Source organism: Ctenopharyngodon idella, chromosome 13 (genome assembly GCF_019924925.1).
Source record: "Ctenopharyngodon idella isolate HZGC_01 chromosome 13, HZGC01, whole genome shotgun sequence".
NCBI classification, from domain to species: Eukaryota; Metazoa; Chordata; class Actinopteri; order Cypriniformes; family Xenocyprididae; genus Ctenopharyngodon; species Ctenopharyngodon idella.
This window is the reverse complement of record NC_067232.1, coordinates 29478122-29541100: the sequence shown is the minus strand read 5'-3', so window position 1 is coordinate 29541100 and position 62979 is coordinate 29478122. Positions and strand designations below refer to the sequence as shown.

The 62979-nt window shown below is 39.2% G+C and overlaps 3 protein-coding genes and 1 long non-coding RNA gene across 15 annotated transcripts in view; all 4 read left to right on the top strand.

Annotated features, from left to right (window-relative positions):
* Positions 1–11498: 11498 nt before the first annotated feature.
* Positions 11499–26434, top strand: rtn4b (reticulon 4b). Of its 11 annotated transcripts, XM_051917163.1 has the most exons (11): positions 11500–12020; positions 12180–12216; positions 12250–12714; positions 16406–16471; positions 17521–18768; positions 23137–23344; positions 24083–24221; positions 25057–25126; positions 25239–25285; positions 25386–25444; positions 25793–26434. In XM_051917163.1, exons 1-11 carry the CDS (start codon positions 11664–11666, stop codon positions 25833–25835), a joined length of 2739 nt encoding a protein of 912 aa, XP_051773123.1. In that variant the 5' UTR covers positions 11500–11663; the 3' UTR covers positions 25836–26434. The 11 variants fall into 11 exon arrangements, 10 of the variants coding, with proteins under 10 accessions (XP_051773120.1, XP_051773123.1, XP_051773124.1 ...); XM_051917160.1 differs by having other exon boundaries at positions 11499–12216; XM_051917164.1 differs by having other exon boundaries at positions 11500–11834; positions 12048–12714.
* A 3820-nt stretch (positions 26435–30254) lies between these two features.
* On the top strand, positions 30255–44654 carry ppp1r21 (protein phosphatase 1, regulatory subunit 21). 2 transcript variants are annotated; one of them, XM_051917232.1, is made up of 22 exons: positions 30257–30883; positions 31091–31159; positions 31239–31385; positions 31510–31611; positions 33639–33803; positions 34187–34245; positions 34362–34456; positions 34689–34741; positions 34821–34970; positions 35747–35848; positions 35932–36020; positions 37733–37869; positions 37946–38038; positions 38119–38246; positions 38339–38485; positions 39315–39407; positions 39496–39717; positions 40049–40084; positions 40251–40367; positions 41929–42027; positions 42108–42236; positions 43948–44654. In XM_051917232.1, exons 1-22 carry the CDS (start codon positions 30824–30826, stop codon positions 43975–43977), a joined length of 2322 nt encoding a protein of 773 aa, XP_051773192.1. In that variant the 5' UTR covers positions 30257–30823; the 3' UTR covers positions 43978–44654. The 2 variants fall into 2 exon arrangements, with proteins under 2 accessions (XP_051773194.1, XP_051773192.1); XM_051917234.1 differs by lacking the exons at positions 41929–42027; positions 42108–42236 and having other exon boundaries at positions 30255–30883.
* Positions 44655–44973: 319 nt separating this feature from the next.
* Positions 44974–54469, top strand: LOC127524591 (stonin-1). Its single transcript, XM_051916239.1, has 5 exons — positions 44974–45117; positions 45454–45571; positions 49466–51340; positions 53473–53675; positions 53788–54469. Exons 3-5 carry the CDS (start codon positions 49495–49497, stop codon positions 53851–53853), a joined length of 2115 nt encoding a protein of 704 aa, XP_051772199.1. The 5' UTR covers positions 44974–45117; positions 45454–45571; positions 49466–49494; the 3' UTR covers positions 53854–54469.
* A 6330-nt stretch (positions 54470–60799) lies between these two features.
* LOC127524595 (uncharacterized) overlaps positions 60800–62979 on the top strand; it is a 2587-nt gene continuing 407 nt past the window's right edge. The window contains exons 1-4 of the long non-coding RNA XR_007933104.1: positions 60800–61819; positions 62043–62134; positions 62284–62326; positions 62750–62979. The exon at positions 62750–62979 is cut by the window's right edge and continues 407 nt beyond it. This is a non-coding gene — a long non-coding RNA (uncharacterized LOC127524595). The remainder of the gene's footprint in view (positions 61820–62042; positions 62135–62283; positions 62327–62749) is intronic.

The window sequence follows — 62979 nt, the reverse complement described above, 5'->3', positions numbered from 1 at the left end:
TGAATGCTGTTTTTGTTTTAGTTGTAATAATAGTTCTGGGTAAAGAGATAAAATATGTTTATAAATAGACTATTAAGAGTAAAATATGACATAACATTGTAAATATAACAGAGATAAAGTAATTGCTGTCACATTGCATACAATATTTTTGTCAGTGTTTCTTTCCTCTGGCTCAGACTGTTTCTCTGAAACGGGCCATGAATTGCAGAACTTTAGACGCATGAGGAGGTGATGGACGTGTGCTCAGTCCACAGACACAGAGGCTGAAATCTCACACAAACACACCGAGGGTTTAAACTGCAGCGCTGCAGCACAGATCTGACCAGCCGCTGGAGACGCGTCATCAATAAAACAATGCAGCAGCAGCAGAGACGCAACATGACACCGTCTGTGCCAAAGCCTTAGCATCTTCAGCTCACCACATCTTCCATCCGAATGCCCGAGCATCATGTGAGCTGGAACTTCACATATCAGTGCAAACATCAGGGGTATCGTGGGTAATTATATGAGGGGTCCTGGAAAGAGAATATATTTCCCTATATATGAATGATCAATATATTATATGATTTAACAGTATATTTGAAAAGATACAGAAAAGTATATTTCTTAAATATATTACAATATATTGAATAATACATAAGGAATTGCCACTTTTCATATATTGAAAAATATGTGATAATATATTTACTAATATATCATAATGTATGTAATTTTATATTCAGTAATGTACTTCATAATATATAGATTTATATGTGATCAGATATGGTACTGTATGCATAATATATTGCATATATATTTACTCATGCAGTATAAACACACATATGGTCAAAGTGGTGTGCAGTGGTGTTCTGAAATGAGGAGGCACATTTTTTTATTTTTTATTAATCAATGCAAATTCATGTGCATTACTCTTAACGTTGACACATCTTCCTTGTTAAATGAACATTACTTTACATTACATCAAAAAAGAAAAAAGAAACCAAATACAATTCTATTTTGTAATTTTACATTAACAATGTATTGTAATAAATGTTCTATTTATCAATACCAAGTCAATCTCATCAAGTTAGTGTATTAAGCATTTCTACATTCATTCCAAAATAATAACTAAAGGCTGTAACAATTTAAACAATATATTTTGTGTATTGATGTTTTACTTTTTAATAGTCAACTTAGGCTATTTTGGATCATCAGTCATGCTCCGTAAACACCGTCTGTCACAGACACGAAGATGTATTTTTAATTTCACCAAGCTGATTGCACTAAAAACCCCCGCAGTCATCGTGTTTTCAGTCCATTTCAAGTTTGTTTTTGACGTGACATAAAGCGGTGATATCTAACTGGGTGATCTGTTTACTTACTTTTCAATTAGTCTTCTCATTGACGCCATCATTTGTTCATTCAAACTGACGCGCGGAACGTGCACGTCTACAAGAGGCGGGATTTATCGCACAAACCAATCATATCCAATCATAACCAATAGGCTATATGCACGGTTACTTCCTGGTTGTTATTAAGCCAGCTCGGGCATTTCCGGTGAACTGTTAGCTGTTCATTCTGTACTCGCTGTACATCGACATAAAACCATCAATGGTTGACTTTTTAATGTTGTATTCATATTTTAATGCAGTTATCACATTTACCTAATTTTCCAATAAACCAGTTTTATTGATTGCAATAAAGACGAAGCTATTGGGACTGTTTAAAAACGCTGTGTCTGTAATTAGACACGCACACGCATTTTTTTTTCCAGCACTTCAAATGTTATTTTTAATGTGATGACCACAAACATTACTTGTTCATCCTTCTGAGATTGTCCCCATCGTAAAACCGAACGTTTCAAAATGTGGGAAATTCAACATTTGATAGAAAACACTTATTTAAAAATAAAAAAGACAATAATTACGACTTTAGTCAAGTCAAGTCACCTTTATTTATATAGCGCTTTTTACAATGTAGATTGTGTCAAAGCAGCTTTACATTGATAACTGGTACATTGTTTGGCTGCACAGCATCTCTTAAAGAATAGTGTCAATGCAGGCAGATCAAAAGCACTGTTGAATAGCAAATGTCAAGTCAAGTGTCCCCAACTAAGCAAGCCAGAGGCGACAGCGGCAAGGAACCCAAACTCCATCAGGTGACATCAGGTGGCAGACAAGTGGCAAATTGGTGTTAAAATGGAGAAAAAAACCTTGGGAGAAACCAGGCTTAGTCGGGGTGCCAGTTCTCCTCTGGCCAACAGTGCTTTGTTACAATTCAGGTTGCTATCATAAGTCCAATAGGATCGCAACATTAAAAGTATTTATTTCAGTTCCATCCAATTGAGGATCGTATTCATCACGCCGGTATGGACGGTTGTTGAGGAACTGTGTCGTGGCTGTCGTGTCGATGAGGCCTTCACAGGGGATGATCTAGTTGACTCAATCTCTGCTGATACTTCAGGGCTGCGTTGTGGTCGTGTCAAGGTGCAGGTCCTTGGTCTCAACTGGATACGGCACGGATCCGGTTGACTACGGTGAACCTCGGGATAAACAGAAAGACTAATATTAGCGTAGATGCCATTCTTCTTCTGATGTAACGAGTACATCAGGTGTTATAGGAAGTGTTCCCGGTTCCGGCTGACCTAATTTATGCAGCCTAATAATCCTTTAACGGATTTGGAAATATAAATTGGTAATGTGTTATGTGTATGCCAGGTTAAAGAGATGCGTTTTTAGTCTAGATTTAAACTGACAGAGTGTGTCTGCTTCCCGAACAATGCTAGGAAGATTGTTCCAGAGTTTAGGTGCCAAATAGGAGAAGGATCTACCACCTGCAGTTGATTTTGATATTCTAGGTATTATCAGCTGGCCTGAATTCTGAGATCGCAATAGACGTGAAGGACTATAATGAATTAGGAGCTCGCTCAGGTACTGGGGAGCTAAACCATTTAGTGCTTTGTAAGTAATTAGCAAGATTTTAAAATCTATACGATGTTTAACAGGAAGCCAATGCAGTGTTGACAGAATTGGGCTAATATGGTCATACTTCCTGGTTCTAGTAAGAACTCTAGCTGCTGCATTTTGTACGAGCTGTAGTTTATTTATCAGGCGAGCAGAACAACCACCCAGTAGAGCGTTACAGTAATCTAGCCTTGAGGTCATGAACGCATGAACTAACTGTTCTGCATTTTTCATTGAGAGCATATGTCGTAGTTTAGATATATTTTTAAGATGGAAGAATGCGGTTTTACAGATGCTAGTAACATGGCCTTCAAATGAAAGATTGGTATCAAAAAGCACACCCAGGTTCCTAACTGACGACGAAGACTTAACAGAGCAGCCATCAAGTGTTAGACAATATTCTAGGTTATTACGTGAAGAAGATTTTGGTCCAAAAATTAGAATCTCTGTTTTTTCTGAATTTAGTAGTAGGAAATTACTGGTCATCCAATTTTTTATATCAGCTATGCATTCCGTTAATTTTGTGAATTGGTAAGTTTCGTCAGGGCGCGAAGAAATATAGAGCTGAGTATCATCAGCGTAACAGTGAAAACTAACGCCATGCTTCCTAATGATATCTCCCAAGGGTAGCATGTACAGAGTGAACAGTAACGGTCCTAGTACTGAGCCTTGTGGTACTCCATATTGAACTTGTGATCGATATGACATGTCTTCGTTTACTACTACAAACTGATAACGGTCAGATAAGTATGATTTGAACCATGACAATGCAATTCCACTAATGCCAACATAATTTTCGAGTCTATTTAAAAGAATATTGTGATCAATAGTGTCAAATGCTGCACTAAGATCCAGTAACACTAATAGAGAGATACAACCACGATCTGATGATAAGAGCAAATCATTAGTAACTCTAATGAGAGCAGTCTCAGTACTATGGTACGGTCTAAATCCTGACTGGAAATCCTCACAGATACCATTTCTTTCTAAAAAGGAACATAGCTGTGATGATACTGCCTTTTCTAGTATTTTTGACAGAAAAGTGAGATTTGAGATCGGCCTGTAATTGACTAATTCTCTAGGATCAAGTTGTGGTTTTTTAATAAGAGGTTTAATAATAGCCAGCTTAAAAGTTTTTGGTACGTATCCTAATGATAAAGATGAATTGACGATATTGAGAAGAGGGTCTATGACCTCTGGAAGCATTTCTTTCAATAGCTTAGTCGGTATAGGGTCTAACATACATGTTGTTGATTTTGATGATTTAACAAGTTTAGACAATTCTTCCTCTCCTAAAGCAGTAAATGAATTGAATTTTTCCTCAGGGACACTACAATGCACTATCTGACACGATACTGTAGTAGACGGTTGCATGGTTATTATTTTTTCTCTAATATTATCAATCTTGCAAGTAAAGAAGTTCATAAAGTCATTACTGCTGTGCTCTTTGGAAACATCAGAAGTTGAAGCTTTATTTCTTGTTAATTTAGCCACTGTATCAAATAAATACCTAGGGTTGTGTTTATTTTCTTCTAAGAGTTTAGAAAAATAGGCAGATCTAGCAGATTTTAAGGCCTTTCTGTACTCAATCATTCTCTCTCTCCACGAAATACGAAATACTTCTAGTTTTGATTTCTTCCAGCTGCGCTCCATTTTTCTGGCTGCTAACTTTAGGGCCCGAGTGTGCTCATTGTACCATGGCATTGGATTAATTTCCTTAATCTTTTTTAAACGCAAAGGAGCAACTGAGTCTAATGTGCTGGAAAAGACAGAGGCAATAGTTTCTGTTGCAACATCGAGGTCTTCTAAGCTGTCTGGTATGCTAAGGCGATGAAAATGATCAGGAAGATTATTTATAAAGCAATCTTTAGTGGTAGAAGTCATGGTTCTACCATATTTATGGCATGGAGGCAGTTTAGCCGCCTTGACTAAATGTAGTATACACAAGACTAGATAATGATCTGAGATGTCGTCACTCTGCTGCAGAATTTCAACAGCATCAATATCGATTCCATGTGACAATATTAGATCTAAAGTATGATTACGACAATGAGTGGGTCCTGACACATGTTGTCTAACACCAATAGAGTTTAGAATATCTGCAAATGCCAATCCTAATGCGTCTTTTTTATTATCTACATGAATATTAAAATCACCAACAACAAGGACTTTATCTGCAGCTAGTACTAACTCTGATAGAAAGTCAGCAAATTCTTTGATAAAGTCTATATTGTGTCCTGGTGGCCTGTATACAGTAGCCAGCACAAATGTCAACTTACATAATGTTACGTAAAGTACCATAGTTTCGAAGGAATTATATTTGAAAGACTTCTGACTAATACTGTAAATATTACTATAGATTACAGCAACACCTCCCCCTTTGCCTTTCTGACGGGCATTGTGTCGATAATCATAACCTTGAGGACTAGACTCATTTAAAGTAATGTAATCGTCCGGTTTTAGCCAAGTTTCTGTCAAACACAGCACATCTAGATTATTATCTTTGATAATATCATTAACAATAAGTGATTTTGAAGAAAGGGATCTAATATTTAACAACCCGAGTTTTATCATTTGTTTAGCATTATTATCTCTATTTTTTATTTGTTGAACATCAATTAAATTTTTACCATTAAATGGGTTTGGAAGTTTTTTGTTTTTACTAATTCGGGGTACAGACACAGTCTCTATTTGAAAATATCTAGGTGTAAGAGTTTCTATGTGTTGAGAGTTATCTGAATTTTCTGACTTCTGTAACGTGAGGCAGCTAGCAGACGGTCGGTTTAGCCAGTCTGTCTGCTTCTTGACTTGGGCCCCAGTTTGTCATGTTTCAGTTCTAAGACTATGTGCCATATTACTAGAGAGAAGAGCAGCACCATCCCGGGAGGGATGAATACCATCTCTTTTTAACAGGTCAGGTCTGCCCTAAAAACTTTTCCAATTATCTATGAAACCTATATTATTTTGCGGACACCACTTAGACAGCCAGCCATTGAGTGATGATAATCTGCTAACTATCTCATCACTCCGACGAACAGGAAGGGGGCCAGAGCAAATTACTTCTCCTGACATTGTACTTGCAAGTTCACACACCTCTTTAATGTTAATTTTAGTGATCTCCGACTGGCGAAGTCGAACATCATTAGTGCCGACGTGAATAATAATCTTAGAGTATTTACGATTAGCATTAGCCAGCACTTTTAAATTTGCTTTGATGTCAGGTGCTCTGGCTCCCGGCAAACATGTGACTATGGTGGCTGGTGTCTCTATTTTCACGTTCCGTGTAATAGAATCGCCAATAACTAGGGCACTTTCAACAGGATTCTCAGTGGGTGTATCACTGAGTGGGGAGAACCTGTTTGATGTTCTTATTGGAACGGAAGAGTGGTGTTTTCCGCGGCTAGGCCGCCTCACCGTTACCCAAGTGCCCTGCTGCGCGGGCTCTACAGCCGGAACCGAACAATGTACAGAGTTCACTAAGCTAGTCGCATCCAAAACAGTATCTGAAGCCCTTGCATTCTTACTATCCTCGATTAAAGTTTGGATGCGCGTCTCTAATTCTGAGATTCTCTCTGTCAGCCTGACTATTTCCCTACATTTATGACATGTAAATCCCTCATCACTGACAGAGAGAGCTATGGTAAACATGTGGCAAATGGAACAGGTAGCAATGCTGGGAGAGGATGACATGACTCACCGTGTTTGTAGACTGATCCGACTTACCACAGCTGTTTGAAGAACGCGTTGAAAAAGGAGCGCGCGAGCGACTGTTAGCAGGTTAACAAGCTAGCGCTGCAAATGCAAATGCGTTGTAACAGCGATTTAGATTCAAATATTACAAGCTAGCGACGTCAGATTAGTGTGGTAGGCAATATTACATATAAGGTAATAAAAAAATAAGCAACAATGAATAAAAGTAAGAGATTCAAAACAAAGCTATACGGAGTTACAGACGCAAACCAATCTGAGCAGCGAGGCAGACAGGAGCAATCGAGTTACAGGAGCAATCGAGCAATCGACTTTAACCAGCAGGTGGCGGCAAAGTAGCATTTATTTGCGCATATATCAGCCATTTCCTCTAATCATTTTTCACTTCGTTTTTGACTAAATATTAAACATTATAAAATAACTAGGTTTAAAAATACATTTTGTCAATGTGAAGCATGAAATACTCACAAAATCCTAAGAAAAACAATAACTTTTCTTGTGAATGATTGACACAGAAAGCGAGCACCGCGCTTTCCCTCTGTAATCACAGCAATTAATCTAACTAAAGTGCACAATAAATGTTTAATTTTTGAAGCTTTTTTTCACATAAAAGTAACTAAATTAATGCTATGCCTGACTATTTAAGTGACTATAATCTGATTATAAACTAAGTATTACACTATTGATGCTCAACACACCAGCAAATGACATCTCACCGGAAGTTTTCGAGCTGGCTTATATTAATGCGGAAGTTCTAAAGAACGCTCTGTGCATATAGCCAATTACATCCAATCATAGCGCGATGGAGACATTGCCTCCTCTCACGTGACTTTCCCCCATTCATTCTCAATTACCCCCCACAGAACCCACCGCATGCTATAGGGGGTCTGATGGTTTTCTATGAGAGCAAAGGGAGGCATGACTCCTGCTGTAACTTTACCTGCGGGTGTCACTGTTGAGCAGTGTTCCTTAAGAAATATGAGTGACTTGCGTTCTTTTTAATGTCATAATTTGTAATATTTGTGTTGTTTTATATGTAATATGGATTATTTTCTGCACTGCCTCCCTTGCCTCCTCGGAGAAAATGCCCGTCAAATATATTATGTAACACATTTCTTAAATTTTATAATCATTTACATTTTACGTGTTTCATATTTTCAAGTTAGTTAACAAAAGCACACCTGCATGTACTAAAGTTTCTACCAAAGAGACTATCACTGTGCTATAGCGTGCACAGCCATTCATTTTTAAATAAAGTTATTATAGTCTTAATGGTGTTCAGCCAATCATCAGCCTAACCTCAGACTCTACTTAATGGTAACCCCAAAAACCTTTTAAATTCCAAAATAATACAACTTTAAACACTAACAGATCTCCCCCTATATCAATATTGAGCAAAACACATGAAATAGCACTCAGTTTTAACATTTACTCTCCTTTAACAGTCAGAAGCAAAGCATGCTGGGAACTAGAAGTCTGTTGTAACCACTGATTGTAACTCATATGAATTTATATGGGAACATGTGCAGTATATGTACACAATAAAGGATAAAACTTCATGAATGTAATGCTATTTTTGTCTTCATTTATAAGTATTTTATATGTATCAATATATAGCTATACATGGTCAATGCATATATTGCAGTATATTGAAAAATATAAGCACTAGTTTCCCATATATGAAAATGTATTATGTGATATATTGCATTATATTTTGCAGTATATTCCCATATATTTTTGTTCTGTAAGGGGTCAGCCCAATGACTCGACACTTTTTGTTCCTGGCATGAAACCATCTGCACAAACCTCAACGACAGCAGGTTCCCTAGAAAGCTCAAAGCTCCGATCCTGTAATCCTCACTGATACCCAGCATCATTTTACCTCAGAATAATGAGAATGCACACTAATATTTCAGTTCTGCTCATGTCAAATACAGCAGCACATGATCTCTGGGGTCAAACACTTCATTCAGGACAGATGAAATAATATACAGTGGATCAGTTTATATCCAGTATCTTACATGGACAGATATTTCGTCTATCTTTGCTCCACTAATGAAAATAGTTTGACACTAAGCTAAAACAGGATCAGCCGTGTGTCTCTGAGCAACACAAAGATTGTCCGTCCATCCGGTGCCGTTGAAACACTCATGAAACGAGGTTAATCCTGTGGGATTGAGAACCGGAACTAACGGATGAATAAATGTCTTATACGTGTAGATGTTCATTCAGGATACTACAGCTTATTAATGTTTGTTTTGACAACATTCGTTGGGCAGGAGCTTCCTGGCGGTCTAAATGTGTGATCATATCACTTTACAGGCCTGAAGAAATAGCTCTGCTCACTTACACACAGGCGGTCAGAAAACACTCTGAGTGATGTGATTCATCTGGGCTGGTTCTGGCTCACGTTTCATGAAACGCACTGGCGTCTTGATGATTATGTGAGTCATTATCAAGCCTTTCTGTTTTACACAGTGACATTTGGCCGTAAAGCGCTCCAGAGACACCATTAAAGCCCCAGTCGTCACACTTGAGAGCTCAGACAGATGCTGCTGCTTATTTTGGTCTCTTATCTCGAGCGTGAGGCCCTGAGCTCAGATCAGTCTGAATCACACACACAAAAACATCAGTTCTGGCATCATTTACTCACACTGTGCTGAAGATGTTTCGATGCTGTTTGCCTCCAGTGACTTTCGCCGTGTCATTGCGTTGTCTTTTGTTGCTCAGGTTATGAAGGTGTCGGCGAAGACACAATTTACTGAACTCTTCCTTTAATAATGTATTGCTATATATTATACTTTGTTTTGAACAGCTGTTTCATGATGGACTTTAATGAGTCATGATACAACCATAAAACCCTTTAAAAACCCTTTAAAAACCATAAATGTTTGTCTCTCTTATGATGCCTATGGGCCATTCTACAGAATCGGTGCAAACTGCACAACCAAAAAACACATTAAAAAGCATTTAAGTATTCAAATTTTAGATATTTACTAAAATCCTTCTATTATCTATTGAATCCCACAATAATATTTAATATATCAGTAAGATTAATATATATAAAATCATCATTTATTGGGTACTTTCAATTGGGAGGTGTCTGTCCCGAACCCTACAACCCCTAAATTTCAACTTGTGGAAATGATATTGAAATAATTTTTGCAGTTTCTTCCATTGCTGTTTTTAAAAATATATTTTTGATTTTTTTTTAAACGAAGTTAATATTTATTTATTATTTTAATTTTAAATCATGAAACTTGTAAAAAAAAAAAAAAAAAAAAAATGTGTCCCTCATGTTCATGTCACTACCGAAACAGTGTGTGTTTGAGTCATTGTCTGAGACTGATTTTAACACACTTCTACATTTCTGATCAGGAAATATTCCTGTGTCCCTCCCTCTCATAGCCTCTCTTTCACAGTAGATAGGTCCATCATTTTGATTTAAATGTGTTCAAAAGTCTGAAAATCTGTGTGGAACTTGAAGGAACGTCACTATCAAACACCTTTTTCTGCAATTAAGCAAACTTTTTTGGGTGTTATTCCATAAAATGTAGTTTTTATGTGTGTAAAACTGTTCAGAACTGTGCTAGCTAACCATGTGCTGATTAGCATCTTTGAGCGGCTCAAAAGTGTCTAAAATTGTCACGACCGAAACGTGATGTTTTGGTAGAGACATCATTGTTTTGGTAGTGACAAAAGGGAACACATAATCATTTATTTGGGGGAAATAAACAAAATTTAGTAGAGTTATGAAAATCAATAGAATTTTAGCATGTTTTATTAATCAAATCATTAGTGTTTTATGTGAGTTAAAATCCTGTAATGTGATGTGGTCACTACCAACACATTACTGTCGCTACCGAAACATGGATGTTTTGTCAGAAATAAAGTATATTGAATGATCAACTAAGATGTTATTATAGTGTTTGGTTCAATGTTTATTCAAATGAATAAATCCTTCACTGTGAAATCAGTTTGATAAACTTTATGACTTTTACAAAGAAAGATTGAATTAAAAAATACAACAAATCTCATAAATTACATTTGAAATATTGTTAAAATTATAATTGTTATTGATTTGCCTGTGAAAACTTTTTTAAAAATATATTCTCCAGTGGGAGTTTGAGAGGGACTGTGAGTCTGTTCTTATGGATATATGGATATGAGACGTGTTTTGAGTGACAGGAACAGCAGCGCTCAGTAACCCAAGAGCATCTGCTATCATCTGATGCAGAGCAGATGTTTCCAGAGATGTGCTGCACACTACCTCAGTATAGTGTACTATAAAGTAGTATAAAGTGCTCAAGATGAGTCACCGACATTCACAGAACACACTGTAAATATGTGTAATACTATAGATGTGATTGGCATGCGCACATCTTTGAAACATGACCTGTGAGATATATATGTAGCACATGTGGGATATACTTACGTTTATATATAGTACTGTTTACTCAGCACAGCATACTACACCAAGTGCGTTTATAGATAACTTAACAGCATTTTCTTTTTCATTATTTTTTATTATTATTATTATTTAACCAAATAGATACAATACAACAAATAATAATAAATAATATCAGTGCTGTTCAGATTAAATGAGCATCCTGCTTGGTTTTAGTCGAATATATTGAGAGACTACATCATTTTAGTGCGTGTGTTTATCGTGGCGTCCGTTTGTTGAGGTAAAACCCTGATTTAAAGCACAAAGAGAGCTCGAGAAAAGAAGCGCCGACAAACCACGTGTAGGCGGGGCTTAGCACGCTTCTGCGTCTGGATTGGTCACTGGTTACATCATTCAACCGTGGAGTTTACTGATTGGACAAACGATTCTAGTCAGCGGTATCAATATTCCGCTTAGTCACTTTCGAGGAGTCTGTTAACTTCAGCTGTCTCGAGGCGCGGCGTCTTTTTTCCTCCTAAAGAAAAGACAGATTACGGTTCTCCTGCGGGTTACTGTCTCATTTCATTTCCAACTCAAGACCCTGGAATATCAAGCACAGCTTCCAAATGGAAGAATCAGACAAAGTTTCATCCAGTGCACCTGACGAAGCTCCGCACGATATTGCCATGAATGAAGCCGCTGCAGTCGGTCAGACACAGACAGACGCGCGGAACGAGACGCTGCGGAGCGCGGAGGAGGAGATGACCGAGAAAACCAGTTCTCCACAGACAAATGAGGTAACTAGTGCTCCACAAACAAGTGAGGAGACTAGTGCTCCACACATTATTGAAGAAACTAGTGCTCCACATATTATTGAAGAAACTAGTGCTCCACATATTATTGAAGAGACCAGTGCTCCACAAACAACTGAGGAAACTAATACACAGATAACTGAGGAGACTAGTAGTCCACAGACAAATGAGGTAACTAGTACTTCACAGACAACTGAGGAGACTAGTGCTCCACATATTATTGAAGAAACTAGTGCTCCACATATTATTGAAGAAACTAGTGCTCCACAAACAACTGAGGAGACTAATACACAGATAACTGAGGAGACTAGTAGTCCACAGACAAATGAGGTAACTAGTTCTTCACAGACAACTGAGGAAACTAGTAACGTTACTCCACAAATAACTGAGGAAACTAGTACTCCACAGATTACTGAAGAAACTAGTATTCCACAGACAACCGAGAACACTAGTGCTCCGCAGATTACTGAGGAAATCAGTGCTTCACAGAGAGCTGAAGAAACCAGTACTCCGCAGATAACCGAGTTAACTAGTTCTCCAGAGCCAGCGGAGGAAAGCGCTACTCCACCCGTAAGTGAAGCTCCAGCTGAAGTGAAGCACACGAGCACAGAGGCAGAGGTAACATCTACTTCACAGACGGATGAAGTGCTCACTGCAGACGCGACAGAAGTAACATCATCCCAGCAGACAGAAACGAGAGAGGACAGCGTTACTCCTCCGGCGTCGGCAGCGCGCGTGACTCCAGCAGCGGAGGTGAGCAGCTCGTGCGCGGCTCAGACAGTCTCGGAGAGCCGCAGAGATCTCTCATCTGAAGCGCCTGAGGAGGAAGAGAAACACCCGCACACTCTTCATCCATCACCACCCCGTGAGTATCACATCGTTTTCAGCGGCATTTGTGTTGTGATAGATGGAGGCGGCGGGGATTTATGGTGTTGAATTTGTCGTCGCCTCCTTCAGAAAATCAAAGCGATCAGATGCGAGTGAGACTGAAGGGAAAGAGCAGATAATCGGTATTATGTCAAATGCTTCAGTGCTGCGGTGATATTTGTTTCCTGCTGAGAGGGAATATGGCATGATGAGGCATTATTGTGTGAATGTGTTGGTGGGGCCCACCCGCTTCACGAACAAAGACCCGCAGCGCCTCATCATGAGATCAGCCATAGATAGATAGATGGGTGTAATGTTGCCCAAATGACCAACAGTGATGCCCACTGAATGGTCATATGGTCAACATTGTCTTCTATAATGTATGATTAATATATACTTTTAATATATAATGGTCATATGGATATCTATTTATCTATCTATCTATCTATCTAGCTCATTTTGACCATATGACCATTCAGTGGGCATTGCTGTTTTTAATTTTTATTTTTACGGTTTTACACCCTATAAGATGTATTAAATTGATCAAAAATGGCTAGGACATGTATAATGCTGCTAATGCTGTATGACTGACAGCTGCTGTATTCTGTCAGAAACTTTCTTCTGATGTTTTCTGCTGTTCCTGTAGATGTTGTTGGTCAGTTCTCACACACCTTGTTCGTTCTCACAGCAGTTTATTTGCCATGAAAGAGTTCGCTTCTGTCCGGACAGAAAGCAGAGTAACAGACTGATGAGATTCTTCAACATACTGTATGTTGGTTTCTTAAGAATTAAATAACACAAGGTTTCTGGGTAGATGGCTTTGCCTTCACAGAAAAAGATTTAATTTTAACGACCTCTGTTTCGTTATAACAATCACAATCGCACTCACAGCTGTGATGCGGCCATAATATAAATATTTTATAAATTAAATAAATATAAATTTATATTATATATTTTAAGTTATTATTTTTATTATTATTTATAAATAGGAATTACATTTATAAGAATTAAACTTAATGGCAAATGTTCCTATAGGAATACCCTTAAAGGGTTAGTTCACCCAAAAATGAAATTTCTGTCATAAATTACTCGCCCTCATGTCGTTCCACACCTGTAAGACCTTCGTTCATCTTCAGAACACAAATTAAGATATTTTTGATGAAATCTGAGAGGTTTATGACTCGTCCATAGACAGCAATATAATCAACACTTTCAAGGTCCAGAAAGGTACTAAAGACATCGTTAAAACAGTCATGTGACTGCAGTGGTTTAACCTTAATGTTATGAAGAGACGAGAATACTTTTTGTGCGCAAAAACAAAACAAAAATAATGACTTTATTCATCAATCTCTTCTCTTCTGTGTCATTCTCATACGTTGTTTACGTCCAGCGCATCCAGGTTCTACGTCAGAATGCCGACTCAGTATTGGCCAAAGCTGATCATGTGATCAGCACGACTCATGCATGTGATACTGACGCAGGAGCTGGCCAATAATGAGTCAGCGTTCTGACGTAGAACCTGGAAGCGCTGGACTGTGTTTACAACGTGAAAAGCATCGGAGCATGACACGGCATAACCCTATAATGTGTGTGACAGATCATGAAGCGATCATCTCTTCCTCTTTACTACTAGTTACAGCAGCAAATAAACATCAGAAGATTCAGAACAACTTACTGAAATGAATCATGTCTCATGTAATCCATCGACAGAGGTGTAAAGAGTACCTGAAAAGCATACTTGAGTAAAAGTACAGATACCTTACATCGAAAATGACTCCATTACAAGTTACAAGTAACCAATTCTAATACGACTTGAGTAAAAGTTTTAGAGTGTCTGATTTTAACAGTACTTAAGTATTTTACTCATGCTGAAAATAAGAGACAATTGATTTGTAAGATGAGAAATCAAGTTTATTTTCTAAAATCAAAATAAAACTGAACACCTCAATGTTGCAATAAATCAAGGTCGACAGAACAACCTTTTAAACGTCTACAAACTCAGTTGAGCTCAAGTGCACAGAAAGGCCATAAGTAAATCAATATCCTTCAAAAGGTCTCATTAGTATAGCGGATAAATAAAACAATGTTAAGTAAAATTAAATAGTCAAAGTCAACTTGCACTAGATGTGCTGATTTCGGCCTCATCAGCAGCTGCAGTCATGACCTCATCTCATAAACCAAACACCTGCGATTCAGAAACTACCTGCTAATGCACTCACATTCATGTAAAGTATCCTTGCTGACAAGTTTGGGTGAGTAAAGGCAAAACGCACAAGATATAATACCTGCAATGCCCTGTAGATGGCGATATCGCTTCTTTATATCAGAAACAAACTGCTGCAGAAAAAGTTAGGCTGCCACGCAAAATGTAATGTGTAATTGCATTACTCATCATAAATGTAGTGGAGTAAAAAGTACATTTACTTGTTCAAAAATGTAGTCAAGTAGAGAGTAAAAGTTGCCAATATCTTTGATACTCAGTACAACTACAAAGTAGCCAAAAAGATACTTAAGTACAGTAACTAGTTACATTTACTCAAATACTTTACACCTCTGTCCATCGATCAGTGTTTCAACCGCGGAAAGACGTCAGTAAAACAGCTGGAGAACAACACATTTATCTCAGAAGACATTCAGTGACCATAAACCCGACAGTCAGCTAGAAATATAACTCTAGAGAGGAGTGTTCTGATAAATATATGCTCCATATTACATATTCTGTTCTGTGATGTCTTCTCAGTGTGTTATTTAGGACAGAAATAGTCTAAATAAAGACTGAGACGTCTTCATGCTCATTTCCATTCAGGATGAAACAATGTTAAGTGAGTGTTGAGTGACGCTGATCTGATCCAGACCCATGAGACAGAGCGCAGTGGAAACCAACAACATCACTGTGTGTTTCACTAAGAAGCACAGTTACTAATATAACATAATTTGTCTCATGGAAATGAACAGTGGGTTTGAGTTAAATGCAGAATTAGAAACAGTATCTGTAAAACGTGTAAAGACAGAAAATGTTTTATACAGTAGTTTTTTTTTTTTTTTTTTAATATTCTGATGGTGAGTTGAGACAGCCCTCTATTCTACTGTATATTTGTTAAACTCCACCTCTGTTCCTTTATTCTAGATGGCGAGAGTTAACTGCGGTTCATTCTCTCAGTCTCTGCCGTTTCTCATACGCAGCAGGAACAGCAGTGCAATAATCACAGATCGTTGGGCGACTGTATAGAGGCATCAGTGAAACCGCTGTCATTCTCTATTGTTTTAGTGGTGACAGTCAACCTTGATTACATGCTCAATCATAGAAAATTGAGTGTTATTCTTCAGGTGTGGTTGAATAACCTTTGGATTGTGTCTCCAAGCAACATCTGCACGTTGTGTAACACCGCATAGAAAGCTGCTGCTTATTTTATTGTTTATATATTCATAAACTGCAGAATAACTGCAAAATGCCTCTGGAAAAAATGCTGACATTACAATGATGCCATTGTATTTATTTATTTTTTTAATGTCTAAAACAAAAACATCATAAATATGGGTTACTTATCCTGGGATTTTCTTTTTTTGAGAGAAAACGCTGATTTTTTTTTTCTGGAACACACAGCTGACTAGCGTTTAAATGATCTCTCGCCCTCCTGTAACTCACTCGCTCTCTGACTAGGGCTTCAGGAAGTGTTGTTGTTTTCCAGATGATCCCGAACCTTCTGCTGCTCCTGCCATCGCTCCTGCGCTCTTTCAGCCTCCGTTTCCATCAGGTATGTTTCTTCTCTGCTGGTGTGCTGATGTTTTCGTCTTTCATGTGCTGTCATTTGATTATTGCTTGCATTTTAGGGTGACGTTTGGCCTGATTTAAATGTAATATCTTGGAAGTTAACTACTATGTTAAAAGTCAAAGAGTGATTTGACTTGATTTTCCCTGATCTGGATTAGGGTTGTCACGATGCCAGTGATCTGTGAAGCTTGTTGATTTTCAATCCTTTTAATACCACCACAAAAACTGAAATACTGTTAAACACATTACATCATTCAAAACTCCACGTATTTAAAGTACTTGTGTAATATTTAACAACTTGAAATGAGTTTTCCGTTGAGCCCGTGAGCTCTTCCGGGTTCGGTCGGATCTCATCCGGGGGCAAAAATTATGAATTTTTTATCCGTGCTGAAGCAGCTCGTGAATATTATAGGGCCCTATAAAATCTGTTTTATTTTTCCCAAATTCCGTTTTTTCCTTTTGAAGTTTTCTGGATTTTGTTTTTTTTTTCTTTTCCATTTTACATTTTTTGGACTCTGATTTGGTACTGCCGATAGCATAGGAAAAACTGTATTATAATGATTTTTTTCTGTCATTTTGCAAACATGGCATTATTGACAGCCCTAATGCAGACTCAGTCTTGACAGAATGTGTCCTGGAACAGGTGAAATGATTGATGTTCGTCTTGATTTGCTCTTTGTCTTCTTAAGCACTCAGATGGTCGATTGTTCTGCCTCTCTTCTGACTTTCACAAGTCTCTGAATAGCGAGAGAAGCTTGGAAGCTTTGCATCAGTTAATCTTTACAGCAAAGCTCCGTTAACATCCTCATTTATTGCGTTCTATTAGAGCAGATATTAATTGCATGACCACCTGATTTTAGAGAGAAAAGCAGATGCTTTCATTGAAGGAGAAACGGGTCTAGAAACATGATCAAACTCTTGGAAATCTTGTATCTTCATGAGGGGATTGTGAAGCCCTTGCAGGTTCATCCTCATCCCGTCCCTGGCCAGATTCCAGCTAACCGCAGTTCATGTCTCATTCTGATCCCGCAGACCGCTGGGATTCTCCATCCGTAGCTTCACAGGCCACCACTGATCTCACTATGGATTCACTGGGACATAAAGACTCGGCGGGACTCGACCCGGATGTGCTAAGCCAGTCAGATGATGACTTCATGTTTGAAATGAAGAAGAGTCTCTTTCAGGCGTTCTCCCCTCTTAACGACAGTCTCGGGGAAAGGTCTGTGGAGGTGTCTGACAGTCCGTCTCCAGACCTGGTCCAAGATGCGTATGATGGAGATGACGTTCACGCGCAGCCCAGAGAAATTCAACAAGAGGCTGGAGCAGACGCAGCGCTCTCGCTTTCATGCGCATCAGATGTCAACACCACGTCTGATGACCGGCCAACGTCTCTCCCAGATATCTTGAAATCTTCTCCGATGAACCCTGAGAAAGAGGACTCGGGCTCATCAGAAGGAAGCCCTGATTTCAGCCCTGTTCATAGAAGTGTGAACGAGTCCGCTAATTCCCCGTTCTCTGTGTCTGCCAACAATCTGCTTGAATTTGACGCTAAGATTTTGCTGCTGAAGGAGATGACCGAGGTCACGGAGGCGAAAGCTGCGGAAAAGGCTAAGCTGGAAGCGGAGAAGAACTCGGAGCAAAGTTTTGCTGCTTTCGATCTTGTGAAAGAGACCGATGTGCCTGCAAAGAGTGACAGTCTTCTGAAGGACAAGGACAGTGTGGAGGTGTTAAGCCAGGCTTCTGTTCAGATGGCGGGCAAATTTGAACCTCTCAACTTCCAATCGGGAAAGGCTCAAGAACACTGGGATTCTGAGAGTCCGTCTGCAGACTCCTTCTCGCCGGTGCTGGACGCAGTGACACAGAAACCGTCGAGCTTCACCGCAGAGCAGGAGCAGCGAGCCTCAGACGAGGCGTCCGAACAGGAGGTCTCGTCTGAAGAGTTTGAGTTTGTTGAGAGGCCGCCTCGAGGTGCCGCGGAGGAATTTCTGGAAATGCAGGACAGCCTGACATTTGTTAAACCATCGGAAGTGCTGCTGGATGAAGACAGATCTCCTGAACTGGAGGATCCAGTGCCTGTAGCCAATCAAAGCTCTTACCATCTTCTCAACCAGGCGTCAGACAAATCCTCCGCTGTGAGAGGAAAGGCAGGCCTGGAATCTGATTTCCAAGATATTTCCCCAACTCCAGTGATCTGTCCTCCAGCGGATAAAGCTGGAGCCGGGAAGCAGGAAGCTGAAGGCGAAGAAGGAAGTCAAATGTCAGATCTGAGAGCGGCAGCAGGTAAATTCAGCACGGACCGTCATTACGGCTCGTTTTCCTTCACCGGACCTTTTCATTTATCCATGGTTTTGTGTCTGTGTACGGTCATCATTTGTGTTTTGTCCTGTTCCCCTCATCTCTCATGCATCTCACCTTTGGCATGGCATGATGTTGCATTATGAGTCAGTTTGCATGATCACCTTTCCGTCTGATTCGCTCACTGTGGAACAACTAGTTTGATCTGTATTCTGAAAAATATATCTTCAGATTTGCAAAGCGACCACTTTGGCTCAATCTATATGATTACCTACTTGCTTGGGATTAGGATTGTTTTTCTCACGTATAAATAGAAAAGTGTGAACATGAATGTGAATTTCATGTGAAATTCACATTCATGAAGTGTGAATTTGAAGCAGGGCTCTACAGTGTGACCATTTCAGTCGCATTTGTGACTGAAAATCACTTTGTGCGACTGTGAAAAAGTGTTTAGGAGCACCAGTGCGACTTGCGGTTGCAGTTCGGTTGCTCAACAACAACAAAGCTGGAGAATCTCATGCAGCCAAAATGAGGATTGTCAGTAACGGTGTTCAGCCTTACATTGTTCAAACCGGAGTCGACACTGATGGAGAGACTCAGGAAGAAGTTACAACTTTTAGATGTTTCTGAATGGTTAGTGGATAAATTTATGTAGTTGCTGTGGAGTTGATTCAACTCATCCACTAGCATGTGCCGTCATGTTAATCTTTTGTGCAAATCCAGTGTTGAATTGACCCTCGTTTGTGAAGCAGTCCGGCGTAAAATGACGGCATGTCAACAACACTCTACTACAACAACTCTTCCTCTTCTCTAAAGCAGCCCAACATGGCCCCGCCCCCTTTGTTGTGTGTTCCCGGGGGCGGGGTTTATGTAAATTTTAGGGTTTGTGATGTCACTAACCCGAAAGAAGCTCGTTATAGTCCCTACCAGCCGTTTGTTGTAGTCCTTAAACAGTGATTTCTGTAAAAGAAAATATCTCCCTTTGCATTGAACTTTGAGTGTCGTAACTTTGCAGATGTTGTTTTGATCAAACGGCAACATTACACACTAACTAAAAGATAAAGTCAAATCATAATCAACCACCCCTTTAAAGTAGCATTTCAGTTATTTAAATCATTTAATATTTCTATATTCAATCTCATAACATGAATTTAAATGCATTCATGCCACTTCTGAGCCTCATTAAACAGTCTTTAAATAAACCTAAATGCCATCTTTGTGTTCTTCTGTGCAAGATTAATTTTGTTGATACGGATTTCATTTCATTGGTAACTTATTCTTCCTGATTGTGTCTTAATATTCTAACTCAATTTATAAATATAAATCTATGAATTTAATTTAATCTATGAAAAGATGACACATTTAATAAGATAAGAAAAAATGCCCTTACAAAGGTAAAAAAAAAAAAAAAAATCCCCAGGAAGTCATTTTAAGGAGTCAAATATGGGCTCATAAGGTGCTCCTAAAGTCTTAAAAAGAGATGTAAGCGTAGAGCCCTGTGCAGTGATCTGTGTTTGGGCTTTGTGCTCTTTTTGACATGTTTCTCAGCAGTGATGAAGCAAGCGGGCTTTAGGTCACAGAGCGTCGTGTTTACAGAGCACTGAAACGGCTCATTTGTCTATCTGAAGTCAGACTCGACTTTATGCCTTGACTTGCAGGTTGGTCAGAAGTAAAGGAGAGACGGGTGTTGAGAGCGTTCAGTGAGTTTGAGTGTGAATGTGTCGGTTCACACGTTTCTAGTGTTCAGTGGCGTTACATCTGTCAGTGCTGTATGTGTGGGTGTGGCCGAGGGGAGCCGTGTATTTGACAGTCAGCTGATGGTTTGAGTGTAGGACCCCTCCTCCTCCTCCAACTCCACCCGCCTCTATAACCTCTAGCCTTCCTCTGAGCACTCGCCGTCACACCCACTGCAGACATGGACCCGGCGGATGAACAGCCCTCGGCGCACTGGAAACACACGGGTAGAGCTCAACTCTTTTATCATACAGAGACTGTAACGCTTGCATGTTGTTCCTTCTACCTGTAACGCAGTGCAGCAGAAGTAAGTCCCGCTGTTGGTTTTTACAGTCATGTGGTGCTTGACTGTTTAATGAATCCTTTAGCTGAAATAAAATGTAACCTTTGCTCATAGAGGATGAATCAGAGCTCATGCTGATAATCTGGCCAAAGGTTCTGGGTGCGGTGGGGCAAAAGTAGTAGCTGTTTAATGATTTGCTGCTGCATCTTGCAAAATTAGGTGGACTAGAACCAAACGTTCCCAGAAACAAATTTCCTCCGTCAGTGTGTGAAATGCTTTTTTTAAACCGGTCTTGTATAGCAGGAGATGTTGAAACGCTATCACTATAAAGTAACATCTCAGATAATGGCATATATATGTTCATATACCATGGCATGTATACGGTTGCTCACAGAGGTCAAGTCATATGCATGTCTATAGTGCTTTTCTCAATACACACGGTTTCATAGCAGCTTTACAGAAAGTCGTACTGTCAGTGTTTTACTATAGAGCGGGTTTGAGTTCTGGGCGATATGATGATGTAAGATATGAGTGATCCTCTGTATTTACATCCAGATATACTGTATTTAGTGTCTGGCTTTAATTTTAACTCATAGCGTCTCTGATTTCAGGCAGAATTACTATATCGTGATGGTGTTTCTTACTGTGATTTGAAGAGAACTTTTGATTTAGGTCATATCTGACCTAATAATATCACTGGAAACACGGTTGTTTTATTAGTGGTCATCAGGAGATGTGTGGCCTGACACACAGACGGCAGCCATTAAGGTGAAAACTGATGGTACTGCAAACCAATACACAGAGATAATCACTCAAAATAACTATCCAGCACTCTCTGTTAGATCACTTGAGATGGATTGACCCTGTGAAATTAAATTTTTTTTCTCTTTAATAAATTTGCAAAGTCATCACATCTGGTTTTTGCTTCGTCATGTATGGAGTGCAGAATGAGGTTTAAAGCATTTTACCATAATGCTGCATTACAGAAAAGTGAAAAACAAAGGGATCTGAGTGCTTTCTTAATGCACTGTAAATGATGAGAGATTTAGTTTTTGTGTGAGCTTAGATTGATATCGTGTCATAGGGCTGGGCGATACAGCTAAAAAAATTATCACCATATAAGGTTTCATATTGATTGGTATCGATAATTACTGAATTTTTAGTAGAAAAAAATGTTTGAATTTAACCAATGCATTTTTAATTAAGGCAAACAAATGTTTAACACAAAGCAAAATAAAATGTAAACAAAATAAATATATATATATATATATATATATAATTTTATATGAAGATTAAATAAATAAGTGTTGAAGAAACTTAGAGCTGCACAATTCTGGATAAATTGAGAAACTTTTTTGTTTGTTTCAAACCAAGATCACAATTCTGAATGTCAACTAAACAAAATAATGTAATTTTTATTTTATTTTTATTTATTTTAAATATATTTGAATTATTTAAATAAAAAAATAAAAAATCTGTTTGGATGGAAGATTCAATGACAAGTCCATAAATACTCTTGTTTCATTGCTGGATGAATCTGTTGAATGAAGATTCAACGTCAAATACATTTTTTAACAGTCACTTGTCACCACCTGGTGGTGAAACAATGTAATCGATAAATGCGTCGTTTTCAGCGCGTTCAGGTTTCTTTCAAAAGCTGATTTGCTTTATTTTGATCGATAACATAGACATTAGTGTTTTATCTAAACTATAAACTTTTATCTCAGTACTTCTGTGATAATTTGAATATTTGTAGCACAGAAATAAAGATACTGTGTGATTGAAAACAGTGTTTGTGCAGCTGTTAATACCGACATGACAACTGCTCTCTCAAGATGAACTTTGAAGTAGATCAACTGTAAGACGTAAGGAAACCATGAAACTGCCACACTGACGAGCTGATATGCCCTTTTTTATTCACAATCTCCTCGTCGCCGGCAGGTACAGCATCATTTTCATGTGTTTGTTTCGGCGATTGCGCACCTGAACTCCACAGCAACTTGTTTGCTGTCACTCGTAGCGCGTCATTTAAGTAAAACTATATCGAGGGTTATATCGAATATTTTTTCTATCGTTAACGATTAAGACGTACCGTCGATTAAATATCGATACCGTTTTATCGCCCAGGCCTATCACGTCATGTCGTAGTTGATTGTATGATTCAGCATCAACATCTGCTCATAAGAGGTGAAATGAAGGAAACACGATGGTTCAGCAAGAGCTTGTGCATGTTGATCCCACACACAGAGCATCAATCCATCTATCCCATCCTGCTTCATGCTCATCCCTGCTCATCCTGCTGCAGACTGAGCTGTGTGTGTGTGTGTGTGTTTCAGTGCTGGATCTGCTGCACTGGCGGGACGTGAGGTCGAGCGCGCTGGTCTTCTGCTCCAGCCTCTTCATCCTCCTCTCCCTCACCTGCTGCAGCATCATCAGCGTTCTGTCCTACGCCGCGCTGGCGCTGCTCTCCGTCACCGTGACCTTCAGGATATATAAGGGAGTCCTGCAGGCCGTCCAGAAGTCTAATGAAGGACATCCGTTCAAGTGAGTCACAGAGATATGTGTGAGATGACCTCTTGACCTCTCACCGGCTGATTTAAGGTCAAATAAGATGCCTGTAGTAAATATACTCTCTTACTTTACATTTACCTTTATTCAGTTAGCAGACACTTTTATCCAAAGCAACTCACATTTGAGGAAGACGACAAGCGATTCGTCTTACAGAGGCAATAAACATGAGAAGTGCTAGTCATACAGTAGGACAGGCTACAGCAGGGAGTGACTGAGGAACTGACAGAGCATAGAAGAAGAGATAGACAAATCATAGATGAGAATCTTGTTCCAGCAGGATGCAGTGAGTTTTCAGCTGTCTTTAATATTGTCAGGGATTCAGCTGACCGGATAGAGTTGGGAAGATCATTCCACCAGTGAGGAACAGTGAAGGAGAAGGTTCTGGAAAGTGTTGTTGAGCCTCTCTGTGTGTTTAATGTGCCTCGTGGATCCATCACAGACTCTTGTGCTTTCCACATCCACAGTTTTGATTATCATTTATGTTCATGTGTGATGGTGTGACTGTGTTCATGGCCTTCAGCAGTGTGTGGAGGATGAAGCTCATCTCATATCAGCTTCAGTGCTGAAAGAGGTTTCGTCCCATCTGAGATCTTTTCTTTTTCTGTTAATGGCAGATGCTTTTATCCAAAGCCATTTACACAGATGATTTGATCAGGATTGAGTTTTGACTAGCGCTCTCTCGTCTTGAATGTCTTTTCCTCACTTCCACAGATGGTTCCTGGAGAAGGACGTTGCTCTGTCCAGAGAGGCGGTGCAGAGGCACAGTGACGTCGTTCTGAGCCGGATCAACAGCGTGCTGAAGGAGCTGCGCCGTCTGTTTCTGGTGGAGGATCTGGTCGATTCTCTGAAGGTCTGAGTCTTTCTCTATATGACATGGAAAAATACCTTTCATTCAAACTGACTCAAGTAAGTTAAAGTAGTTCATGAGGAAGAATATATTTCAGTAACTGCTATTACAGTCTTTCACAATTGCTAAGACACGTTTCTTGAAACCTTCACCCATTTACTCACAACATTAAACACAAAAGAAAATCTTCAAACTACATTCAGAGAACATCTGACTCTTCTGGCAAAATCAGACAATCACCTCAAAACCATTTTATCTGTACTCAAAATCAAACACTGCTTTCAGGGAATGATGGGAAAACCCCCCTGGTGTGCCAGATCCAGCCTTGACCACACCTTGCTCTTCCTCGTCCTCTTCCTCCTCTCCCTCTCAGATTGTTCGTATCATCGTTCAGTTCACCTGTGCGCTCTGAGCTGACACATATCGTACAGTTGGTTTGATCACATCATTAGAACAGTTTTGTGGCAAAAACTGTTGTAGTTTGTGTTTAACTTTTGCCTCTTGTTTACCATCTTCCAACACAAGTGCATCACAGTGTGTTCAGAGATTCGCAAATGGTGCCTGAACTTGCTTAAGGTTTTACAGAGAGAGTGATTTATTTGACAAATGGGTTTAGGCCAGTTTGGTTCAGAGAACAGACTTTAGTGTCTTAGCAATTGTGAAAAACTGTAAATCTATAGTTCATCCAAAGAGACCGTTTGTCCAAAAAATAAGTCTGTTATTTTTTACATTTACACTCTCATGTTGTTCAAACTGTGTGACTTTCTTTCCTCTTTGGGTCCCAAAAGATGTTTTGAAGAATGTTGTCCTTCATTGACTTTAATTGTTTCTTCTCCAGTTCGCCGTGTTGTTGTGGATCTTCACGTATGTCGGTTCCTGGTTTAACGGACTCACGCTTCTCATTCTCGGTAAGGCCGTGGTGTTGATTTCACTGTGTACTCTGTTTTCACGCTAACTTCAGTCTTGTTTGTTCTTCAGTCATATATGAACCATGATGTTCTTGATCTTTTTATCCTGCAGGTCTGGTTGGAGCGTTCAGCGGCCCGATAACCTACGAGAAGCATCAGGTAATGATGGGGTGTGTGTGTGTTGTGTGTGTGTGTGTGTGTGTGTGTGTGTGCTTCAGTCGGCACTGCTCATGTCGCTCACACTCTTTCTCTCCCGCAGACTCAGATTGATCAGTTCATTTCTACGGTGAGCGGCCAGATGAAGGATGTCTTGGGGAAGTAAGTGAAAGTCGTCTGTGGGTGTCCAACACTTATGAACACATCATTCACATTATTTCCTCATTGATCCTTTACTGTCCTCCATCACGTGATGTTTGCTACTGCTGTATTTCATACTGTACAAATACTCTCGTCATCGTTTCATGGTCCCTCAGTGCTTCATTTGTCTCACTCAGTGTCAGCGCCCCCATGAGGTTAATCATATGTATAGCGTGTTTTTCCTTTACATGCAGAAAATGTTTTAACTGACAGAATAATCAGTCAAAATACTTACTGTCTGTTAACGGTTTGATTATATTCCTCCCAAGAATGGCTGTTCCTTCAGTTTGTCTGTCTGTTTTCCCGCAGGATTCAAGCGAAGGTTCCTGGAGCCAAGAAGAAGCCGGAGTGATGCAGATCTGCTCTTCACGCTCATCTCTGTCTCTGTCTGTCTGTTTTCTTTCAGTTTGATCACATGACTGCATCATCATCAAGTTGCTCCGATACTGGTCGCAGAATAAATGAAATATCTTGTTTAATAATGCCATCTCTGTCTGAGAAACATTTCGCTCTGCACTGCGAGTACGTCTGTGTAGAATACTTTCTTTGTTAATGAGGGAAAGTTGAATAGTACCATTAATGGTTTTTGTGGTGTTTTAGTTCCTATGACTGTGATTTTACTGTTCCAGTGTTGATTGACTGGAGAGTTTCTCTATAATGTGTCAGACTCGGTAATCTGTACTAGACGGGAGTAGATATCACCACGCGTCACCTGACCTGCAGGAACTCCTCTGGACGAACACGTTTACATGCGACTTCCCTGAAAAGAAGTTATTGTATTTAAATCTATTTATCTCTGGACCCGATTCCTAAAGCTGCACTTGAATATCCCACGAGAGCCGAGCATCGTTTGCTGTGCCAATAACTGTGAATGATACGCGTCTGGTTGTTCTCAACTCTGTGGAATGCATTTTGACATGTTAATGAGTACCAATAAAGCTTCGAACTGAATCACTTCACTGCTTGACATTATTTCAGCTCTTCTGACAATCAAACTTCTGTTTATTACAGTCATGTGTTTCTCAGCTCTGCTCCAAACACTTCCACTGAGGAGCAGAAACACTGACCTCACCTTTGACCTCTGATAATGACAGCTGGTCTTCAAACACTATATCAGTGGGGTCTGATAAAGGGATAGTTCACCCAAAAATTCAAATTATCTTTTTCCACAAATTTTGTATGTATGCGAATTGTATAATCTCCAAGGTACACATTTCTAGTAATTGTGCAGTTAATTCTCATATTGTATTTCAGAAAGTTTTGGAATATTTTTCCTCTCCTCAAATTTGTCACTACCGAAACAATAATAATAATTTAATAAGAAGTGTTACATTGACCTTTTAAGATTTTGTTTACATCTACCTTATAAATATAGTTTTGCTATTTTCTAAAAACGTTTTCACAGGTAAATCAATAACAATTATAATTTTAACAATATTTCAAGTGTAATTTATTAGATTTGTTGTATTTTGAATTCAATATTTCTTTGTAAAAGTCATAAAGTTTATCATACTGATTTCACAGTGAAGATTCATTAGTTTGAATATACATTGAACCAAACACTATAATAACATCTTAGTTGATCATTCAATATACTTTATTTCTGACAAAACATCCATGTTTCGGTCGAGACTGCACATTTCCGGTAGTGACAGTAATGTGTTGGTAGTGACCACATCACATTACAGGATTTTAACTCACATACTAAAACACTACTAAAAAATAAATAAATAATTATGTGTTCCCTTTTGTTACTACCAAAACAATGATGAGGTTTCGGTCAGGGGGTAGTGATGGGAAGTCGGTTCTTTTCCGCGAACCGATTCTTTCGGACAGTTCGATTCAATAAACCGGTTGAAAAAAACCGGTTCACCGGTTCTTTTACGCTCCGACGTAATGACGTCATCCGCGATGACGTCTTCTATCGCGGGCCGGGATGTAAAAAAATTAACACATTCAAATATATAAAGTCAGTAATCATAACATCAGTCAACTAAAACATCATTATAATCTGAAACGTTTCTTACCATTTAATTTTGCATCTAAAGCATCCAAACACATATACAGGCAGATGTGCAAACACAGTTTTACAGTTATAAAGTGAATAAATTAGTCTTCATCAGCGCAGAAACCATGATCCCCTTACATTACGATTTATTTGTAATTAAATAAACTTATGTTTCGCCAGATTGGCCCCTCATTCGAGTCCTCTCATAGCATCAGTTGTATAGTTTCCCGGTGCTGTCACAGTAATTACTGTTCGGTAGCTTCAGATCACACGCTGAATCACGCATGCGCAGTATCATCAGCTCATCGCTTCTCAAATCGGACATGTCCGAAAGAAGCGGTTCTCGGTTGTGTACTGATGATCCGAAAACCGTTGCAACCGATTCTACTCGAGAACGAGATTGAGATTCGAGAACCGCGAGAGCGATTCAAAAGGAGTCGTTTGTTTGCTCTCGCTGTAGTTTGATTACGTCAATTTTTATCTTTATATTTAGAAATTAAACAAGCTGTCCATGGATTATTTATGAAACAAATAAATGTTTAGTTTGATAGTTTTACAAACAATTAATTGTTTCCAACCTTTAAAAAAAATTACTTGAAAGCACAACTGCACAACTTTTATTATATTGCTTTTTAAATAACGTTAATATAGAAAAAAAAAAAAAAAATTGTAGAACTTTCTGAACATTAGTTTGATCTGTGTACAAAATATTATGTTCATGTTGGCATGTAGTTATGTATATTTTGTATGCTATTAATCTGTTGGTGTATTTGGAAAAGCACAATATTTCCAGTATGTTTGATATTATCACTTTCCGATGTTCAACAAAACTTGACTAACGTGCTTTTCGTTCTCTTGAAAAATTACACGCATGCGCAGTATCATCAGCTCATCGGTTCTCAAATTGGACATGTCCGAAAGAAGCGGTTCTCGGTTGTGTACTGATGATCCGAAACCCGTTGCAACCGATTCTCGACTCGAGAACGGTGACAGGCCGTGTACGTTCGTTTGTGTGCGCCGCGCATGCGCACTCATATCAGCTGCTCGTGCTCATCATCATCAGTTCTCTCTTCACAGCAGGTAAAGTCAGTGTACTGTTGGAGTAACTGAATAACTCCGGGATGTTGCTTTATTTCGAGAGGTAGTGTCAGGCACATCAAAAAGAGAGTAACTTTAGTAATTTGTGGATTAGTGTTTGTTTGGAGATGCAAACTGTTTGGAACGATTCAGTCCGATTTGGTGAACTGGTTCGACCGGTTCACTGAAAAGAACCGGTTAAAAAGAACGATTCGTTCGTGAACCGGACATCACTTTCAGGGGGACACAAGAACTCGACTCTCTCGTGAACGCGCGGACGGCTGTTACCAGAAGCTAGTGATTATAAAGTTTATAAAGATATAAATATGGATTTTTTTTTCTTACAAAAACACATTGTTTCGCTTTAGAAGGCCTTTATTGGATTTCTTTTATGATGGATGGATGCATTTTTTTGGGCTTCAAAATCTCAGGTATCATTCACTCCCATTATAAAGCTTGGAGGAGAACGGATATTTTTAAATATTTTTTCGATTGTATTCTTTTGAAAGAAGATAGTCATATACACCTAGGATGGCTTGAGGGTGAGTAAATCATGGGATAATTTTCATTTTTGGGTGAACTATCTCTTTAAAGGTCAGATCTGCTCCCTCACGGTCTCCACAGGACGCTTTTCTTCACAGATTGTCAGCTGTTTTCCGTACTGCTATTTTAATTCTGCTCTGCTATTACATATTAGTCTCCATGTTTCCACCTCAGCTGTTCCTCTTCACTAGTGTTTTGAGTATGACTGGCATCAGGACCATTGAATTGTGTTAAAGGACTGGACTATAATCCATGTGTTTATAACATTCTGATGGAATGACTTTAAAGCAAAGACAGAGTCAGATAAACATAACACTCTGGTGAGTGAGGACAAACAGTTTACAGCACATTTCTATTTGATGCTTTATCTGTGTGATGAAACTCTACATGTACTGGACGGGTTAAATATATACTGTAATGCTGTCCATCAGGATCAGAGCACATGCCAGAAAACTGCTTGTCCTGTAAAAACTGAAGTGAAAAGCAAGCGTTTCTGAGCAGCTGGATCCTAGAGTCATGTGTAATTACAGCTTCAGCTTTCACAAAAATGTGTGACAGCAAATCTGTATTTATTTTTACCATCATCATTTAAAAAAAGGCACAGATCAGTCCAGAGTATTTGTCAAGAAAGATGTTCTGTTTAAGGGTCTATTTTAATGTTTATATATTGAATTAGTAGTTTTATTCATCTGTTAATGGACGATAAAACATAACCTAACCTTATATGACATGTAAAGTCTTCCTGTCATTCCAGCTGCTGGGCTTCATTTGACACATTACAGCTTCACCAGACCTTGTTTATGCAGACATGACAGACACTGTTTTTGACACAGTTTTGATGAGATGTGACAGTACTTCATTCATGGCCTGGTTTCACAGACAGGGCTTAGATTAAGTCAGGATTAGACCTTAGCTCAATTAGGACATTTAAGTAGCTTTTATAAACATAGAAAAAATCATTATTGATGTGAGACAAAACAATGGCTCTGACATATTTTAAGATATGCTTTCAGTTGAAACAGCTCTAACATGTATTTTATTCTGGGACTAGACTGGATTCATGAACTCCTCTTTCTCTGCTGATGTCCACAAAAACAACTCATTTCCGCTGACCATCAGCCAATCACACCAACCACATCCTCAGATATCAGTCTGGAGAAACTTCAATGATGTTCATGTAAAGCCGTCATCTCTGTTCATGTGTTGTTTATGTTGTGTGTGCTTTTATTTTGAAAGCTCAGTCTGTGTGCTGTTGTCGTGTTCACGTGATCAGTCCGGCAGTGTCGGTTATTTCTGCAGAGCCGCTAACATAGAGATAGAAAACATAAGAAATCAGTGAATGTAATTTAATTTGTTTAACTGTCCGAAGTAACGTTATTGTACATACAGTTTGATTTGACAGCGTGATTTTTAATGCGTCTGCCATCCTCCTGTCGGCTAATGGCTTCTGAGGCGATATACGGATCAAACGAAATGAACCGTTTTAACAGGTTTGACTGAAGATAATCGACGATCTCATAGATTTTAATATGATACGTTACACTGAGTTTCTTTACAATATCCTCTCTGATTCATGAACATATCCGCTTAGCATTAGCATTAGCCGCGGCTGCTCATGTGACTGATCTTCATAAAGTCAGACTTTGATCTTTCTGACTGTCAGTGATGTTCAAACATTAGAGTCACACATCATATTAACACACATCATTCTCATGGCAAACGTGACGGATCTCCAGAGCAAATACAGTAAACTGGCTCAAGAGTATTCAAAGGTGAGATCATCATCACCATCATCATACTTCACTGATCTGATCAGAAACTCTATCACCTGTCAATTCAGATTTTAATGTTTAAAGTACGTGAATATTTGCATGTGTTTTGGTGAGGTCACTGCAGTTGTGTTTATAAACACCATCATAAACTATTTCTTGATATGTTGCTGTATGACTGAATGTGTGTGTGTGTGTGTGTGTTTTCAGCTCAGAGCTCAGAATCAGGTGTTGAAGAAGGCCGTGCTGGACGAGCAGACCAGCTCTAACTCTCTGAAGGTACTGACAGTCGTTCCTCTCACTGGAGATCCGTGCGCGCGGGTGTGTTTTGTCCTCATGCATGTTCTGTGTCCGTCAGGATGAGCTGAAGCAGAAGGAGCAGAGCCTCCGGAAGGTGGAGCAGGAGATGGACAGCCTGAGCTTCAGGAACCAGCAGCTGACCAAGAGAGTGGAGCTGCTGCAGGAGGAGCTGCTGCTGTCCGAGAGCAAGAGCAAGAGGAGCAAAGTGACTAGACATGACCCTGACCCTCACACATACTCAGACATTACTTCTGCTGATTTCATGAAACACTCTTAGAAAGAAAGGTTCTGCATAAGGAGAAATGTCTTAAATGTGTGTGTTTGTGCAGAATAAAGGAGACTCGCCGCCTCAAGTTAACCTGCAGGCTCAGAGTGTGTTTGATGAAGATCTGCAGAAGAAGATCCAGGAGAACGAACGGCTTCACATCCAGGTGTGTTACGCAGATCAATGTTGTTCAGCAGGTTTGATTCTTAGATTCTCTTAAAGCTGATGTTTGCAGTGCTAAAAGCCCCTGCTAAAACCGCCAGCAGGTGGAGGCAAGTCCCTCACTTAATGAGTGAGTCATTGAATCATTCATTCAAACGATTCACTTATATGGCCGATTCGTTCAGAAACAAAGCAAGTGACTAGAGATGCACAGATTGCAATGCAATGCAGATTGCAATCTTGGCCGATTTCTGATTTTTTTGTTAGTGTGATCTGCTGATACCGATTTTTGTCGATTTTGATTTTCTTTGTAAGAACTATAATTGACAGCATATACAAACAAAATCCTACTTTTCTTCAACGCAAAGTTTTATTTTCATAAAAAATCACAAGTAAAAAGTCAGTAATAAAATAAGAACAAATAAACAAATTGCAAACAACAGGAACTCAGAATGTTTGAACCACTACTCTACAGGTTTATGGAAGTTCATTTTTATATATAAGCCTGTAGCCTATATTGCATTATCATATAAACAGTATAAAAATCATAAAATAATTACAGCACTAATTACTTGCCTCAAACAACTCTGTAGGTATTATTATAATTAGTATTATTATAATTATTGTTTTTGTTGTTACATTTAATTTATTGCCACACTTTAATATGTGAATTATGTTATCAGAAAACTAAACACATTTAGCGTCGTCAGGGTGCGCACTCGGGTTTATGCCTGCTGTAAATTTTACCTGCCACAAGATGGCACTGTTCTCACTGTCACAATATTGATGCTTCGAATCTTTTACCAAAACAATCTGAGAAAAATTTCAAAGATTTAAAGGGTTAGTTCACCCAAAAATGAAATTTCTGTCATGGTTCGGAGCGTGTATCAAACTGCCAAAGTCACGTGAACCATTGAAATTTCGAAATGTTTCGAAACACTTATGACGTAACGAAGCCTCGTTTAATGAAATCACGTGACTTTAGCAGTTTGATACACGCTCCGAAACAAAAGATTCGTAAAGCTTTGAAGCTTCATGAAGCAGCGTTTTGAAATCGCCCATCACTAGATATTGTTGAATAAAGTCATTATTTTGTTTTTTTGGTGCACAAAAAGTATTCTCGTCACTGCATAACATTAAGGTTGAACCACTGCAGTCACATGACTGTTTTAAATATGTTTTTAGTACCTTTCTGGGCATCTGAAAGTGATCTGAAAGTGGCCATCAGATTTCATCAAAAATATCAAAAAAAGGTCTTACGGGTGTAGAACAAAATGAGGGTGAGTAATTAATGACAGAAATTTCATTTTTGGGTGAACTAACCCTTTAAGAGGCTTCATTTTTCCATCCCTACTCAATAGTTTTAGGCCTTTTTGCAAATGTTTCGACCAAGTTTAGCTGTTTTAGAGAGAGTTTACTTATTTTGAGCCTGGTTTTAAACATGAACTATCTGTAATGTCATTTTGGGTGTGTCGAAAAAGCGCCAATTAAACAAAAATAAAACTAGCCAATCAGATTTCTTTTTTACCCATACTACACACACATTTGACTTTACAACACACAGACGCTCACCTTTATTTATTCTCATTCTGTCTTCTTTCTCAATATGACATGAGTGTTCACACAGATAGATTAATAAACAATTTAAAAATTATGTAAAAAATAAAGATGGCATTAATTAGCGCCCTCTTATGGTACACAGCCGTATGGCTGCAGGTGCCACTGTGCACATCATTAGTTGTTTGCTTTTTCAATAGTAGGAATGCACAGAATAGCTTCAATTCTGCAGGAAGTGTTACGTAAATCACATCAGCTAAGCAGCGGGGAACCTCAGGGCTCAGTCCTCTGCTGTTCTCCATGTACACAATATTACTGAGAATAATCATGCTGATATTCATCCAGTATAACCCGATATAAACACACAGATTCTCAGATTGGGATCAACAGGCACAGCGGTGGAAGTTTATCTGTCTTTATTTGTTTATCTGTTAGTATTTGTGTGGTGTGATAATGTTATAATTGTGTTTTCAGTTCTATGAAGCAGACGAGCAGTTCCGTCGACAGGAAGCTCAGCTGAGATCACGACTGGATCAGCTGGAGAAAGAGTCCGAGCAGCATCAGGCTGTAGTAGATGCTCTGACCAGCAAATACACCGACACCATCGAGAAACTGCAGAGCGACAAAGCTCGCCTAGAGGTCAGAGAGGCGTTTGAGGACAGTCTTGTGTGTTTATTAGGGATGGGCATGAGTGCTCGAGGTCATGACAGCACAGTTTTACACTGATGGATGTCAATGACAACATTTATTTAAAAAGCAGTGTTTTTGTGATTGCTGTAGGCTGTGGTCACTGTCTGGACGGTAATGACACTCTCTGCCTCATGTTCTTGTGTTCAAAACCGGCCGAACACACAGACCTTGAGACATGTTTTTAAGATCTTTAACTTGACAGCTGTCTTAACCCAACGCTCATCACCGTCTGATGAGTACTCGAGTACTGAAACTGCACATCCCTAGTGCTCCTCATATGTGACGGATGTTATGTGTGATGCTTGTTTAATGATGGTGTCGTGTCGTGTCAGGTGAAGGCTCAGACCCTGGAGAGAGAAGCCAAGGACTGTCGAGTCAGAACCGAAGAGTGGTAAATATGCACACACAGACAGATACGTATTGCTTTATAATTGACATTGATTTCATCTAGTGGAAAGTGTTGAATAGCTGATGTATTTAGTGTGTGTGTGTGTGTGTGTGTGTCAGTCAGCAGCAGCTGAGGAAGTATCAGACTGAAGTGAGCAGTCAGTTAAAGCACAGCAGCAGTGTGATCCAGGAGAAAGTGCCCTTCAATGACACCCGTGAGTAACACACACACTCACACACACACTCACACACACACTCGCACTCTCACACACACACACACTCTCACACACTCACTCACACACACACACACACACACACACACTCTCACACACTCACTCACACACACACTCACTCTCACACACACACACTCACTCACACACACTCATGTAAAGTACACTCAAGTTGTCCTTCATGTGTGTAACTGAGTGAATCTGGTCTTTTCTGAAGAGTTGAGTGACTACAACAGTCTGAACGTTCCTCTGCACAACAGAAGGCATCAGGTGAGTGACTGTACCGTTATGAGGTGACTGTCAGGTGACTGACAGAGCAGCGCTAACTTCCTGTTCCTGCTGTGCGCAGCTGAAGGCTCGTGACGTGGCGGCTCAGGCTCTGGGCTTTGTGCAGAATCTGGTCTCGGCCCTGCTGAACTTTCACTCCTACACCGAACAGAGAGTCCATATCTACCCGCTCGACTCGTCTATCGAAGCCATCTCACCCGTCAACCAGAAGGTACAAACACATGACCTCATGACCTCATCGGTTGAATTAAGAGTCAACTAATATCAGGTTTCATAAACCTTTGATGCTCAGATCACATAGCTCTTTCTACAGCATGACAGAAGAAAACATCTCAATCTGTTTTCTCATTTTATGCAAGTTGTGTTGTTGGTTGAATTAATTAAGCTCACACGGATTAAAGTTCTCCATCAGTGTGACCCCAGAGAGGTCACGTCAGTGCAGATCTCGGTCGCAAATTAATGAGCTTGGGGCAAAAATGACACCAGAATGCACCTGCACAATTAAACTAAATAGATGAAATCTTTAATTGCGATTAAGGTGAGATGTGAAAATGAGTGAAAAGTATCGATTGTGGCAAACAGTTTTCAGAGTTCACATGTTTAATCTTTGAAAGTGATCAATGTGAACAGATCGTCATGAGGCGCCGCTTGAGCTTGAGGACAGTGACGTCTAGAAGAACAATCATGAAATAAGAACTGATCACCCCATCCTGTTTAATCTGTGATGTCATCCAGCTGTCCCTTCATTATCTCTTACGTATCGCACTGTGACATACGTATTGTGAGGTAGTGAATGAAACGCAGCCCTAGTGCCAAACTTAATTTAGACTGAACCTGCAGCCTAAAAGACTGACTCAATTGTAACATAAAACCGCTCGTGTAATATTTCGTTTCACCTCCTGTCATCTAAACTCAGCTGAGACTTGATTCTGGATCCTCAGGCCCTGTACTGTGTGATGATCTGATCTGATCTGATCTTCTCTGCAGTTCTCTCAGTATCTGCACGAGAACGCGTCGTACCTGCGTCCGCTGGAGGAGGATTTGCTGCAGTTACACCAGAGCATCACGGAGGACGCCATCACTGTCCTGGTGAGAGACGCACATCACTGTCATCGGCCGTCACGCATGCGTGTTTGACATGACTGTTCTCATGTTGTGTTTTACATCCGAAGGAAACTCTGGCCAAGCTGCAGGACTTCTCCAGATCCTTCTCCGCCTACAGCAGCTTCCTGCAGAAGATCCTGCCCTACCAGCTCAAGAGGTGTGCGCTCGGTTTAGTGTTGATGGGAATGAGTGTCGGTGCTGCAGTGAACCGGATGTGTGACCAGAGGCTCAGCTGTGACAAATACAGTTTATCCCATCAGTCTTTCCTTTAAAATATTCACAAAAAACGGTTTTGCTCATTTACCGGCTTCACACATGTATATACATATATGAACATTCTTAAAAACATTTAGAAACTGGATATCTGGTTGAATTTTGCAGACATCCTGGCTGTGATGTTGGCTGCTTATTAATGACAAATGACTTTAAAACAAAAAACCATGTGAATTGCACCCAATGAACACAAATCTTTGCAATTGCATTAAGTCCTCTTCGGTCAAAAATGACTGAAAAATTTTAAGTTTTAAAATGTTAATTTTTTTTTGCTTCATCAGAATGGGATGACATGTGGTGACTTTTGTCGCATTAGCTATGTGAACACACAAAAATCATGGACATGATTCAGACATGTTAAAGGGTCGTAAAAAATAGGCTCCTTCACGGTCAGAAGTGATCGACATAGAAAATGAATGGGTAATACTAAAAAATATGAAAACTCAGAGAAACTTTTGGTGGTACAAACTACAATTCAGCCACTGTGCAGAAATAAAGTGCACAGCAATGATAGACACACACACATATATGAACTAGCGTGACTATAACACAGAGCAAGTTTATGCAAATGTGTGAAATAAAATCAATAATTCAGCCAGTAAAAGCAGTAAAAATATGAACAGCAAGGAAGAGGTTACACAAGAGTACAAAACACACACACACACACACTCTCAAACACGCACAGACACATACACACAACACACTGTTATACACACACAAATGAACTGGTGTGGCTGTAAAAATATGGTAAAATTGAGCCAAAAGACTGAAATAAGAGGTTGAAATCAGATCTGACCCAGATTTATGATAAGCTGTAATAAAACATGCCTGTTCATTTTTATATTTTTATTGAATTTTGATGTTGTGTAACAAAATGTCCTCCTCTGTGTTCAAGTTTGACTTGATGTAAATTGATGTAAAAACTGACACTTCAAATTAACATTTAAAAAAAAAAATCTAAACCTTGACAAAAAGTAGTCTTTGAGAATGTCTAAGTATAAATCCAAATCCACAACTTAATAAAAATAAGTATTTTTGTCTAAAAACCACTTGAGAATTTATACGCCACTTTATATAGAACTCTATAGGAATCTTGTGGTTACATCAGGGCATTATATAAGTGTTTCTTTTTTTACTCCCACCAGATGGCACTAATCTACCTTCAAAAATTATATTAGGATTTTTTTTATTATTATTATTTTCAGTAGGGAAAAATATAATAATAATAGCTAATAAAAATTTTATAAATATTGCATAGTATCATAAAATACCCTAAAAAATTTTAAATAATAATCAAAAAATATTATTGAACAAATATATTTTATTGGCTTTCCTGAAGAAAAAGAAAGTTACATCTCAAGGCTTCGTCACTTTTGACTGCAAAGGAGCGAATATGACCCCTGAATGAAGAGGACCAACAGTGCTTGTTTAATTTTTTGCATTTTCCATTTGAAGTAATCACAGATTCATTTATACAACCATGTTGAAGTTCAGCCCCCAAACATGCAAGCACTGAAAATATGAAACATTACAATTCAAGTAATGTTAATGCAATGTCTTTTTTATAATTGATGTGTGTGTGTGTGTGTTGTGCAGTCTAGAGGAGGAGTGTGACGCTTCTCTCTGCACAGCAGCGCTGACCGCCAGGAACCACCAGTTACAGAACGACATGAAGAAACTGACGGCCGTCTTTCACAAACTGAAGTCTTACGTCGCTCTGTTAGCCGTGCCCAGTGAGTATCACGTCACGTGACACGCGTGTGCCATCATGTGTCTGTGTTGAGTGGTTACTGATGTTTTCTGCCGCAGGTGTTCGTTCAGATGCCATGTGTCAGAGCAGCGCTAACGCCGTCTTCACCCAGATGAGTGCGAGCCTGCACGGCCTGCACGACGTCAGCACAGGTGTGAGATCTGATCAGATTCAGAGCGCTTGATAAGAGACCCGGTCTATCTGTAAGTCTTGTGCTGTCTCCTCTGAGCAGAGCTGTCGAAGCACTACAGTCAGAAGGTTTCTCTGGAGCAGGATCTGCCCACGGCCACACAGAAGTTCCGCACCACTAACGAGTGTCTGCTGTCGTCACTGGCGTCGCTCACCAACAGCTGCGGCAAGGTCTTCACCACACCACTGCTCTCACGTCTCCACACACCCTGCCGTCCTGCTCTTCATTCACTCTGATTTCTGCTGAATTGTTTTTCACACAGATGGCCACCTTCTTCAGCAACAACCTGGATTTCTTCGCGTCGTGTCCCGGTTACGGTCCGAGAGGAGGCGTCGTGAACCCGCTGCAGGCCGACAGTGTGATCGAGAACAAGAGGCTTGCCGCCACATACATGAGCGCCATCAGAAAGGTCACAGTCTTGATCATTGAACAGACAGAAATACAAAAGTCCTTTAAAGTAGAGGTCTGCGCTCCTGCCGGACAAGCTTTGAATTGGGAAGGGAAGCAGGGAAAAAATGACTCCCACAGAGTGGCAAGATAGAAGTACATAATAGCAAGATTTCAGGTACAGAATTGCCTTTGCATTGGTCATCTGTTGACACAGAAAGGGTTGGACATTAGTGTTTTCGAGGAAAAGCAGCTTCCTCTATGCTGTGACACTCTGTTGTCAACAAAGAGAAGCGCTGAGGTTCCCTGGGGATTTGTGCCAGAAAATAGAAGCTCAGTGGTTTAACACTTGAAAACAAAGAAATTAAGACATAAATGTTAGTATTGTAATTTTACTGTTGTTCTGTAAAGTATAATAATAGTCATAATAATAATAATTATTGTTGTTATTAATAATAATAACAACAATAATAAATATTAACAATTCTATTAATACTTTTATTATAACATGTATTATAACATATTATTAGTATTATGATCAAATACTCAATTTTTAATAGTGTATATACTGTATTATAAAGTAAGATATTTCTTTATTCATTTATTAAAATAAAAATATTGTTAATAATAGTGATCACATGCCTGATTGCAGTAGTCCAGTCTAGAAGTGGAGAGGTCCTTAAGAAGGAGTTGAGAAGCAGTTGTTCTGTTTTCTCTTGCTGTAACAGCCTCTTGTGGCTTGTTGCGTTATTTGACGGTCACAGCACAATACTTTTGACAATCATGGAAAGCACTTCACAATAAATGAACAGTTCAGTCCCATGACTGTTGGTGTTTTCTTGTGCTTTCAGGTCAGACCAGAATCAGTGCCGTACAGAGAAGCTTTAGCAAACCGACACATTCTGACGAGCTCTACTGAGAGTCGAGAGGGACTCATGCAGCAGGTAGCTGAGCCTGTTCATCTGTCCATCCGTCTGTTCTGTCCGTCCATTGTCTCCGGTCTGTCTCTCTGACGGTGCGTGTGGTCGACAGGTTGTCCAGAGTCAGGAGAAGATCTCTCGTCTGGAGCAGGAGAAGGAGCACTGGCTGCTGGAGGCTCAGCTGGGTCAGGTGCGTCTGCAGAAGGAGAGTCAGCGCATCGCTCAGCTGGAGGCTCAGATCGCCTCCGGAGCTCCAGAGGAACAACACAGCGCCGCTGACGGCTCCGATGCTGCGCGCACTGACAGTCCAGAGCCCGTCCAGGACTCCAGCCTGGTGAGTGATGTCATGCTGGAATCTGCCTAATCGAACACACCTGACTCGGGTCGTTAGTCAGAACGTGTTTTAGACACACAATCACATGTGCAGTGCTGGATTAACAGCAATGACTGATTGTGTGTAGTTACAGGAAAACAGTTGCTTAGCATACAGTACTGTAAATGCATCACAGAAATCATGGAGTCCATCAGAATTATGAATATAATGAAAAATATAGTAGGTTTGTATAAATTATTATGTATTTGTATGAATATTATTGAGTGTGAAATGAAAATATTATTGAAATTTTTGTGCAGCTCTAATATTTTTATCATGTCTCTATTATCAGGTCGGCATTTTAACCATCACATCCTGCAGCGAGAGCGTACGTATTCATGTTTTATTGTCTTAAATAACCTTATCTGCATATTCAGATTCATACATATAGTATATCATGAATATGAAATCTGCCCAGTCTATCTGAATCAGTGCCGCTAAATGAAAGCTGTTCATGTCATGTTGATGATGATGATGATGTTTGTGTGCCGTAGGCTGCAGATCAGGAGTCTCGTGAGCATCTGATCAAAACTCATTACATGAGCCGTGTATCAGATCTGACCTCTCAACTGCAGATGTGTGACAGTAAAGCCGTCCACTTCCACGCTGAGGTCAGTACTCAACGCTCCACACGCTCCTTCAGCTCATGCTGGGAACCGCTGCTCCAACAGGATCCATTCAAGCACAGTGTTTGGCACTCCTCTAAAAATCAAACATTTAAACATGAACTCAGACATGCACAGTTGCTCTGCCATCGATCCGCGTCAGATCCGTGGATGATGCTTAAAGCTGATGTGTGTTTTCTGTGCAGTTAGCATCACCAAATGCAATGGCAAAAATAATGCCTCCGTCTGCGGGTCATCATCAAACTGATGTTCCGTCGGGGCAGAAAAACAGTCACTTTTTGTCAACCAACGAATGGATAAATTATAGTCTCTATACTACAAAATATTAGCATGAAAAATACAAATTACACTCCTGCAGTCTTCTGATGAAAGTGGAAGCATCGACCGCTGCGCTAGTTCAGATAGACCTGCTGTGAATCAGGTGTTTGCTTTAAAAGCATGAATATTTCAACCTGTGCCACAGAAGTTTGGCTTCTCTATTGCCATCTGTGGCAGATCCATGGAACTGCATGTCACTTTCAGAGTAGTGCTCATGGTTACCTGTAAGCTGACAGTAAAAACTTCTAATTAAGCGTACAGGAGTAAAAATGTCTTGCAAGCAAATAGGCATCATATCTGCTACTGTGGTTTTGGCACCGGTTGACAATAGGTGATTACAGTGAGATCAACAAACATTACCGTTTACAGACGTGACATATCTAATGACGTGAGCCTGGAATTCACCACAAAATCCTGACAAGAAACCTGACAGCTTTACAATGTAAATTAATATTGTAAGCTTGCTGTAGTGAATTTGGGTAAAGCAACAAGACTGTTGAACACAGATTTTTTTTTTTTTTTTTTTTTTTTATCTTGTAAAAGTTTGACAAAACATTTTATAACTTCACAAATACAAATCTGAGCACCTTTTATATCAGTGTACGTGACTGAAACATGCTGTATATGACAACATATAATGATGATACGAGTAATCCTTGGGAGAAACCAGGCTCAGTCGCTCAGTTCTCCTCTGGCCAACAAACGAACATGGTGTGATTATGATTCAGGCTTTTGAATCACGAGTTTTGTGGATCGGTATCATTCAGAATATTTCATCCAGTTCCTTCTGCTTGAAGATTGGGATACATCACGCCAGCATGTGGTGCAGCAGTGACTCGAGCATCAAGACAATTAAGAGATTTAAATGTTAATTGTTCTATTGAGAGATTTAAATGTCAGTCAGTTTTGTTCTAAGCAAGTGTAAGTGATTCTCCAAAACCTTCAATGAAGATACAAAACCCTGTTGTAAGTGAAAATATCTGGTTGTCAGCAGTAGTGCAGTGGGTCAGAAGCACATGCTGTCCTGCTTCATGATTAAAGTGTTCACATCTGCCGAATGACCCGTGACCAGATGAACCGTAGTGGATCTTTAGTGTGAATGTTCTGGAAGTGTTTGCTTGTGCACTGAAGAGTTATGAAGCATCCAGTCGTGCCACAATAAACACTTAAATACATGAAGAAGAATATAAGCGATCATTACATCGCGTGTCATTGTTTTCTCATTCAGTGCCGAGCTGTTGCCAAACGTCTCGCCATCGCAGAAAAATCACGTGAGACTTTGACGGAGGAACTGAAGCTGGCTAATCAGAACATCACTCGTCTACAGGTACTAACAGAGGTGCTCAGCTAGATCAGCCTTCTGAAGTCTTTAGATGTGGTGACGTGTTCTTCTGTTGTGTCGACCAGGATGAGCTCAGCACCACGAAGAGGAGCTATGAAGATCAGCTGAGCATGATGAGCGACCACCTGTGCAGCATGAACGACACGCTCAGCAAGCAGCGCGACGAGATTGATACGCTCAAGCTCGCCTCGAAGGTCAGACGCCTCACGCTTCAGCTAGCTGTAACACACTAACCCGACACGAGTCTGATCAACACTAACCCTCAATGGGCCTCATTTATCACTGTAACAAAGAAACGAGCGCAGAAATCATCTTACGACAGGGTTCACGTGTGATCATCAAATATTTGTATGCCGCAAATCCTATCATACGAATGATCGTACATTGATAAATGTGGCGGCTGAAAACATCCGTCATTTGAATAACGCCCCTGAACATTCACGGTTCAAAAGCCTCGCTCCTAGAGTTTACGGCTTGGAGAAAGATAACCCGGACAAGAAGAGGAAGTAATCTCATGAAGGAGAAATACATTTTATACCAAAAACAATCGTTAACCTCGTAATTGCAAACAGTTAAATTAATTTATATGAATATTAAATACCGGTAAAAAAAACAAAACATTTACAAACATTATAAACACTACAGCCCAGGTTATATTCCCTTCACTCCACAACAAATCCTTTACATTTATCGGTATTCGGAACAGAATAAGAATGAAAAATAGGTAGTTATCAATTATATATTTAACTATAAAATAAAACACAAATTAGGCTATAGTGGCATTCATTATAAAAAAACAAACATCAAGCCAAAATGAATTTATTTAAAGCGAAACAAATGGCATTGGGCTGACCTTTCTCATTTGGCATAAATCCAAATATGTTTCTATAAACTATTATGGAAATAATAGTTTCCATAAACTATTCTAAACTATTATTCATTATGTAAACAAGGTTTTGTACTTCACCAGTGTTCCAATATCCACGTAAAACAGCATCCTTCACATGCGCTAAAATGTGTGTGTGGTTGAGCGCTGGGCTGATTTACAGCAGACCACTTAATTGTGTAACTTTTATGTTTGTCTGACTGCATTTTAGTTTGATGATGAATGGCTGAGATGTCAGTTATAAACGCTAGAACTGATGTGTGTGTGCGAGGCGCCTGCGCGATCACTTGGATTTAATAAAATAAAGATATAGAAAAACTACAATGCATTAGAGTGTCGCACAGTTTTTTTCTTTTGGTAATCTGTTAATTATTTAAGTGAAATATATTTTGTGTAGTCCTATTTAGCTATTTTCTTCCTTATATATTTTCTGTTTTTCTCAGTTCGCAGAAGCGCTGCAGGTGTGTGATGTGACGATGAGTGAATCCTCATGTTCTGTTGTTTATGCTGCTATTTGCACATGTAAAGCTAAACCCCTGAAAAACTATAACATTTGTGGTATTTTTAATGGGTCACAAACACCCATCTATTCTCATTTAATTTAATATTAATATGAAATTCTAATCTTAATGGTTAATCATCGACTAATGAGCTTCGGTTGTTTGTCAGGAAAATAATCTACTTGATCAAAATGCTCTCATCACACTTCTCCAGCAGATTTACTATGCTGCACAGAAGCTCACGCTAACTCAAACACTAGTGTACGCGAGCTGAGACCTGACGTGAGATTTGATTGTAGCCACCGTTTACTACCATATTGATAAATCCCAAGTTTTGCGTGGAAATGACCGTATGCACTGTTTTCTGTCGTACGTTCGTTTCATAAATGAGGCCCGTTGACTGTATATTGGAGCTGCTGTTTGTCTGTATAGAATCTCTTGTCAAATAAGAGTCTGTATTAATGAACCACTGCTAACATTTGAGTGAAATCTAAGCTTTCATCTGCTGGACTCTTGCAGGGAAACTCAAAGAAGAACAAGGGCCGATAACGGGCAGACGTCACAGCGACGGGCTGAACACGCCTGCGTTTGACACCAAACCAGTGACATGTGACAGGAAGCAGTGCTGAGGAACATATGGCTGCTGCAGCCTGCGACCGCGCCTCTTTATATTAGTGTGTGTGTGTGTGTGTGTGTGTGTGTGAGAGAGAGAGAGTGAGAATGAGAGCGTGAATTTTGTTTCTTGCGCAGACAGTGTTTGTTAGAGAAATCACTGACTGCGTCACACACACACACACACACACACACAGCTCAAGCCTGATTTGATTCCGCACAGAAGAGTGTGTGATTGATTACGTGAAGATGTCATCATGATAAACTCCACACCAATATAATGATGAAATCCTCTGGATAAAAGGGTTCGTGTGAATAAACACATCGAATCGACACTGATGCTCTGCTTTCTTTCCTCAAGAAATAAACCACAGTGATTTTTTTTATGCACTAAATATATTTCTTGTCTCAAGCTCATGAATCATGATGTCATATCACAACATTAGCTGTGAAGTGGAATATGATGTGAATATATCACTGAAACATTCAGCTCAGAGCCCTGATGAGTGTACTGATCATCTCATATAGTCTCTCATTTCTCTTTATATGGATCTGTTTAATAGCACAATGTACTGGATTCAACCAAAATCAAGTAAATAAAGGTATAAACTAAACCATTTTGCATTCACTTTTTCATTTCAGCATTCATTTCACGAACTTAATCTTCATCTAAAGAGAACTAAACAGAGGAAAAAAGTTTTTTGGGGAGCTGATGTTCTTCCCGTTCTTCAAATTACGATTCCTACTACGGCGAGGGATAAGCTCATGAATACTAATTAGCTCATTCTGACGTTGCTGTTAACCTAAATAAGAAGGATATTGACTAATGAATATTGACACGATGCTGAAGGCTTATCTCTTGAATATTAATTAGAATATTGTGACGTAGATTGGTCGCCTTCCAATGGCGACTGCATGCTTTATAATATTAAAGTAGGTCCTTCGTCGTAGTAGAATAGCGGAATCCGCTTCCCGTTCGGGATGTTTTGGCTGGAATCGCGTCCGCTCCAGTTATTTCTGTTTCTGCCATTTTGAGAAAATATCGTCTGCTCTGGATCATTCATCTAAAATCATGAGGTGACAAAATATTCCAAACAAACACACATAACCACTGTTTCCTCTCGTACTTCAGTTGTTTGTCGTTGTTTTATGTAGTTGCAAAGTTGCTGCAAACAAAGAAACAGTGAATCGCAGCAAAAGTGGCGAATCAGAGTTAAAGCGGCTTCATCCGAATTCATATTTCATGTTCACCGTGAGGAAAAGTCAAGAGTTTGATGACGGTTATTGTTGCGATAACAGTGAGATTGAGCGAGTTCTTTGTTTTAAATGATTTTCACAGTGAATTTATTTGATTCTGTCATGTGGTTGTTTTCAGTTGTCGGTTCGAGTGTTTGATGTTGAACTCTTTTGCAGCACATCAGAGAAAGATCAACACAAGTGAAGTTCGTTAAGTTCATAAAACTGCATCATCTAGTCAAATCATCAGGGAACTTGATGATGGCAGGATTCCTGAACTGAGGCAACTTTCAGGGTAAGTAACTGTAGCAATTAAACTACTCTCGAGATAAACAGTATAATTATTCTTCACAGACAGTCATCAGAGGCATCAGGTTCTGGGTCAGAGAACTGAAGTGTGGCATGGAGAAGAAGCAGAAAAAGGTCCTGCAGTTTCAGCACCACTTTTCTAGGACCCTAGGTTTTAATATTGTTCATATTATTTTATAGCACTTAGTATTCAGTTATGCATTGGTTTATTAAAATTCAGAAATTATTGACTGTTAATTATTTAAATGTAACTAGTTTATTCTCTTAGCCAACCTCTTTACCCAAACCACATAATCACTGGTAACCCTCTTGAAATATTGAGCCTAATTTGTTTCAGCCCCTCTTCAGGGGTCAGTTGTTCAAAAAGTTTAATCTGGATCAGAACGATCTTCCCATGTTTTGCTGTCCAGGATCAGGTAATCTTACTTTTGTGCTGGTTATTCGAAGCAAAATTGGATTGGATCACCCTGATCCAGATACACACCTTTTCAGATTACCAAATCTGGATTACTAGAGCTCTACGGAGCCCCTAAAGGGACATGGTGATGGGAAGAATATGAGATGAGGGGAAAAAACATTTCAGTGCTTTTGTGTTCCTAGAAAAATTCTGCTTAGCGTTCATCTGTGAAACTTTCTCTCGCAAACAACTTCTGACGGGTTCATCTCTCATGATTGTGCCGGTGTAGTTTACAAACACTGATAAAAATACTTTGAATCAAATATAATATTTTTGTTTGATATTTACAGCTGTTTGGGGATTATTTTATTGCACCAAAATCTCTTTTTTACTTTACAGCAGGTTACTGAAAGGCTAAATATGACTTCTAATTTATTACTTTAATAGTTAAACTAATGAAGAGCAAAATAAAAAAATATGTGTGTATATGTATATTACATGATAAAAATGTTGTAATTTTTGACCATTTTTAATATTTTATTTTATTTTTTTCTTCCTGAAATTCACTCTTCTGATGGGAACAGTATAATCCAGATTTTCTGGATCAGAGGAATCCCAATCTTACTAAAAAGTTTTGAACAACACAAACTGATGATTTAATCCAGATCAAAACCAAGATTGAATTTTCAAGATCTGATCCAATCCGATAGCCAAAATCCGATCAGATTACTTTTGAACAACTGGCTCCAGGTTTTAAATGTTTTTTTCTTAGAAAGAAAGACTTAATTTTTCAACGCTAAAGTACGTTATTTTCTGTGAATGTGAGAGACTTCCATTTCATTTCATTTCATTTGTGGCGCTGTCAAAAACACGAGGGTCCTAGAAATGCAGCCTCTGGTATTGCAGGATTATATTAGTGGAAAAAGAGATCTGATTGAACAACAGCTCAGAAGGTGCTTTAAGAGTCGGCATTGAACAAAAGAAGTATGGCACGCTTCTTCTTGTCATCTGTTTCCATGGGTTTGCCGCTCTGTCAAGAATGTCTTTCCAGATAAGCATGAACTCTGAGTTGATCTATATCTGAATAAACACCAGCTTTGTGTTTCCTGATAGAGACCGATCAGATGTATGAGTTTTTGTACTTTCATGTAAAACTAAATGTTGAGTAAATATAAGCCAAAATAAACACACATTGAATATATGTACTGGTAAATAAGAATGAAATGAAATAAAGCAAGTATAAAAATCAAACCAATATAAGCTCTAAGACGGACCGTATGAATAATCAACACGTTCTCAGCTCGTCTCATATGGATGCTCGGTCATGATTGACCCGCGGCGTATGATTTTCCATTTAAACAGCCTCAATAATTTTATTTACGTTACATGTCTGAGCATGTAACCCAAGCTGTACCCTAAAACAACCCCTTTGTAAATTATATAAAACACAGGATACAACAGGCAGATACGAATACAGTCGCAGTTTATTAAAAAAGTTCAAATATTCCAAGTGTTCTGAGGCCAAATGACTGATTGGTGTGACGAACAGACTCAAAACAGATCAGCGTCTCCATCCGCCGTCATGTGATTTCCATTTCCAGCGATTAAAACATTACGATGGCTTCAGAAGACAACACAAGATGCTTGTAATACCTTTATACTGTTTCTTTGGTCGGTTTTTGCAATAAATCCCTGTGACTGTGCTTTTATTTGCCTGTTACATGTTTTATATTGTTGAGAAGTGAGATGAGAATAAAATAAATGAATTAGAGTAAAATAAACATTGCTTTATGTTATAATAGTGCTTTAGCTTCATTTATATACAGTACCGGTCAAAAGTTTGGAAACATTACTTTTTTTGTTTTTGAAGTTTCTTCTGCTCACCAAAGCTGCATTTATTTGATCAAAAATACAGTAAAACAGTGAAATATTATTCCAATGTAAAATATCTGTTTTCTATGTGAATATATATTCCTGTGATCAAAGCTGAATTTTCAGCATCATTACTCCAGTCTTCAGTGTCACATGATCCTTCAGAAATCATTCTGATATGCTGATTTGCTGCTCAAGAAACATTTCAGATTATCATCATCTTTGGCTATGTAGGGGAAACTGCGAGCGTTGAGTGCAGAAGGTGTCCGTTGAAGTTTGTAGTGCATGAGTCCATACTGCTCTGCACGAGCCCTGAGCCTGAAGTGTGTCAGTGTGAGCTGTGAATGAACTGCAGGATTAACTTCATGAACGAGCACTGCAGCACTGTTTCACAGTGAACGTGTGAAGAGTCTAACCATGCGTCATTGTATCATCCACGCGTGTGTGAATGTGCTGTAGGATGGAGGGTTGGTGTTTTCTGTTTATCCGTTTGTCTCAGAGGAATGTGAGGAATTCTGTCTTGCACAAGGAATCTGGGAAACTGCTGGAGCCGTTCAATGAGACTCACACTGTTGCTTTTTTAAGGTCAGCCTGCTGACTGCAGTACTTCTGTCCTACACCTTCCCATCCCATAAGGGTTTACAGACTCATTGTTTCTTTGGCCGTTTCTCATTGTGCAGTCTTATGCAATCTTACGTACTGAAGTTCAGTTCAGAGTGGTATTCCAGAGAGCAGGGTTAACTTACCTCACATAAACCCTGATCCTGCTGATCGGTTATCTGTTCCAGAGACGCAGTCTGGAGTTAGTTCAGTCAACCCAGAGTTTGAAACTCAAGTTCAAGGTGAAAACACCATATTTCTACTGTCTTCTTCTTTTGTTTAATGCCGGTTTACATTCTTAGTGCATAGCGCCACCTACTGGACAGCTGTGTGATCTTTTTTCTCTCTTTTTCTTCATGCCATACTTCAGTGATGTGGAACTAGATGTTTTTAATTACTGTGAACTACAATTATCTCATTTTAAACTAAACACCATTTCATTTACAAAAACATTTACTGCTCTGATCATCAGTTACATTGTGCTCATACTGTACACCAAAGAAGAACTCCTGTTTATTATTGTATAATGCGCTATATAACTAGTGACATGTGAAGGCCAAGTTTGGTAATCCATACTCAGAATTCCTCTGCATTTGACCCATCCAAGTTAGTGCACACACATTAGGAGTAGTGAGTAGTGAACACACACACACACCTGGAGAAAAATCCTGGAATGTTTTCCTCAAAAACCTTCATTTCTTTTCGACTGGAGAAAGAAAGACATGAACATCTTGGATGACATGGGGTGTAAATTATCAGAAATATTGATTCTGAAGTGAACTAATCCTTAAGTCTTTGAAGTCAATCAGTAGATTAACATCACTCATTGAGGAGGTCAATGTGAGAATCCTTTATGTCCGGTGTGTGTGACTCTCTCCAGAGTGTGTGTGTTCAGGACGAAACAATACAGTTGGAACAATGTGACACTATTAGCAGACCAGTAAAGCTGGTTTGAAACTCTTTCAAAATTATAAGTACCTAATTTGTGTATGTCTATTGATATTTCTGCAGAAGACTGTACACACAAGAAGAGTAAAGCAATGTGCTCCACCAATCACCCAGCCAACTGGGTTACATTTGATGATGAAGGGACGACCTTCTCCTCACCCCAGAAATCACTGCGCTCTTCTACATCAAACTCGGGTTCAGTACCTCGGCCCAACGGTTTGAAACTTGTGCTCCCATCTTTGGGGAGTGAATCATGGAGCTTCAGCTCTGCCATCGAATCCCCTTCATTTGATTTTAGCCTTAACGGGAGTTCACTTGTGCCTAGCAACACTCCTATGCACACTCCGGTGGGGGCGACTCCAACAGGACTGTCTCCCTTGTATTATGGACCTCAGGAGCAGCCGGACTTCTCCAGCTGTCTGATCAACTTCTCTCAAAGAGACTCCATAAAAACGACTGAAGACTCTAGTTCCCACAAAGCACCCCAAGATGAGCCAGGCAATTTCAACCCCTTCTGGGGGGAAGCCGAGCATAAACGAGTGTCCTGGACCTCGTCATCCGACTCAGACTCTGGACCCAGTTTGCCTCGTTTCTTCATCCGGACCAAGGATGGTAACGAGCCACCCCAAGACCACCTTCAATACTCCTACTCCTACATATGCCATAAACTAGAACAGCTGAGAACAGAGGAGAACCAGCTGGATGGTGGTGATGTGAAAGTGGAAAGAGAGAATCGACCCTCAGGCTCAGGCGCTGTGAAAGATAAAGTGATGAAGCGAACTCCATCCTCCTTCGTTCCACAGGGATTGTTCCTCAGTCAGAGGAGGCACGGTTGGTCGTTGATGCTTCGAATCCCAGAGAAGAAGCACCGCATGTCGTCCCGCCGGTGGGGACCCATATACCTGCGGCTGCTGCCCGGAGCCCTGCTGCAGCTGTTTTATGAGAAGGGCTTGGAGAAACCCTTCAAAGAGTTTCAGCTGCACGCAAACTGTGGCCTCTCAGGCCCTAAACTAGAGAGTTACGGTGAACCACGCAAGATTGCCACATTGAAGGTGGAGAATGTGTCGTATGTTGAGAGGAAGCGCTATCACCCCAAGCATGAGGTGACGCATGAGCCGGAAGTGGAGCAGCTGTTGAAGTTCGGCACCACAGAATATGGAGACTTGGAGGACCTGCTAGTGTCCATAGAAGAAGAGCTAATGCGCCTACCAGTGCCGCTCCAACAACACAAACACTATGAAGAACAGGAGCTGTCCTTGCAGATATCCGACCGCATCTGGATGCGGCAAGATAAGGACGGAGCTGTTCTTGAGTGCACGGCAATCACACGGATTCATTGTTTAGCATTCTTGAATGGGGCAGTGGAGTGCTTCCTGGCACTGAATGACCTCGGACTTCTCAGACAGGATCCTGCGTACGGATCTGATGAGGACGATGAGGTCTGGATGGAAATTGCAGACTACAGTTTCCATCGGTGTGTCAAAGAGGCAGAGTTTTTGGACAAACGTCTGATTAAGTTCTGCCCTCCAGATGCCTGTCGAGTGGAGCTCATGCGCTACAGGACGGTGTCGCTGTGCTGCGGGGAGCTGCCGCTCTCTGTTAAAGCTCTGCTGACAGTGCAAGGCGCCTGTGTCGAGCTCCAGGTCTTCCTCAATGTCCTGTTGGAGTTCCCCACACCTAGAGGAGGTTCAGAGACGTTTTGTGAAAACGTTGTCGTTCGAGTGCCATTCCCAGGCGATTGGGTCAAAGTGCCTAGCAGCACATCGCTGCTGCGACAGAGGTCTCTCAAGGCTCGCATGAACAGAAACGCGTGCCTGGGCTCAGCACATGTGGCGGAGTCTGAGTCTGTGATGCACATGTCTGTTGGTACAGTCAAATATGAGAATGTGCATCGAGCCATTGTGTGGAGAATTGACCGGCTCCCACCGAAGAATGTGGGTAAGTAAACAGAACACAACTCCTTCAATTTGTATATCAATGGTTGATATCAATTTACATTATATACACAATAAATCATAAATTTATATCAGTGAGGTAGCTAGACAATGTCATGTTGTAAATAAAACAACATCAGGGGTCCGTTCTTCGTACCTCGCTTAATACATCTGAGATGATTTGACAGATGCCAGATCTTCTAATCGTGATAACTGAACTCTGGCTAATTTAGTTCTTAAAAACAAATTTGCGGATTAGTTTAAAAAATATCTGGATTAAATTATCTGAGATTACTGTGTGTTCTCATGTTCCTTGAAGAGAGCAGATGTATCTCTACTCGAAACCACGATCAGCAATGCAGTGATTGGCTGACGTCAAGACAGCAACGTAGTGACATCATATAATTAAAAAAGACACCTGACAAAAAACTTGACAAATTTCTGGACCTTTTTATAAGAAAACAGCCAAGCAACCAAAACAACATAAAAGTTATAATAGATAAATTAAACATAGTGTCTATTTACACTAAGTGCAAATAGCGTCCCTTGTTGGCAAATGCACTAGCTCCGCCCACCAATTTCCGGTTGGACCACTCAAGTTTTAAAAAAGAAGCATGGAATTCACCATCTTCAGTGGCGCAGCAGTAGTGAGTAAGGCTCGCAGACCTTGCTTTTAACGCAATCGACGCGGGTTAAAATCTGCCTTTTCCCTTTTTCAATAAAAATGAAAATAATGTTCTAAAAGTGGAAATAAACTGCGAACGAGTGTTTAATAATATTAAAAGTGTTTATTGGGTAGGGTTAAGGGAAGGTGTAGGGAGGGTTTTTATTCTCCCAATAAGGCAGCATCCATTTAATAATTTTAATAAATATAATCATTTACACTCTATGATATTATTGCATCCTGTAAATGTACAAAAATACTGAGATGCAAATAGTATCTGCCAATAGAAAGTATAGATAGCATCTAATTACTATTTACTCTTATTGCAAAGAACTGATACTTTTACATGGTGTAAATAGAATCTATCACTATTTTCACCTAGTGTAAATAGCCACTGCCTAAATTAAATGTGTTTTTTAACATGATTCCCAATTATTTAGGCTATATGCACGATTTCCTGTTTGTACAGGCTTTACATTTTCATTTCAATGTTGTAATTAGCAATTCATTTAATTTGACCTTTGAAGCAAATTTGTTATGTGACAGCATTAATTAAAGTTTCTTAAAGGTCAAGATCAAGTTTTCTGCATCAAGCCACTCCCATAATAGCTGTCGCGGTTCAAATTAATGTACACCATTGACTGTACATCACGTGTGTGAGATTCCAGTAAAATTATTAGGCAGTTATTCCCTCATGAATAAATCTCTCAATGAGTAAAACTGGCTGTGTCTATATTATGATAGACTATACAATATTATAATATTATTTGCAAATATATTTTTAAATCATTCTTACTGTCCCTGGATCACATTAGGGTACTCTTGTAAGAAAGTAGCAGTGGCTGGGACAGACTTTAAGCATCACCTCCACTTACAAAGATGCCATCTAATCCTGTTTACATGAAATAAGCTGCTTCAGAGCAGGTTTGAGCTTACAGACCTGTTGCTATGACAGCAAGTCCAGGATCGAAGAACCGAACAATCCAAGATCATGCCAAATCGTCATCAATCAAATCCAGCTAACTGAGTTAGCGACATATGAAGAACGGACCCCTGAAGTGCAAATCCCTCTGTTTGTTGTTGTTGTTGTTTTTAGTATATGCCTACTAACTCAGTGTCATTACCATAGAAACCGATGCAGATATTCTGGAAAACGAAAGTGCGGCATGGACAAACAAATCAGAACATTTGCGATACACAGTTTGTACATCAATAATTTTAGATCAGATTCCAATCGGATACACAAATAATCAGATTCGGACTGACAGTGTGAATGTAGCCAAAGCGTATCCAGACTCACTGCTGAACTCACAAAGACCGTTCCAGTGGGATCTGCTCGTGATATTTCATATGTCATGATATATCATTAATATTTTGTACTGCTAGTAACAGGTAGTTCTGGTCATCTCAGTTGAGCCTCATGTGCACTCAGAATGGGTCTTATTCTGTTATTTTGCACATTCATCTGTTAGCTGTGGACCAGCCTCAATCGTTTGCGTGTAAGCTGGAGCTGGCCTCAGATCAGGAGATTCCCGCCAGCTGGCTGCCGTCCGTCAGCGTGGAGTGTGAGGTGGCAGATGTGGTCGCGTCCCACACCCGAGTGAAGTCGCTGGGCACCGAATGTGACGTTCAGCCTCAGAAACACCTGAGCAGCAGGGCATACTATCATTGCCAGGTGATGTACCTGTAGAAATCACTTCATATTGGCCACTGCTTCAGTATTGCTTAAACTGGCTCTTTTTACAAAAATATTAAATCATTTATTATGTATCTTTTCTCACCTCCAGGTGGAAATAGAAAAGAAGCTGATTGAGGCGGAGCCGCAGAAGCAGTCGGGCTGTGCGACACAGTGATGTGAGGAACCGGACTGATTCAGCACAGCACAGAGTCAAGCCTGCAGAAGAGCTCCGCTGGGTTCAGCTCGAGTCTTTACTGCCCTTTTTCACACTCCAGTATGCCATCTGTGACATCTGGTAGAATTAGGTAAACAAATGTTTATTAACCATGAGAATATATATATACGTATATGTTCAGAATATTTTAATATCTATAATGGTCTTATCCAACAAGTTATAGTATTACTGCACTTTACAATTCTGAACCCATTTTCTATATAAATACATATGTGACTGTTAAAACAATACAGGAACACACAGATACACACAGATAATATGCACTTGTCTGACAAATGTTTGCAAAAACATACATTTACTCCTGAATAAGAACGCTGAGACCTTCACATTTGTGTGCCCGCAAGAAACTTTGGCAAAAGTAAAAACTTCAGCAAAATGTGCACATGAAAGTCTAAGGGATTTTTTACTGCAAAAGTCACTTTAGGCCTCTGTAGTTTATTTCCTAACTGGTTATTTCATACGCCTATGCATTCACCGTTATTTATGTGGTTTTATAAAATTATATTGTCTTAAGAAAAGTGTGCGTAATAAAGAAGAAACCGTTTCTGTAAACTAAGATATGTGTCTGCTAGAAATGATGAGAACACAAGTGTCCTCTCGGTTATTTTCTCAGCTGATCTCTGTTGTCGTTCATTAGATATTCAGCCTAATGTTTCCACTTCACTATAATCTCTTCTCTCTCTCACACAGACAAAAAGTACTATGGTATTTAAGCATGTGTCATGATGAGTATTATTCAGTACTATGGTAATCTGATCTTTCCTCTCATCTGGACCTCATCATCCTCTGACAGTGTAAAAATGTTCACTTCATTTTTTATATTAATTGAATATGATTTTACTTTCCTCTGACATTAATATTTATATATCATCTGTAGAACAGTGATGGTAAATTGACAGTAATACCATAATAATGAATAATTATATCTGTAGTATTTATACATTTTTTAAGTGATTGGACAAAAAGTAACCTTTGACTGCGTCACACTGTAGGGAAAATCTGACGGTTTTCTTAAATCTGATCTTCAGACTGTTCGCACAGTAAGTTTGCCAGTGGGTGGAGCTTGATGTCCAGCTCTCCAGAAGGTCCAATCACACTCTGTCCCTAAACCTAATTAGGTCAAGCTCCGCCTCTGCGGTGAGCAGCACTTGTAGATGTTGGCATTCATCATTCTGTTTCATGGGACATTAATAGCAGACAGCGGTGCAATAGATGTGCTCTGCTGCTACTGTGCACATTTCTCTTTTTCCTTTATTTAACCAGGTTAAAAACTTATAAAAAATCTCTTTTACAAGAGTGACCTGGCCAAGAGGGCAGCAACAAATAACGTAAAAACCAATTTACAATATCAATCATAATACAACATGATCAGGAGTCAACAGTTTCCCCCTTCTTTCCCATTAATAATATTTTGTTTTGTTGTTTTTTTTTTTTTTAATAAAAAAAGGTTACACTCTAAATTTAACTCAACTATTGATTAAATATTACTATATGGCTTGCTTAAAGTGAACCCAAAATATGTTGGAAATTAAAAATCAGACACATAATTACTAGAGGCAACAATAATAATCAAAAGGTGAACAAGCAATACAGTAATTTTTAAACAATGGAGTTAAATAAAACTACGCAGCAGGTTGGGCAAACATTTAACCCAAACGCTGGGTTTGTCCATTTTCAGCACACCATGGGTAGTTTTTAACCCAGCATTCTTCAGTGTGTAGTGTCGTGGAAGTTCTCAATACAAATCTGACTTCACTGACAATTTAAACAACTCGTAGTTGTTAATATAATACTACAGTATCTTGAGGTAATTCCCTGAATTCCTGAATACTTACAATACAGTTCAATACTTCCCTGAAGTATGGTGACGGCGTCCCGTTGAGAAGCTACTATCACTGCCTCAATCACACTTTGGCTGTTACTGTTGTTCTTCTGAGCGGAGGACCTTCTGTTCCTCAGCTGCCTATACCTGACACGACTTCCAAGTTGCTCTTTGTAGAAATGAAGTTTTATTTGCGGCCGGGAGATCACTGGTCAAAACAACAGAGCGAGTCTCAATGGATAGAAAGATACATGCACATTTAAGTCTTACAGTTGAATAAAAATCAGTGTCTTCTTCACTGTGATTTGTTCTGGTGATTGGTTTGTAATGATCTAAGCTAATCATATGACTGGTCTTTGACCTGAGCATCCTAAGTCTGCATTTTCTCTGTACATTTCATGTTGACATAAAATATTTTATCACAGTAGTTATTGTAGCTTTAGGCGAAGGATGTGGACCCACGAAAAGAGCAGTGGCCGGTGGGAATGTGTTGGGCAGTTCAGAAGAGGACAGTCCAGTTGATCCTTTAAAATGGTTTGTGACTGGAAATGATTGACATGGTCGTTTATTCCCTAAACCTTCCCTTGAAGACACATTCAGCACCTGAATCACAGTGAACGAGCAGAAACTCAGCTGCCTCTGATCACATGACCTCGTTTCTGTCCTCCAGTCATGATCAGTCTTCATCATGTTCATGTGTTTGTCAGATCATCGTGAGTTGAGAGTTTGTGTTTTCCTCTACAGGATGGTTTGTGTTCAGGTTTGGTTTCTTCTGTTTGTTAATAAAAGTGTGATTCTCTGCGTCTGAGTCAAATCTGACCATTCAGACTGAGACACGTCAACAAAAACATGATTTTAACAAAAACACACAAATCAAGCGTATAGCGTCAGTTCTGGCAGACACGTCAGTCAAGCTCACATCAGCTGACATTCATCTGATCCACAGGGGTAGACCAGGTAGAGTTGAAACACCTTAAATAACTTGCGTTCGCAACAAGTCTGATCTGTGATATTTGCTTCGCACATGCGTATTAGCGCCCTCTTCGATTGTGGGAAATTTGAAATCTGCTCTAAAAACTGACATATTGCACGACTTTGTGTCATGGAAGGTCATCGTAAAATCTAGAGAAATGTTCAAGGTGGTCAGCGGGGTACAGTTGAGACACCCGCACTATAGAATAATATTGCGGCACATGCAGTTTAGTTGCACGATGTAAGATCACAAGTTAATAGATTTGATCTATTTTATTATTGCTGTTTGCAATTGTTCAATGTTTTTTACTGTTACTCAACTTTTCAACTGGTACTATTAAAATGATGAACTGAAATTAAATATTATATCACTGTTTGCCATTACTGTACAATGTTTTACAAATAAACTACTATTAACTAAACAAATAATCAAATAAAATATTGAATGGAAATAAAAACTTAAATTCTCATTTTAAAGGTATTTTACATTTGCAGTGAATTGGTTAGGCAGCTTTACAGCATTCAGGATGGGTGTCTCAACTGTACTGTACTGATCCAACTGTACCCATGTCTTCTTGTCAAGCTTCTTGTGTTTATGAGCTAATTGTGGCAAATATGACCTACTTATGGATGTTAATAATTATTAATATTTTAGTAGACAAGTAAAGAAAAATCACTTCTTTTCAGTCCCTAGTTTTTGTGTGGTAACGGAAAAAGCAAAAAGTGTACCAACTGTACCTGGTCTACCCCATCCGTTTCAGATTAGACCGGGACTGTGTCCGAAATCGCCCCCTACACCCTTAAATAGGGCACTATTTGAGGGGACAGCCATTTGTAGTGGTGTCCGAAACCATAGTGGACGATGTTGAGCGCACTCATTCAATCCCACAATGCACCGCAATAACAAGTGTACAACCGATGCACGCTCAACGGCTAGAGAATACCCATAATGCACTGTGAGAGTCGCGCGCTGAATTAATTCCCGCGTCTCGCCAGGAGATGGCGCCCGCAGCTGAATCAATCATCCATTCATTTTCCAAACCGCGCTGGTCCAGCATTATCATACAGGTAAATTCCTTTTTCATTAATCATTAAATCGTTTAAAAGGTTTGAACATGCTAGTTCAACATAAATATTCATTACTACTGGAGCTGCCAAAAGATTATTAAACAGTAGCACAAACTATGTGAAACAGATGCTGCACTCGCTATAGGAGATGATCTGCACTCCCGCATGAAGAAGCATCGAGAGATCAAGCAGCGTCACAGCCGGTGTTACGGATCCGCTGGGATCATGTTAACTGGGATCATGCGCGTGCACGCAGATAGTTTTACCTGACTTTCCAGCAGTTGGACAGCGCCAGATTCGTCACAGGGAATTTTTCACGGAGCAGATTTTAAGGCTTTCCACATTATTTGTGAATGTTTGTATCATTATTGGACTTTGTTGTTTCTCCTGTCGCCGTTCTAATGTATCAGACGCCGGAAAATTTATATAAGGAAATATAAGGAACATTTTTAATGCGTTTTCATGTCGCGTCTCACAGACCACGCCCATATTATTTTGTTTACATTCGTTTGTTTCTGATGACAATTTTTAAGTGCATTAAATAAAGTATTTACGTTTCTTTGCAACGCTTGTGCATATGCATTTTTTATATTGCTAAAGGAGTTATAAAGCATACTCAATAAATGTTCATAGAGTGGTCAAGAGGGATAAACAAGCTATTCTTATGCACACACAGATAGGATGCAGTAAATTATCCAGAATATTTATTTAAGGGAATGATCAACAAACGTATGTATATTTAACAGGTGTTGAAGCAAAATCACACACACACACACACATGCACACACACTTTTAACAATACATATAGTTTCAAAGCAGTATTACATAAAATGCATGTTTCCATTACTATGAAGAGATATCTGTTATGTCAGAAATGACCGTCAATGTAATGTCCATATGGCAGAAATGTATGGATTTCTTGATAATAGAAGTACGGTTCGTTATCTTCATTCAGTTAAGCAGAAACATTGTATTTGTGCGAGGTGCTTTTGGAATTAGACATATATGTAACAATTCATCATCACAGTATAATATGTCCGGCTTATGTAAGTCATGAAAAACTTGTGGTTGCTAGTGATTGGTTGTCACAGGACTTTCATACAGAAGACAGTATGGAAACTGGAAAAAGAACCTATGAGACAGTAAGAAAGATATTACAGCATGGTTCGTTTTTAATTGTTAAACACGTGTTAGACACTGTCAGCTTAGCTCATACTATTTGTGGGGGGGGGAAACCTTCCTGTGTTCATCACACATATTAAAGAGTGTGGCTTTGAATCTTGCACTGCTCATCACATGTTTTCAACTATCAGGAAGGAACACAAGCAGTCTGGTGAGAGACCAGTATGTAGTATGTAAAATGAAAAGCAGGAGTCATGAATTCAAACAATTTACTGAAGACAAAGTGTTCTTCAATGTCCAATGGAAGACTCACAGATTCACAACAATTAAATTCAAGCACCTAACTGAATGTATAATACATACACACTATTACTATACGCATTAAAATTAAGTTATTTTAATTGATTATATGATTATAAGAAACTGAATTATTAAATACAGAATTGTTCTAAACAGAGTTCTGTTCTGCTATTTGAATCGTTTAGAAAAAAATAAAACATTATTTGAAACAATCTGTTTTTATAATTCCTAAGCCATGCAAAATGTTGATTTCAGATCAGTCATAAATCCAGAATGTAATATAGTTGCTTTATGTCCAGGGAAGAGGATACAGAGGTATCAGATCTGGTTTTAGCCTACAAGCTAGAGATCTCAAATAATAAGATCAGCAGAGTAAAATCACTTACAACAAACTGAAGCCAAAGTATCTTTTTTTTTCATATACACTCAGAAACGAAATAATTTGATTATGAACAATAGTACACAACAGATCAATTAACAAGACTTGTTAATAAAAACAAAGCAATTCATGTTTTCTTTAGGTAGCTTACTGCTAATTTTAACTGAATCTGTCTGTCATAATTTGTGATTAGAACACAGCACAGTACAAACACAATATGATACACTAATGTTGAAAAGAAAATCCTTACAGTTCTATTTAAGTTCGTTGACAAGTTTGTCCCATGTTAACGTGGGCGTGGTTTGTGAGCGTGACATGAGAGCATGATAAACTTCCTTGAAACTGCTCCAAATACGCAAGAACGAACACCGCGAAATCAAAGTGCTTTATTATGCATACCAATGTTTATAACTAGTGAAACATATGTTTTTAAATCTATGATCTGTAGAATATCGCATATGACGAATCTGTCGCCGTCTAACATCTGCCGGAAATCCAGGTAAACTTGTTTTTTTTTATTTTTTATAGTAACCCTAAATGACATGAAAGAGTTTAAAATGTGTTAAATAATGGCGCTAGTTATATAAGAATTTTCAGTAACGTACACATTCCACCGGTCACAATTGTGGCCGACCATAAAACACAATTTTTCACACACATTTTCATAAAAAAAAAAATGCTTGTTTCCAATGCTGTAGTGTCATTGCCGCTACTATAAGCACATGCTGCAGTAAGTTTATTCAGGTACATGCTATCTTAAGCTGCTGTTTTAGACTTTAAGCTATCCAAGCATATTGCATACTATTTTATGTATTAGGCAACGGGTGTATGCTTCCCTGACCAGATTGCCACTAGTTTAAATTAGTCTGTGATTTTCAACATGCTTCTTGTATCAGATTTGCTGCCACTAGGGGTGTAAACTTCCCCATTAGAAAAGAAAAAGCCCATCCAAATTAGGTTTGCAACATGCTTGTTGCAATAAAGGCTCATCGGGCTCAGTAACATGCTTGTTACTACTGCTGATTCGTGTTTTGGCAGCATGCTTGCTGCCAAGGTGCATAATACTTAATTGGCAACATGCTTGTTGCTATGCGCTTAGCAACATGCTTGTTGCAAGAATCATACCACCTCCGGCTGGATTGTTTAGGATGCTATGCGTAATTCACAGCTGTTCTTATTAATCACACTCGCTTAGGCTGCTCATTTACCTTTATCATTGTCACGATCCCAGTTCTGTTTTGTATGGACTCTTGCACCACTAACTTTTGCACTTCACCCCGGACTACATTTCCCATCATCCATTGCACTGATTACACACACAGCTGCAGCCAATCACTCACCCTACATAAGCCATGGACTTTCTCTCTCACTGCCGAGTATTGTTGAGTGTTTATGCTGTTGAGTGTAGCTACTTTACGGAGCCTGTTCCCAGTCCTAGTTTGTATTTCCAGTTCTAGTCTATGTCTAGACACTTGTTGTTTTCCTGTGATTGCCTAGTGATGGGCAGATCGAGGCTTCATGAAACACTGAAGCAGTTAAAGCAAATGTGTCGAGGCTTCGAAACAATCTGACACCGTCTCCACGGTGACCCCTAGTGGTCAGAACAGTGCAAATGCAACAAAACTCAGGCCAAACATGCATAAAAACACCTTTTACAAATGTATTGCAAAAGTTTTATTGAAAGTAAAATCTATCAAATGCAATTAACTAATCATCTAATACGATTACATATAGAGTGTCTGTATAATATGTGTTTTTTTTAATCAATTTTCAAGGTTTGTTTCTCTGTTCCATGGCTCAAGCTAAACAGGCAAATAAGAGATTAATAACTACCATTATTCATTTTAATTATTCTAATGTCTGATTAAAACATCTACAAATGTATAAAACTGATCGGAGATCAGGTAAAACTAAAGGGTAAAGCCCATAGACACTTGTTCAATAGTTCTCAGTGAATCTGAATGATTCATGGGTTCACTTTATCTTCACCCTCTACCGGTGAACCATTGAAATTTCAAACTGTTTTTAAACGTTTCGAAACAGTGATGACGTAATGAAGCCTCGTTTAAAAAAGCAAAGGAATGGATGGATGAAATGTCAGCAATTTTTTTTTAATGTTTATTTCTTTACTTTATTTCCTACTCCAGACAGAAGACCTAATCCAGCGGCTGGAAAAAATCCTGTCTGTGCCTGGAACTGTAGCTGAGAAACAGCTATTTATCACCGAGGTGATTTTGCCAGAGGTGAGCTAATATATGGGAGTTTGTATACTTTTTAAAAAATGTATAGAACATGGTTTGGAGAAAATATAACTCTAATGTATCCCTAATAGTCTCTAATAGTTAGAATCAAAACTGCATTACTTCAGTAAAAGTAGTATTTTAAGAAAAAATATAAGACCAAAACCTTGGATGTGGTTAAAGCTGCTTATTTTTAACAATGTTATTAATACTTTATTTGTATTAGGTTCTGATTCAGTTGTTGCAAAGCCAAAACATGTGCAGATACAGAGCCGAATCTGTGCTTCTAAAGTGCACATCTTTCCATGGAAAGAAAAGGTAGAGGACATTGCTTGCATTGTGGGTGTGCATACCTAATGTATGTGTAACATCGCTAAATCCTTTCTTTCTATCGTCACGATAGTGATTTTCTAGGTCAAGTTAACAGCTCCATAAAGACCTAATGTGCCTCCAATTTTTTTTCACAGTGCTTCAGAGATAACATCAGGAGACACAGAAAGCACTGAAGAGGTGAGACATATTCAAACCCTGACCCAACCAACCCAAAGTTGAATTTTTGTAATAAAAAATGGTCAAAAATAGGATCCTAGATAGTGTAATTAACATTAAGCAGCAAGCCTTCCTACGCACAGAAGCCATCATCACATGCCGCTTGTTTAGAGGCACATCTGGATTTCCGTGGCATGTGTCAGATGATTGTGGCCTGATTTACACTCTCAATAGAAACCCTTTAATGTTCATGTAATCACATACACACTGCTTAATTCTATACAGATGCTTTTAAGATGTTAAATGATAAATCTTGATAGACATTGTTTTGTTACAAAGAGTATTTATTTTATTAATGATGCAAAGTAAATGCTCTAATACTTTGAAGCATTTGTTTATAACATCAGTAATACACATTGACCATGTTTTCTTTTTTTACTGAAGGAAAACCCTTTTTTGAAAGACATCATCCTGCAGCTGACTGGTGCTGGAGTACATGTCCCAAGTGTCCTTTTCATGGACAAAGAGGAACAAGTACAATCCCGTGAAAAACTGAACAGCTGGACGGGTGAATTGGATGAAATTCACCAGCTGAACTTTTTACATTTGTCTTTGCAAAAAAAGAGGACTTTGAAAAGTTCTGCATTGAATTTAGAGATACAAGAAGGTACAGA

Excerpts from the sequence above, each read along its gene's own strand:
- LOC127524591 (XM_051916239.1), top strand. The coding sequence starts at position 49,495 with ATGTGCTCCACCAATCACCCAGCCAACTGGGTTACATTTGATGATGAA. Across the intron at positions 51,341-53,472 it reads GCTCCCACCGAAGAATGTGG|CTGTGGACCAGCCTCAATCG; the intron begins GTAAGTAAACAG and ends TTCATCTGTTAG. Across the intron at positions 53,676-53,787 it reads GGGCATACTATCATTGCCAG|GTGGAAATAGAAAAGAAGCT; the intron begins GTGATGTACCTG and ends TCTCACCTCCAG.
- rtn4b (XM_051917159.1), top strand. The coding sequence starts at position 11,664 with ATGGAAGAATCAGACAAAGTTTCATCCAGTGCACCTGACGAAGCTCCG. Across the intron at positions 23,345-24,082 it reads AATGAAGGACATCCGTTCAA|ATGGTTCCTGGAGAAGGACG; the intron begins GTGAGTCACAGA and ends TCACTTCCACAG. Across the intron at positions 25,286-25,385 it reads TAACCTACGAGAAGCATCAG|ACTCAGATTGATCAGTTCAT; the intron begins GTAATGATGGGG and ends TCTCTCCCGCAG.
- ppp1r21 (XM_051917232.1), top strand. The coding sequence starts at position 30,824 with ATGGCAAACGTGACGGATCTCCAGAGCAAATACAGTAAACTGGCTCAA. Across the intron at positions 34,457-34,688 it reads AGTGCCCTTCAATGACACCC|AGTTGAGTGACTACAACAGT; the intron begins GTGAGTAACACA and ends TCTTTTCTGAAG. Across the intron at positions 42,237-43,947 it reads CGCTCAAGCTCGCCTCGAAG|GGAAACTCAAAGAAGAACAA; the intron begins GTCAGACGCCTC and ends GGACTCTTGCAG.